We start from the raw sequence: 72,089 nt of genomic DNA on the forward strand, positions 1-72,089 counted from the left end.
GGAAGGAGGATTAGCAATCCCCATCATACTCTTCATAGTATTATATTTCATTTACATGTCAAAGAGTTACATCAATACCACTGAAATTACCTATACGATAAGTCATATCATACATTAAAGGAACATATGGTAATACCCGTGGCATGAGACTAGTAACCTAATTTTAGAACTCTAAGTATTAGTACCTTGTCCAATTGCTTTCAAGTGACAGTTGAAATAAGAGGGAGCAATTGAACTCCCTGTGCGGAAGTGGACAGGTACCTGGTCCATGGTTCCCATAATGTAAGAACGTGGGGAAGTCTATGAGATCTCAGAGCATACATGCGTTCCATGGTATAGGAAACATTAACCTGATTGATCAATTCCGAAATGGAGTACTGGTTGGGTAATTTCCAGTATTTAGCTAAAAGTAAACGTGTCGCTATAATAATATGGCTGGACACCACTTGAAAGGAGCTCGGGATATTGTGCATATTGAGAAAACATAAAGCCTGGGCCGGATCAGGTTTAACCATACAGGACGAAATTTGGGAAATGATATCGAATACCTGTCTCCAGAACGCATAGACTTCCGGATCTTTGCCACATGTGAAAGTACGACCCTTTGCAACCACATCCCTTCAACACACTTCCGGGTAAGAGTTGTCAGATTTCGCAAAATTTAAAGGTGTTAAGTACCAGCGTAGCAACAGTTTTTGGGAAGCTTCCCAATGCTTAAATTTTTTTGGGCCATGCGAAGGCTTTCTGCCATTTTATCAGAGAAAAGGAAGACTTAAAATCTTCCTCCCATTTAGCGCAATAAGAAGGTATGTTGGGAAGGAGATGTTCGCACAGATTTCCATAAAATTTCGAGATACCCTGTTTCCTACTTTCAGGATCAAAATATTGCTGGCGGGCCATGGAGGGGAATACTGAAGCGCTGACGTCTAAAGACGTGAATAAGTGTCTTATACATAAATATTTGTAGAAGTCTCTATTGGGGATACCATAAACCTTCACTAATTCTGTAAAGGCTAGTAATGTGCGGCCATTAAATAGCAAGTGAATATGGGAGATCCCTGAATTTATCCAGTTATCCAACGATATCTCAGGTAAAGAGGTAAGTAAATATCGTAAGGGCAAATTTTTAAGTGAAGTGAGGGCCAAGGAGGAAAGCCGGATGGCGTAATTTTTCCATGCTTTCAGAGAGGCCGAGACAGTGGGGGACACGCAGTTATAGGTATTTGGAGAGGAATGTGAACCAACCCCTAACAGTGAAATAAGCGGTCGACCTACCATTGCCTGTTCAATATGTATGCACCTCTTTGAGGGGAGGCGTGCACACCAAGACTTCAGTTGGTCTAATGAAACTGCCCAATAGTACTTTTGGACATCTGGCATTCCCATACCACCCTGTCTCCAGTGTCTAAATAATGTATGCATCCTCACTCTAGGCTTTTTGTGCGCCCATATAAAGTTATTGAGTATTCTTTGGAGACTCCTCAAAAAGGAACTAGGAAGAGGGATTATCAGTGCACGTAATGTGTATAAAATAATCGGCAAAACCATCATTTTAATGATTGCTATTTTCCCCGCCCAAGATGTACAAACTCCGCTATAGGTAGATAGCAGTTGGGGAATACTGGTTAAGAGAGGAGCAAAATTATGTTTGAAGAGGAGATTCGTTGAGTTAGTGAGTTGTATACCCAGATACGAAATTTTTGATGAGTTCCATTGGAAAGGGAAGGAGTTACGGATTCTATTCCCTACTTGCCCTGAGAGTCCCACATCTAACAAATGCGATTTACCAGCATTGATTTTGTAGTAAGCCACTTTCCCAAATGAGTCTAAGGTGTGTTGCACTGCCGGTAGGGACATTAAAGGATTAGAGAGTGTGAGGATGACATCATCGGCATATAACCCTATCTTGTGTTGAAGGGTGCCAATCGTTATACCTGTGATGGATGGGTTCTGCCTAATAGACATAGCTAGAGGCTCCATAACCATTGCAAAGATCAGGGGTGACAAGGCTGATGCTGCTGCAGAATCAAATGTAGCCTCTGGTGCCGATGTGTCCTCGCTCGTCCGACACGATGCAGGACCTGGGGCAGGAAGTGAGTGACGTCACAGCGTGATCTCTCGAGAACACGCTGTGTGTCTGTGCACGGACAGAAGCTGGGTGGTAACGAGGAGAAGTGGATGATGCTGATTCGTCAGCATCATACACTTCTATTCACAACGCCCAGCTAGTAAAAAACGGCCAGATGTACACACACACAATACACGCCCACTTGGACATAACTTTAAACACGCCCAGTTGTACTTTAGAAAGCCTCATTTGCATAAATATAAAAATGGTCATAACTTGGCCAAAAATGCTCGTTTTTGAAAAAAAAACAAAACGTTACTCTTATCTACATTGCAGCGCCGATCTGCTGCAATAGGAGATAGGGGTCGCAAAATCTGGTGACAGAGCCTCTTTAACTCATTCATAGCCCAGTATGTATACACCGACCTGGTGGAATTTATTCCAGGACCCCAGACATCTGATCATACCAGACATAGCTAGGACTATTTGCTGCAACAGGGATGGGGGACGGACAGAAAGAGTCTCTTTCTTAGGCTGGATTCACACGAGCACATTACGTCCGTAATGGACGGAACGTATTTCGGCCGCAAGTCCCGGACCGAACACACTGCAGGGAGCCGGGGTCCTAGCATCATAGTTATGTACGACGCTAGGAGTCCCTGCCTCGCTGCGAGACAACTGTCCCGTACTGAAAACATGATTACAGTCTCTCTCGTGGGAAAACCCCTTTAAAGAGGTTGTCCAGGACTATTAAAACATGGCTGCTTTCTTCCAGAAGAAGCATCACACTTGTTCACAGGTTGTGTGTGGTACTGCAGCGCAGTCCTAATTCCTCCCCAGTTCTAGAAGGCATGGGGTGGTTTACCTACATCAGAACCTATGAATTCTGCATTGCTCCAGAGGGTGCTCGAGAATAATGTAATATCTGTAAGACAAACTCAGTTGAAAATGGACATTGCAACATGGAAACAATCCTAAACATTATAGTAAATCCACCAAGTAATGGCTGTAAAAAACTAAATGAAGGGTTCTTGCATGGCCAAGTCGAAGCTCAGCTCTAACCTTGAAAAAGATGCAGTGGGGAGGATATGAAACGGGCTGTGCATCCACGAATGTGTGTCAGAAATGACATCCCCATAGGGGACAATTAAGGTATTAAGTCAAGGGTGTCCTTTTTAAAGAATTAAGCTGCATCTGTTTTTTTTTGTTTAATAAATTTACTGCAGTAAGCTTGTTAATGTATCTTGTCACCTTTCTCTTTACATAAGGCTGTGCGTATGCTTACATTATGAATGATGGGCAACGTTCAATGTATAAATAGCATTCAGAAAGCTCCTCAGCTCCCCCTAGTGATGGCTGCAGTCAGCCAGAATTTTATAATTTAACCTAATTTAGTTGTTTTTTTATATCAGTTTTATTAAAAACGTTTATATTTATTTGTGTGTTACTTTTTTCTATTTTTACACTTTTTCTTCCCTATGGTGGCTGCCATTTTTTTTTCCATTTCTGTATGTGTCGATTAACGACACATACAGACATGGAATACAGCAGCTCCAGTCCCATAGGGACTGCGAAGTAAGTGTGTGTGTGTGTGTGTGTGTGTGTGTGTGTGTGTGTGTGTGTGTGTGTGTGTGTGTGTACGGCGCATGCGCCGCTCCCACACAGTCCAATTTGAAATGCGCGCCGTCCGGCGCCATTTTCCTGTGGACCGGAAGTCGCGGCCGGACAGTAAGACTACTTCCGGACTTGTGCACATGGAGCAGCAGCAGCAGACGGAGCGGACCGGAGGGAGCGGCGGCGACTGGAGCAGGTAAGTGATTTCTATGTATGTTCATGTTTCAGTGTGTGTGTTTACTAGTGTATGTAAACCTTCTACACTGTGTGGTAGCTCAAAAAATGGCGACACACAGTGTAGGAGGTTAGACCGTTCAAACCCCTGGTTTCTCCCGGCACTAGCCAGGATAAAGGAGGGGGGGATTCTGAGAGCTCACTAGAGCGAGGGATTTTTCCCCAATTTTGCAGCATAAAGCAATGTGGTTGCTTTACCACATGCAATGCTGCAATTTTGGGAATTGCTCCATCTAGTGACCAGTGCTGGGAAATATTATAAATTGAATCCAATTTATAATATTTCCTGACTTGTGAAAAATATAAAAAAAATTAGAACAATGTTTAATCACCTACACACTAATTGTTTAACTTAAAAAAAAAAATACATGTTTTGCTGGCAACACATTCCCTTTAAGGACCGGGACGTTTTTCATGTTTTCGTTTTCATTTATCACTCCCCGCGTTCCAAGAGCCATAACTTAATTTTTCCATCAATAGAGTAGTGTGAGGGTTTATTGTTTGCATGAGGAATTGTGGTTTCTAATGGCACCATATCGTGTACTGGAAAACTGAAAATTTGCAGGCTGAAATTGGAAGAAACTGAGATTCTTACATTGTTTTTTGGTTTTCGTTGTAAGCATGCAGTAAAAAAAAAGACAACTTAACTTTATTCTGCAGCTCAATACAATTACGGTGATACCAAATTTATGTAGATTTTATTTAAAAATAAATTGTTTTGTTTTACCACATTCTGAGAGCCATAACGTTATTTTTCCATGTATTGAGTGCGGTCACAGCTTTTTGCAGGACGAGCTGTAATTTTTATTGGTACATAGAACGGTTTGATCACTTTAAACATTTTTTGCGAACGAAGGGGACCAAAAAAATAGTGATTTTGGCGGTTTAAATTTTTAGTTTTTTACTGCATTCACCATGCGAGTTAAAAAAAATGGTATATTGTAATAGTTTACTTTTACAGATGCAGCGATGCCAATTTTGTTTATTTTTTACATTACTTTAGCAGAAAAATGGGAAAAGTGGTGTTTTTAAATTGTAATATTTTAATTTTTTTGTCACTACTATTACATTTTGTTTATTTTACACCATTTATTAGTTCCCCTACGGGACTTAAACAGCTATACAATGTACTGCAACACAAATGTATTGCAGTATATGGTCATTTTCACAGGCTTCTGTCAAGCTGTGCCAGAGACACGGCTTAACAGGGGCAGACAAAAGGCAGCCCTGGGGGCCTTCATTAGGCCCCTGGGCTGCCATGACAACCACTGGTACCCCCGATCTTGGTGTGGAGGTGACAATGAGCTGTCGGAGGGGGACCACCCCCCTCTTTTCAACACTTCAGATGTTGCGGTCGCGATTGACTGACCAGGCACAGCGAGATCGCTGTTCCCGGCCGTTTGTCTGGGCTGTCAACTGTAAAACACAGGTGACAGCCGCAGGAAATGGAGGGCGCTCAGCCCGTGAGCGCCCTCCATACTTCCCTATGACACTTTATCACGTACATGTTAATGCGTCAAGGGGTTAAAACTATCGTGGAAAAAAAAAATATGGTATAAAGATACATCATGATATCAGGAAAACTTTTTGGAACCAAAAACTAATCACTTTAAAAAAAACACTCATAAAAACACAAGAAGCTAAACGAATAAAAAAAATAAAAATAAAGCCAAGAAGACCACACCGTTTTACCAATCCTTTATTGAAGGTAACAAGTTGGTTATGTTCACTGTATTGTATGAAACATCACAATATGGTACTGGGAAGTTATAGGTTTGGACCAGAGTGGACACGGTGACCAAGCCATTCTGCATTCTTTTCCCCCCAAACAAAACAGGTAAGGAAGGGAAAGAGGAAAAACCAAAAAATAAACAAATAGCCCAGCCAATGGACAAGTAGAACTCTGCATTATCATGGAGAACACTTAAGTTACAGACCTAAAATCTAGTGAATAAATAAAATATGGTAGCAGTAATCCTAAGACAATAAAACACACAGGAATAAAGACAGGAAATTAAAGTAGTAATTGGCATAGCTGATCTATGTGTACCAGTATGTAAATATATTTTCAAATTTCAGCAAGATAACAGTTACAAGAAAATACCAGGAATTTAATTTCACATAAAAAGAAATAAAAATAATAAAACCGCTCAAACACCACAAAAACGTAACATTTTTGCTAGAAAAAAAAAATGTCACAAGGCATCCACAGCATGTACATCAATTTATACATTCCTTGTTTTTCTCCAATAGCTTTTTATTTCATTTTTATTTTTTAGATAAATACTTTCTTACTCCACTTTCAGCATTAAACAGTATTTGACATGCACAACTTAAATGAATAAAAAAAATAATAATTAGATATAAATCAAAGTTATTGCAAAAATAGGATTAGACAATCTTCAAGTACCTCACAACAGCCACTCTTGTACCATGCCCATTGCTTAGAAAAAAAACAAAAAAAAAAATCATCACGGAATCCATGAAAATATCTCTATTATTTGCCAAGATTTAAAATAGATTATTTCGTAGTATATTTATTTATAAGTTGAGCTCTGAAAATGATGGAAAAAAACCAAAACAATTAAAAAGTTATACCCACATTACAGAATGCTACCATTTTATACTGAAAATAAGAAAAAAAACAAACAAAAAAAAAAAAACACCTTGAAATCCACTTTACACAAAAATCACCATTTACATTATATAAAAGGAGTCTAGGGTTTTTAGCTTAAACAAATAGAAATGCCTGCACCAGTAATTGAGGGGGAAAAAGAATACCCTGGAAATGTGGAGGGGCTATCCTCGCTTTGAGTGATATATTGGAGAACAGAAGCAGCCGGCTTGTGGCTTTCCATTTGCTGTGAATGTACCAAAAGGAAGGACTCCCACAGCATTTAAGAAAGCCTGTTTTTTGGGAATCGGTGGTGGTATTCTTACATCCCCTTCAAATAACAAAACTCAAAATTAAAAAAAATACAAGTAATGTCTCATACAATTAAGTGTTTTACATGCGTGTGAAGTTTAGTTTGGAAGTGCTGCACCTTTTAGAGTACAATGGCATGCATCTCAATACATCTAAACTGCATGAGGATGCTTTCGCTTGTGCCAAATGGCACACTTTAATTCCACGCAGCTAATAACCATCGGGTCAAAACCGTGGATGTTTTACCAAGAATTGACACAGTTGTTGGCCGTGCGGAAAGAAGACTGCCATTCCGTACGTGTAAAAGCACCCAGGCATTGTATTTCTTTCTATGACGTTTACCACCAAAAAAAGGTGCCCAGCAAGACCCTCCAGTTTTAAGTGTTAAGGAGTAATGTTGCTGAAAAGTGACCAGAAATCCTGAGGCTGGCAAAAGAATACTGCTAAAGTGTGACAATGTTATAAAACAAACCAATAAATGGCGCAAAATACTAATCATTTCTCATTTTGCCCATTTGTATTTTTCATTATTATTATTATTACATAGCCGACGCTCCACCAGAATCTCTTCGTTGGTTTGAAGAGAACCATGATTTTAAGTTTTTCCCCCTTTATTCCAGACCAAAAACATTGTTGTGAAAGGCTACCATGGGTCTTCTAGATCGCCAGCAGCCTAAGGAAAAGAAAGACACAAAACAAAAGCGTGACTCATTTTGCTTGTGTTTCGCACTGGACCTAGAAGTTCTCTTCTTGTCGAAAAGCATTTTTTCTATACAGTAACATTATATCCTACCTGGCTGATGGGATTTAAGGGGTTTTTCCTCACAATATTGCTAGGAGATGCCATCACTCCCTGGATCTGTGGGTATCAGACTGCCAGGACCCCCATTGATTCTAAGGAGCCTCAATGTGAAAAAGCTTTGCGGCTCCTTTAGTGTTTCCTAGCCCAGCGATGGTCCCACCCAACCAACGTGCAGGTAACTGCAGCACAGTCCCATTAGCTTGAATCGAGCGGTGTTGCAGTTTCCTGACTGACCGGTAGCTGGGACACACAAAGCAGAAGAAATGCCCTTGGTCCCTTTATTCTCTAAATCAGTGGGGGTCCCAGAAGTGATATGGTTAACATTAGAAGATAGGAATACCCCTTTAATGTCTGGCTGTCTTATGATCTGACTAGGAGGATATGAATATGTATGCAGGGATGGGCTGTTCGAGATTACAATTTGAAGTATGGTTAAAAATAAAAGAAACCGTGTCCGACTTTGAACCACTGGAGCATTTATTTTATTGAATGCAGTTGGTATAACAGAGTGCCATCTACAAGCAAAGAGATAAAGTACATTCATACCAACAGTCAAGATTAAATCTGAATACAATTCCAATACATAAACGGATTAACATGATAATGGCGTATATCTCCACCTACCCAGTGAGTCAGAGCAGGATGGACGCCATTACTGACAGTAACAAATCATCACATCACCCCAAACTACCTAAACTTACATAAGACACTAAGGAACATAACAGTAGATAAAAAGCTTGCAGTTTTCCATTACTTCCTCCTCCCCACTTAACGGCAGAGTAGCAGCGCCTAAAGAAACGGCAAACTTAAAGGGAAGGTGCCATGATTTTTATTTTATTTTTTTATTCTATTGCTTTTAATAAAATAAACAACATTTTAATTTATTAGTGTTGTGACAACTTTTTACTGTGTTCTTACTTTTATTTTTCTATGGGGGCTGCCATTTCTTTGTTCATCTCTGTATGTGTCGATTAACGACATACAGAGATGGAATACGTCACATACAACCTCAGAGAATGCGAACGGGAGCCGTTCCATTCTCAGAAGCGTACACCGTCTGTGTGGGAACGGCACATGTGCCGCTCCCACACAGACCAAAACGAAGCTCGTTCGTAGAGTGAAATCCGGCGCCATTTTCATGTGGACTGGAAGCCGCTGCCGGACAGTAAGATGACGACTTGCGGCCGCGGCTTCCGGCCATATGTTCAACGAAGCGAAGGTGCAAGGAGCGTAGACCAGCGGAGGCGGCAGGTAATTTATGTTCGTGTATGTGAGGTGTGTATTATATTCGTGTATGTGATGTGTATATTATGTTCGTGTGATACTGTCTGCTGAGCCCTGTATCTAATCCTCCTACACTGTGCAGTCGCTCAGAAAATGGCAGCACACAGTGTAGGAGGTTTGAAGACCTTCAAACCCCTCCTTCTCCTGGCACTAGCCAGAATAAGGGAGGGGGGATTCTGTGAGGACACTAGAGGAGAGTGTGTCCACCCCAAATTTGCAGCATAAATCAATGAGGTTGCTTTACCACATTGACCATGCTGCAATTTTGGGAACTGCTCCCTCTAGCGACCAGCACATGGAAATGTTAGAAATTAGAACCTAATTTATAATCTTTCCTGACTTGTGAAAAAAATTAAAAAAAAATTAAAACAATGTGTAATCACTCAAATACTAATTGTTTAACTGGTAAAAAAAATAAAATAAAAAAAATAATAATTCTAGCGACACATTCCCTTTAAAAAACAGTGGTGTCAAATACTAAACAAGCAGCTAAGATAACTTTCATTCACGTCTGTATCAGATCAGCTAAATGAGAAACATGGGAAGGTCTTTAGCAGAGGTGGTGTATGGGTATAGGAGATAGGTGGGTGGGTAACTTTCATTTAACACACACCAGACTACACGTCAGTAATGCCACTAATGGCCAATGAACGCAGCAATATAAAGCTTTTTAAAACTGCTGTAAGCCAGGGATTGGATGCGGCCTGTGGGGAGGGAGGGTCATTAAAATCCCCCATTGTGTTAACATAACCTCACATACAGATTTACTATGTGAGAAGGGGAAAGAATCATGCAATGCACAAGTTATTCCACTTCAGTGTGGGTTCCAGTTACTGCGTCGCTGGCCGCACTGTCGGGAGCAGGAGGTTCTGTAGATCCAGCAGATGACTCTTCACCCTGCATATTATCTAGCCTGTAACTACACAGCATTTCCTCCAGGAGTTGACGGTAATTTCCCCTATGATTAATTCTTAGCTCCCTGAGAGCTTCCACAAACTTCCCATGCGCTGCATTTTCCTCTGTTCCAGTGGGGTCCTTATTTTAGATTCAAGACCCCAGTCAGTACGCAAAACAAAGAAAATAAAAACAAAAAAGTAACTCTACAACATTCCAAATACATACAAGATCTAATCATGGATTATTATTCCATCAACGCTCTTAAATATTCACATCTAAGCAACCATTGCTCTATTTGATAGGTTACGAACTACGATCAGGCACCTTCATAAAACATACCTTGGGTAAGAATCGACTAAACATGGGGCGAGAGGAATAGCAACCTTTAAGGGAAACCATTCACAATTATATAAGGGAACTGCAAATACAGCAATTCTCCAATAGATAAATGTGAGGCTAACATTATATGGCTGTCTTTATTCCGTATGGACATCATATGCCATGGTAAATGTATATACAGCATATAGCAAATTAGAGGATCTGCAGGATGCCCCCTTAAATGGTCATTAACTTTCAACTCTGCATAAAATCAATAGTACAAGCAAATATGAGAAACTTTGTAAGATCTTATTCTCCACTCATCAGGCTCCTTTCCTCCCCTGCCCCTCCCTCCTAACTATTCAATGACTGCCAAATCCATCTTCTCAAGGAGAGATGGACCATCAGCCCACTGAAGGATAGAGAATTATATATATATATATATATTTTAGAGATAGTAGAGCATGATTCTCCTCTATGTGTACAATGTATAGAAGACATGATAGCTGTTAAGCTCTACCCACTAGCGCAGAATTTAATGGCCAGAAATCGTGTTATATGTGTATACATGAGCAATGAAAACGTATTCTGAAAAGTGATGTGAAAAATTAGGTATGCTAGGATATACCACCAATGTCTGATCAGCAGGGGTCAGACAGCCGTGACCACCACATATTGTTAGATGGAAGTGGCTTCCTTTCGCAATGTGGTCTACTGATAAAAAGGCCCATTATAATCAATGGCAACCATATGGGGAAAAAAGCGAGTGGAGACAAAGCAAATGAAGGGGTCCTGCTCTTTACCAGCCTCACTGCCACTTAGTTCTAGCGATCAGTGGGGGTCAGACCACTCTCTCCAACCCCCCAAACGGAAAATGCCTAGTGATATGCCACCAATGTGTATGCTGGTCAACTCATTTTAATGAGGTGCAATTGCATCTGTACGTTTAGGCCCTGTTCACATGGAGTATTTTGCAGGCAGGAAAAAAAAAAGCCTCAAAATTCCTTCAGGAATTTAGCGCAAGATTTTTACCTGCCTGAACTTTCTTGCCACGGTGTTTGCAGTGCTTTTTGGCCGCGGCCATTGAGCGCTGCAGGGGAAAAAAACAAAAACTGCCTCCCATTGATTTCAACGGAAGGTCAGGGACTGAAACGCAGGAAGAAAGAGCATGTCGCTTTTTTTTTCCCACGAGCGGCTAAAACCGCGAGTGGGAAAAAACACCTCCGCCACTCTAAGAAATCAATGGGTGTCAGTTATGGGTATTTTTTTGGGTGCCGAATCGGAGGCGGTTTCCGCGTCAAAAAAAAAAACGAGTGTCAACAGGGCCTTAGACTTATTTTTACTCATGGTTTAGCTGCTGGTAATTTATAATCATTCTATTCTTGCTGTAATGTAAATCTCAATAGGCACTTTGCATTTTTAAAACTTACCCCATCGTTCTCTCTATGTGGATTCAACCTATTATAAACATCTTCAATAACACTGTGTCTAAAAAGAAAAAGAAAAAAAAAGGCATGTGACAGACAAAAAGGTAGTGTGTGCAAAAAACAACAAAGAAATCATGGGTCAAATCTCCAACCATCCTATGTTATAGAGGATCTGTCAGATTTTTATGCTGCCCAGACATGCTGATTTCAGCAGTCTGTCACTTAGTCGGCAGCTTCAGCAGACCTACAATATATATTTGGAGCGCTGGTCATTATATGATTGATATGCACGATCCCGCCGCTGCAGATTGACACTTCTCCCTATACACAGTAATGCCAAATTCACACGTCGCGGATCTTGTTGCGGATATGACGCAGACGTAACCCTTTGCATTGCAAATCGTAAAATCTGTGACAAATCCACAACATGTCAACTCTGCCTAATAGCATTGTCAATTACGCCATTGTTTCTGCAAAAAAAATAAAAACAAACTTTACGGAACAGAAAGAAACTGAAGCATTACCATCAAAATCAATGGTAATGCAAACGGAAACTATGGTTTCCGTTCCCGAATCCTCCGAAAGGTCGAACAGAAGCCCAACGCTGATGTGAATAGGCCCCATGTCTGATCCTTTTTTAAAAATCAGTCCTCAGGGGTGAATGGACTTTCCTTAACCTGTGCTCAACTAAAACTCAGATCAGGACAACCCTTGCCCATACAAGTCCCAGTGGAGATCCGCTATTAAGTAGCAGCTCCCGCTCTGGCATACTCACGCCATCCATGTATTACACGGACAACCACATTCATAAGAATGGCAGCCATGTAATACTACATTACTACGTTTACCCTGCAGCATAAATGCTCAGTCAAAAGCAACTTCCTTGGCAAAATCAGTACCTTTCATAGTGTTAAAAAAAAAAAAAAAAAAAAAAGGATGGCTGATGAGAAAGCTACTTTCATCTGAACAAAAGCTGCCCTTCCTTTGACTAAGGCCCACTCACCTAGCTCCCAGCACGTGAACCTCAAGTATGGGAAAAGGATCATGCTCTCAGGCTACAGAATAAACTAAACATTATGAACAGAAGTGATGTGTCTGCAACAAATACATTAAAGAAAAAAAAAACAAAAAACAAGCAGATGGTAGACATAGTAAACACTATACCATCACTAGCATAGGAAGTAGTACAGCTAACCAGCACAAGACATTATATACACTCACTTTCCAGCTAAACCACCTCCAGGTGGTAATTGTGGGATGTTTTCTGCTGATAAAATGCGCATTACATGAGCCAGATCTGGCATTCCCTCCTCCCCAGCAGTTGTCATGATTTCTAGAAGAAACATGTTAATTTTAGCTAACACGGGGTGAACAAACAGTTGATGATATTCCAAAGAAGTATACAGATTGTGAAGTGCAATGAGATGTATCGTTGTACCAACATCATGGCCAAAGACTCAACACCACCATCCATCTTGCTGTTCAGGCAGTATATGAGGAGTTAAAGTGTAACTAAACTTTTGACATGTCATAGTGACCCGTCAGAAGATTTGATCGGTGGGGGTCTGAGCACTGAGACCCCCACCAAATCGATAAAACTAAGCGGCAGAAGCGCTTAGGCGAGTGCTGTGCCGCTCACTATCGGATCGGATTTTCTTGGTGTACAGGCTCAATAGAAAGTCTATGAGATTGTACACCGCTTGATTGGCTTTCCAAGAAAAGCCAATCAGAAGCCAAGCAGCACAGCGCTCACCCGATCGCTTCTGCCGCTTAGTTTTAGCAATCGGTGGGGGTCTCAGTGCTCAGACCCCTACCGATCAAATCTTCTGGCATGCCACGGACATATCAAAAGTTTTTTTTAAAAGTTTAGTTACCCTTTAAAGAGGCTCGGTCACCAGATTATCAAATCCCTATCTCCTATTGCATGTGATCGGCGCTGCAATGTAGATAACAGTAACTGTTTTTTGTTTTTTAAAAACGATCATTTTTGGCCAAGTCATGAGCAATTTAATATTTATGCAAATGAGCCTTTCTAATGGACAACTGGGCGTGTTTACCTCTTTCACTGCACAATCACACTGTGCTGTGGATCATGCTGGGCTGGAACAATGAAGTGTATGACGCTGATTGGTCAATGATTGGTCAGCCTCATACACTCCTCTGTACAACACCCAGTTGGTAAAAAGTAAAAACACACCCAGTTGTCCATTGAGTAACTCATTAGCATAATTCTAAACTAGCTCATGACTTGCTCAAAAATGATAGTTTTTCAAAATAAAAGCCACTGCTGTTATCTACATTACAGCGCCAATCAGATTATGTAGGAGACAGGGCACTTATAATCTGGTGACAGAGCCTCTTTAAGGACATCCCCTATCCATACGCCCTATTAGGCCATTTGGACATCAGAGCTAAAGGGGGGCCCTAAGCAACGGAAATATTAGCCAGCGCAAAGAGCCAATGCAAACGGCTCCAGATCTGGAGGACTCCGCACAATAATGTATCACTTGGTTGCCCACTCGTACCCACGTGCGGACACCCACAGCATTGATAACGGGGGGTGGGTGCTACGACTCAGCTCAGTAATTGGACAACCTCTTTAAATAAAGGAGAAACAAAGATTGAAAATTGGTATACTTTGAGGCACAGGGTTGGGGCCCAATTAAAAACAGGACTAGGTGGAACATTTAAGGCCTCATGCACACGACTCATGTACGTGGAGTCTATATGTGCGCCGTTGTATAGAGCCTCAATATGGACCCATGTTGGAGGTATTCTCTCCTAGTAGCAATGCTTCTAGGGATTCAAACTTTTGCAATTTGGTATCTAATGGAAAATGCCACAATTTTTTCCCATCAGATTCTGTATAAATCTAAAAGTATACCTTCAATTCTCGATTCTAAATATTTATCCAGCTCAGCATCTTTCTTGATGGCTTCTTCAGAAACTTTCGGGCCGTTTTGAAAACAAACAAGTACAATGCTCATGTTATCACGACTTCCCTGTGTGGAAGACGAGAAGATACATTTTAGTAAAGGAAGAAATTGGTCATTGACCCTCATCCCCACACGCATTACAACATATGGGCAGCATAATAAGAACGTTTCCATATTAATGAGGTTTTCCCCTAATAACATTCATCACCTAACTAAAAGATCGGTGTTAAGTTTTGATCGCTGATTGCCCCTCCAATCACTAGTACGGGGGACCAGAATCATCCACGTTGCGCCTCACTAGGGCATCTATGGTTCGGTGATGTTGTAAGGGGTGGTTGTTGAGTGCACGCGCTACAGCTCCTTACCAATGTATTGGAGATACAAAAATAGCGGAGAGCTCCTGTGGATAGGCAAATGTGATTTATGGGAAATCCACGTTAATACCCCATTCTAGTGACGTCAATGGAGAAAACAAAACCCTGATAAAGATGCCACCAGACTGACCAATAAGGTGCGCTGCTGTTTTTTGTTGCAGTCACAGGGATTAAAATGGTCAGGTTCTTCTTAAACTTTATTTTGTATGGTCCTGTTCATACTTTGCAGTGCACGCTTGGCGAATATGCTGGGAAACGCTCCCGACGTATAAGCTGTAGGTGTCCATAGAGTTCTATGGATGTGAAGTCTGCCAAAAGTGTCCTATTCAATATGCTTTTCAATTCAAAGAGCTCCTGCCAGAAAATGTATACCACGCAGTTTTCTTTAAATCAGTCAATGGTGGACATATACAATAGTTTGGCATACAGTTACATACATTGGGGCAATGCAGTGAGAATGTGGCTTTAGTCAGTGCTGCTGAGACTTTGAAGTCTGTTGCTAAAGGACACCTGAGAATTTTAAAAGTCTGAGAGAACTGTTGGCAATACCAGAAATGATATGACTATAAGGTTACTGAGCTAGAGAACACAATAATATAAGTCACCGTATCTAGAACAATTTTAAATAGAATGTAAATATACATTACAAAATAGAATTTAAAAAAAAAGTGTCTCCCCCTCCAATAACAGGTACGGCCGGTGTCCCCAACCTTAAAATAAGCTTTGCATTACTTACCTTGCAGCACTGATCTGCACTCAATATTAGGAAGTTTGGTTCAGGAGAACAGCCAACCAGGGGCCACGCACTCACACCCAACTCTCTCCTCTGGAAAACGTAGTTTTGTGGACAGATCTTTTGCCGACACATTGCGCTGCCGACTTGGATTTTACTACAGCCTCTGCCTTTATGGGAGTAGAGGGCACGGCAAACTACCAAATTACTGGAAATTCGATTGCGAGAACGTCCCTACTACCTGTTCCTCCTCACTGCACCCCCCCCCTAGTGAGGAGATTCAATGAAGCGGTGTTCGAGTATACGCCCGCTGCTCCATTCATCGCCTAGGATAATGACGAAGCGAGCGCTGTTTCCGTCAATCCCATAAACTGAATCAATCGTGAATCAGAGTGGGAAGGCTTGACTGCCGCTCGACATGTGAGGAGGAAGAGGGGGGTTCAGGACCCTTGTTCCCATGATTGGTGGGGTTCCAAGCGACCAGGCAATTGTCACATGTCCTGTAGATAGGCGATTTTTGATTTTGGTACAGCCCTTTTAAAGTAGTAAACACTTAAAATAAACCCAGCAAATGGTTGACCAGCTCAATGATGACAAACAGGTCATAAAAATGATGCAGAACAGAGTAAGCTTTACCATTTTCACAAATCATGCACTCAAGAATGTTAAACGGGTGTTCCCACAGATCTGGAGTACATAATGTCTGCATTAATCACATTCCTAATACTCTCATTAGCTTTTGACTTGCTCCCGTTTCCTGCAGCCTCGTCTCCCTTTGCAATATGAAAGCACATTGGTTGCTGCACAGTATTGGTCCACACAGAATTTTTAGCAGGCCGAAAATTCTGCCTCAAAATTCCGTCTGGAATTTTGATCTGCCAGCAGTTGTCCGTGTTTTTGCGGCGTTTCGTCCGTGGCCAAAAACGCCACAGGTAGAAACTCTTTACCTCCTATTGAGGTCAGAGACGTAAACGCCCAAAGATCAGGCATGTCGCTTCGTCCCACGTGCCAGTTTTATCAATGGGAGGCGTTTTCGGACGTTTTTTTACGCGGTTTCACGTCAAAAACCTCTGTGTGAACAAGGCCTAAACTGGAGCGCCCCCTCACAGCTAAAAGTCATTCTGTGAAGACTACACAGCCGGACTGCTCAACAGCAACCAACTAACTTTTAGGCAGAGTTCCAATTGGCGATTCTTTGAAAATCCGATAACAGGCATTGTACTGTCATTGTTGCAGATTTTCAAAGCGGAATCAACACCGAAAACCTGTGACGTGTGAACTCCGCTCAAATACTAATTAACGTTTTATTTTTACAGCTATTTATGAAGTCATTATTAAAGTGAACCTACACATTAATATGACAAGCGGTTAAGAGGTTGTAGATTTTAAAAGCGAAGCCCCACTTTGTTCCAGTGGAAGGCTTTATTCCAAAAAGTGAAACTACAGATCAATGAATTGGAGCGGACCTTTTATATGTATTGTATGTGGTAAGTAAAAGGTTTCTTCCCAAGAATAACTGCTGTATCTGGTCTTAGTAGCTACGAACCAAACGGCACAATATTTTTTTATTTTTTTTTGGGGCCATCTGGCTTAAAGAGGCTCTGTCACCAGATTTTGCAACCCCTATCTCTTATTGCAGCAGATAGGCGCTGCAATGTAGATAAGAGTAACGTGTTTTTTTTATTTTTTTAAAAACGAGCATTTTTGGCCAAGTTATGACCATTTTTATATTTATGCAAATGAGGCTTTCTAAAGTACAACTGGGCGTGTTTAAAGAGGCTCTGTCACCAGATTTTGCAAACCTTATCTGCTATTGCAGCAGATCGGCGCTGCAATGTAGATTACAGTAATGTTTTTATTTTAAAAAAACGAGCATTTTTGGCCAAGTTATGACCATTTTTGTAGTTATGCAAATGAGGCTTGCAAAAGTCCAAGTGGGTGTGTATTATGTGCGTACATCGGGGCGTTTTTAATACTTTTACTAGCTGGGCGTTGTGTATAGAAGTATCATCCACTTCTCTTCAGAACGCCCAGCTTCTGGCAGTGCAGACACAGCCGTGTTCTCGAGAGATCACGCTGTGACGTCACTTCCCCAGGTCCTGCATCGTGTCAGACGAGCGAGGACACATCGGCACCAGAGGCTACAGTTGATTCTGCAGCAGCATCGGCGTTTGCAGGTAAGTCAATGTAGCTACTTACCTGCAAACGCTGATGCTGCTGCAGAATCAACTGTAGCCTCTGGTGCCGACACGATGCAGGACCTGTGAGTGACGTCACAGATCTGCACTGCCAGAAGCTGGGCGTTCTGAAGAGAAGTGGATGATACTTCTCGTCAGAACGCCCAGCTAGTAAAAGTAGTAAACACGCCCCGATGTACGCACACAATACACGCCCAGTTGTACTTTTACTTTTCAACACGCCCAGTTGTACTTTTGCAAGCCTCATTTGCATAAATACAAAAATGGCCATTACTTGGCCAAAAATGCTCGTTTTTTAAAAATAAAAACGGTACTGTAATCTACATTGCAGCGCCTATCTGCTGCAATAGCAGATAGGGGTTGCAAAATCTGGTGACAGAGCCTCTTTAAAGTATAAGTCCAACTGGGCGTGTATTATGTGCGTACATCGGGGCGTTTTTACTTCTTTTACTAGCTGGGCGTTGTGAATAGAAGTGTATGATGCTGACGAATCGGCATCATCCACTTCTCTTCGTTAACACCCAGCTTCTGGCAGTGCAGACACAGAGTGTTCTCGAGAGATCACACTGTGACGTCACTCACTTCCTGCCCCAGGTCGTGCATCGTGTCGGACAAGCGAGAACACATCGGCACCAGAGGCTACTTTTGATTCTGCAGCAGCATCGGCGTTTGCAGGTAAGTAGCTACATCGACTTACCTGCAAACGCTGATGCTGCTGCAGAATCAACTGTAGCCTCTGGTGCCGATGTGTCCTCACTCGTCTGACACGATGCAGGACCTGAGTGACGTCACAGCGTGATCTCTCGAGAACACGCCGTGTGTCTGCACTGCCAGAAGCTGGGTGGTAACGAAGAGAAGTGGATGATGCTGATTCGTCAGCATCATACGCTCCCATTCACAACGCCCAGCTAGTAAAAGAAGTAAAAACGCCCCGATGTACACACAATACACGCCCAGTTGTACTTTTACTTTAAACACGCCCAGTTGTACTTTTACTTTAAACACGCCCAGTTGTACTTTTGCAAGCCTCATTTACATAAATACAAAAATGGTCATAACTTGGCCAAAAATGCTCGTTTTTAAAAAAATAAAAATGTTACTGTAATCTACATTGCAGCGCCTATCTGCTGCAATAGGAGATAGGGGTTGCAAAATCTGGTGACAGAGCCTCTAACTTTTTTAGGTTTCTGTCGATGTAGCCATATGTGGGCTTGTTTTTTGCGTGACAAAGTGTAGTTTTCATTGGCAGTATTTTAGGGTACATATGACTTCTTGATTAACTTCATATTTTTTTTTTTTTTATGGAGGGATTGGGAGAAAAAAAAAAATTTGGCCTTCGTTTTTTGCGGTTTTTTTTTGGACTCCGTTCACCCGGGGGTTTAAATAATGGTTTAACTTTATTGTTTGAGTCGTTACGATCGCAGCGATACCATATATGTGTATGTTATTTTATTACACTCACTAAATAAAACCACTTAGGGGGAAAAAGTTATTTTATTTTTACTGTAATTTTTTTTATTTTTTTTCCAGAAACTTTATTCAACTGTTCAGCTTTTTTTTTTGTCCCACTGGGGGAATTCACCATGCTACCTGCTGATCGCTTATATAATGCTTTGGTATACTTCGTATACCAAAGCATTTTTGCCTGTCAGTGTAAAACTGAGGCAATTAAACATGCCTCTGACATGTCCTAATAGGCAGTTGAAAGCAGACCTGGGGGCCTTTGTTAGGCCCCTGGGCCTTCTGTCAAACACATTAGATGCCGCTATTGACAGCGGTATCTAATAGGTTAAACTTCTGGAATTGGAGCGTGCTTCGATTTTGGCAGTTGGGGCAGGAGCCAGGCTGTGTGTAACAGCCATACTCCTGCCGCTGATCGCGTGGGTACACTGGCCTTACCCACCCGATCAGAGCGACAGATATATCTGTCGCTATGTGGGAACAACTGCGACGGATATATACGTTGATTGTCGTTAAGGGGTTAATAGGTTTGCAAATTTGGGCCAGTTCATTGCCAGTGCCCTTCCCACCCCCTTGATGCAAACAGGTGCTGGTGAGCACGTGCATGGCCAGGTCAATACGATTAGTAGAGTATTCCATGCAGTAGTCATTTGACCTTGTCATGCCACGTCACTGAAATGCCTAATAGACCTGGTGCCGTATGCGTATGGCGCTAGTTCTAAAAACATTAACACCACATTTCTGTTAACCCCAGACAATCCCTTTAATCATTGTACAACAAAATGTTAGGGAATGTTCTGAAATGCTGTATTTCAATTCTTGCAACATTTTTAAGATAAGAAAATACCGGGTAAAATTGACATGGAAAGGGACTTAGGGATATTAGTTGACAGTAAACTCAACTGTAGCAACCAGTGTCAGGCAGCTGCTGCCAAGGGAAATAAGATCATGGGTTGCATCAAAAGGGGCATAGAGGTGCATAACAAGCTTAGGCTATGTTCACACGGAGTATTTTGGGGGAGGAATATCTGCCTCAAAATTCAGTTTGGAACTTTGAGGCAGATATTCCTCTCCCTGCACGCCGATTTTCGCGGCAATTATCGCGCCGTTTTTCGCCCGCGGACATTGAGCGCCGCGGGCATAAAACAGCGAGAAATACGCTTTCTCCTGCCTCCCATTGAAGTCAATGGGAGGTCAGAGGCGGAAGCGCCCGAAGATAGGGCATGTCGCTTCTTTTTCCCGCGAGGCAGTTTTACTGCTCGCGGGAAAAAGACGCCGACGCCTCCCATTGAAATCAATGGGAGGCGTTCTCGGGCCGTTTCTGCCGAGTTTTGCGACGCGGTTTCCGCGTCAAAAAACTCGGCAAAATACCCCGTGTGAACATAGCCTTATAGTTCTGCTACTTTATAAATAACCAGTCAATCCACACATGGAATACTGTGCACTGTTTTAGGCACCAGCTCTCAAAAAAAAAAAAATAAATACAAAAAAAATAGAGCGGGTTCAAAGGCAGGCAACTAAAGTAAATAAATAGAAGTGGGCTTCAGTAACCATAAATATCAACAGGTTATTTCGTTAAGAAAAAATAAATAAATAAGCAGCAGAGCGGTGGCCCAAAAAACTCTGCCAGATTCACTGAAAGTGTTCAAAAGGGGACTGAATGCCTTTGAGTGTAATAATATTACAAGTTAGGTTTACTAGATTACATGAGAAAGGGCGTGGATTCAGGGATTTATTCTAGTTGCCATATTGGAGTCAGGAAAGAATTTTTCCCTAAAAAGGTGAGGAAATTTTGCTTTTGCCTTCCTTCGGATCAACGTGAGCAGCGCTTGGCTTAGCCTTTTAAAAAGAACCATAAAACAGAATGGAGAGTGGCGCGCATGTGCAGCCCTCTCTCCAGTAGACCACGTCTGGAATCCGAAGCCACCGAGACGTGCGTTGGGTAACCGCTGTTCTCGATATATAGGCGCGGGTCACAGAGGTCCTCTGGATGTGCCATAAAAGGACTAAATTGGGAATACCCCTTTGAAGTCCGCACTAGGGATGTCACGATACCAGAATTTGGACTTCGATACCGATACTTCGTTTAGTATTGCGATTTCAATACCAATTTCGATACTTTGCCAACAGTAATAAAAAAAAAAAGTTCTTCCGTTTTCTGATGTGAGGCGCGAGGTGTGATGAATTTTGAATGCGCCTCACATTAATAGTAATTAATCCCATCATGTTTCTCAGTCATAATGGGTTAATGTGTGAGGTCCATGATGGGGTTAATTACTATTAATGTGAGGAACATGGAGGGTAAATTCAGCACACCTCGCGCCTCACATTAATAAGTGAAAGAAAGCCGTGTTTATTTTATTTTTTTACAGCGTACACATCATAAATGATGCAAAAAAATTGTTGTGCAGGTTATTACGGCCGCGCCAATACCCAATATGTGTGGATGTTTTATGTATTGAGACTTATTTTAATGTTTATTGTAAAAAAGTTGTGTATTTTTTTTTATTTATTTAACATTACTTTAGCCTGTGGACGGATAGCACACAGGCAGTTGTTAGGACATACCCAAGTATGCCCTAACAACAAGAAATATGTTAAGACAGCCCTGGGGTCCGTCAATGGACCCTGGGCTGTCTGCCCATATATGGTATGGCCCTTGATCGCGTCACAGAAATGAACTGTGACACGATCCATGGGCATCCCCCTTCTCATTTTCACCTGAACGCTGCAGTCCACTGTGATCGCAGCATTCAGGGGAATAGCGCCGGAGATGAGAGGTTTCTCTGATCTCCGCCAGCGGGGCTGCGGTTATGTAATACAGCCATTGCCCCGCTCCTGACAGGAAGTGCGCGCGCGATCAGCATGAGGTGATGCGGCTGGCGCTGTACTAATGAGCGGCGGTTCAGGCACTGAGGACAGAACATGGGGGTGTTTTGTAGAGCGCCCGCCATGTTCTGTCTTCCATGCCGCCGCTCATTAGTGCAGCGCTGGCCGCATCACATCATCCTGACCCCGCGCACTTGTTATCAGGACTCAGGAGCGGGGCAATGGCTGAATTACACTGCCACAGCCCCGCTCTCATACATTCATGTGTTACTATACTTAGCTGTGCGGCTGCCCTGACCCAATTAACCTAAAATGGCCATTTAATATATCAAAATTGACAGTAGACATTGAATATCACAAAAAAGGGTATTTTAGGGTGCTCACGAAAAAAAAAGCAAAAGTCGCTAGCCCAACAAATAAAAAAAAGTTACAGCCATTTAACTATTACGTGCTAAAAATAGCTAAACCTTCTGGTCCTGAAGACTCAAAATAACCTGGTCTTGAACTGGTTAAACGGTCAGTACTGCTGTGCCTCTTTAGCTACATTTGGCTGATCCTCAGAGAGAAGATGTTAGTGGTATATGGGCCATAAACTTTCTACGAGTCGTACAAAAATCGGCACAGCCCTTGCAAACACACACAACTTGTGAAATATATAAACAAACTACACTGCATTTATGAAAGCTGTTGAAGTGGATAGAGAATGAAATATATATATATATACACACACACACACACACACACACACACACACACACACACACACACACACACACACCTCAACACCTTTCATAAATGCAGTGTAGTTTATTCATACATCTCCCAAGTCATATCAGATATTTTGCAAATAGTATTATTGCTAAAAATTGTATGATTGTGTGTACAGGTTCTAACTTAGAGGTGATTGATAACAGTTGAATCCTGATGTCAAACACACAAAATCCATCTCCGAACCAGTCAGTCCCCCTGACCTATTGGATTCTGGTCTTAGCGCAAGGAACAGTTACTATGTTTCCAGGATACTTAGAAGCTGTATCCGAAAAAGTAAAATTACAAGTAAAAACCAAATTACAAATTGCACTAAATAATACTTTTTTTTTTTAATTAAAAAAGTTTACACAGCCTTTAAAAAGAGAACTTTTCACCATGTGTGGCTTGTAATGGGCAGGGCTGCACAAACCCTGGGGCACTTTACTTTTTATTTCTACCCTCCTCCATTATTTAGGTATTGGTGCCATTCTATTTGGCACCCGATATCTGAACGGTCAAGGGGGCATGTAACGGCAAGGGGGCATGTAATGGCAAGGGGGCATATAACATGGCTGTGACACTGTCCGTTGCTGATTAGACAGTGTCACAGCAAGAGCTGGAGAGGGGAGATGATTTAAGCATGGACGCTCTTAGGCTATGTTCACACTGAGTATTTTGACGAGATATTTGACGCGGAAACCGCGCCAAAAAAAGGCCCGAAAATGCCTCCCGTCGATTTCAATGGGAGGTGGGGGCGGTTTTCTCCCCCGAGCAGTAAAACCGGCTCGCGGGAGAAAGAAGCGACATGCCCTATCTTCGGGCGTTTCCGCCTCTGACCTCCCATTGACTTCAATGGGAGGCAGAGAAAGCGTATTTCGCTGCGTTTTATGCCCGCAGCGCCCAACGGCCGCGGGCGAAAAACGCAGCGAAAATCGGCGTGCAGGGAGAGGAAAATCTGCCTCAAACTTCCAAACGGAATTTTGAGGCAGAAATTCTGCCTGCAAAACACTCCGTGTGAACATAGCCTTACTCTTCAGCTCCCGGCAGATAAGCAAAAGACTGCCGATCCGATCTGGCAAGGGGGTGTGTCACTGCTACGGACAGTGCAAGAGCTGGAGAGAGGAGAGAACGCATGCGTGCGACTTCTACCTGTTTAGGACTGATTTATCTTGTTCTAGACACATCATTCGAGCTATACAAATCTTTCCTAGAACTGCACTCTATTCACTTACCTTATGTAAACAGGTGTCCACTACAGAATTGCACACTTTCTCGAGGTCATCTGTTAGCTGAAGCCTATACTTGACAAAGTCACAAAGCTCTTCATTGCTCATGACATCCCAAATGCCATCGCAAGCTAGTATTATAAATTCATCTTCTTCTGCTCGTACGATCTCATACACCTCAGGCTCAGGCGAGACAAGCTGCTCAGTAGGGCCTTTGCCATCAACACACTTGTAGTCATAGTCACCGAGAGCACGAGAAACCGCTAACGATCCATTGACGCGCTGTATCATGACGCTGCCTCCAGCATTTTGAATCCTTTCTTTCTCCCTTGGATTGCAAGGTTTGTGATCCTGTGTGGAAAAGCAAACTTGTCCGCTCCTAAACAATACAGACCTAGAATCCCCACAGTTGATGAAATACACGTGGCCTGGTGAAATAAGGACTGCCACAGCAGTAGAGCCACTTCTGTCCATGCCATTCCTTAAATCAGCAAAGTTGCGCATATACTCATCAATTTTTAAAAATCCAGTTCGAATGCCACTTTTAACATTTTCTACAGAAGGTTCCAAATTGGATCCTGACATTTCAGCTGCCCTGAAGTCTTCATTATCTGTTATATGCTCTAACAAGTGCGACGAGCAGTAATTGGCAACACGGGATCCGGCATGGCCATCATAAACAGCAAAAAAGGACCAGTCTTCCAGGCCATGAGGGATACCCACTACGGCTGTGTGGGCATCTTCCATCTCAACACGCCAGCCCTGCATGCTGCTGAGTCCATATTGCAAACCATTTCCGGCTCCGTGAGCATTGTGTTTCTCAGTTTTAGGTTTGTCCAAAAACGCACCCATGATCAGTAATTAACCTACGGAGAGAAAGAGATGGGGAAAAAAGATCAAACATAATACAAGGGGTTACATTTTAGAAAATGTCAGTCTTTGGTGGCCGGATCCAAAATCCTGCTGAAAACCTCCCCTGACATGAGTAAACTGAGGCATTAATGGCCTTTGTGAAACTAATCTTTAACTATTGAGGCTTCTTACAAATATTCAACTAGAGAACAAACTAAGTCATTCAAGTAAAAGTGTTAAATGGTAATATTTCCACAATGAAATGTGATTATTCTATACGTAAAACGTGTTGCTATATAACTAGCAGCATGAAGAGGACTGGGCTGTTTGTAGTATACACTGCATTCCTTACCATAAGAAGCCGCACTGTCACCACATGATATTAACGAGTGAATTTCTGTTTGTACAATACTCTGGTCCTCAAATAAGATATGTACACTTTTCAGATGAAGCATTACTAGACCAGAACCTGTGATACAACTGAGCGTTTAAAAGGTGTTTTCCCCCTCAGAATAGGCCATCAATATGTGAAGCAGCCCCACGACCAGTTTCTTTTTAAAGAAGCCGCTGATACTGTCATTTCCACTGCTGGTACTGTGAATTGTCGACACCCTTGTACCGGCCGGTCACAGTATTACACTATTCACTTAAAGAGGCTCTGTCACCAGATTTTGCAACCCCTATCTGCTATTGCAGCAGATCGGCGCTGCAATGTAGATTACAGTAACGTTTTTATTTTTAAAAAACGAGCATTTTTGGCCAAGTTATGACCATTTTTGTAGTTATGCAAATGAGGCTTGCAAAAGTCCAAGTGGGTGTGTTTAAAAGTAAAAGTACAAGTGGGCGTGTATTATGTGCGTACAGCGGGGCATTTTTACTTCAATAGCAGATAGGGGTTGCAAAATCTGGTGACAGAGCCTCTTTAAATGAGAGAAGGCTGTAATACTGTGACCCACCGCTACAAGTGTCAGCAAATCAGTGTGAGCAGTAGAAACAAAAAAGGGAAGCAGCGCTCGTGAGAGCGCTCCTAACTGTGGGGGTAATAGGAGTCAGACCCTGACCGATATATTGATGGCCTAACCGGAGGATAGACCATCAATATTATGGGACTGGGAAAACCCTTTAAGCTTAGTCAATGTAAATCCCACTGAAGATTACTGGGTTTAAGACTTCGGCTAAGACGCAATATTGTTGCCGGTAATTTGCGTTTCAAACTGCGGCATTAACGCAACTCGGGGACAAATGTTTTTCTATGGAAAAGAAAGTTGCAAGTAACCTTGTAAGGCAACAAAGCAACAGTGTCATCATGGAGCCCAAGCATTAGGAAACTAGGTAATACATGAGCAACCAAAACGCTACTAAAGAACTACGCTTTTTCCGGAGCTCAAGAGTTCCAGAAATGACATAGCTCACTGCGCTACACGGTTTGCGTAACTCATTCACGTCCATGGAAGTTACAGAAAGAGAGGTGATCGGCTGTTTCCTTAACTCCTGACCTCCAAATCAGGAAGTGGCCGGGAGTCAGCGGGTGCTGAGCAAGGTAGAACAAGGTTTAGGGGACCCCGTTCTAGAGATAGGTGCAGGACCCAGAGGTCGGACACGCATCTATCGGACATTTATGCCATAAATGGCCAAGATGATAAAACCCCTTTAAAAGGGGTTCTCTCGAGCACATCACCAATGGAGGATAAAACGCCACAATTTAATATTAAGTGAGAAAACGTTTAAAAAGGACCATACAGCCATTCTGACATGGATTTTAAAAGTAAGTCAGTCAACTGGGGTGAGCACTGTACTGCTTCGTTTCTGATCAGATTTCTCCCTATGTGTACGGACCCATAGACTTACTGAGCTCGTACACCGCTCTGAGGAAAGCCAATCAGAAACGAAGCGTCACAGCGTTCAACCAAGCGCTTCCGATGCTTTGTTTTGGATCGTTGGGAGTCTCAGTGCTCGGACTCCCACCAATCAAAACTTCTGACTTGTCACGGACATGTAAAAAGTTTAATTAAGAGTTTAGTAACACTTAAATAATGTATCTAGTTTATATTGTGAAGTCTGGTGACAGATCCTCTAATCTTTTAAAGTAACAGAGCTGACCATGAGCTACTAATAAAATAATCCTCCATTTACACAATATGGAAAAAACATGACACCTTAGCATTTAATTTTCCACTGAAAGTGGGTGAAATGAAAGAGGCACAAGAAGGTAGTAGACTTTTTATGATGTGGATTTCACCCTATGCATTGCAGAGGGTAAAATCTGCTGTGAAAATCCCTGACATAATGGACATGCGCAGGTTTAGAAAATCCACAGCAGGCCCTGAATTCCGTCTGCATTTTTTCCACTATATGTAGACGGGGTTTTTTTAAACCCGTCCACATTTATCGTACTGTAAATTGCTGCAGGTTTCGACTGCGGAATTTGCAATGAAAACATGACGTCACTCTCTGCACTGGCTCTGCCGCTTTGTTGAGCCTGAATTATTTGCCGGGTATACGACCGGTCACTTGTCAAGTGGTGTATATCGGCTTGTTCTGCTTCACAGCCCGTAACGCGAATGCGCTGTCACTGCTGTTCTCGCGTTCCCTGCTCTTCTCGAGATAACAGCAGGGGCCGCGCATGCGCGTTACAACAGAACAAGCCGATATACACCACGTGACAAGTCACGTGTCGTATACACGGCAAAGAATTCAACATTAACAAAGCGACAGAGCCAGATCAGACAGTGACGTCACCCGTCATGTTCCCCACGGCAGGATCTGGAAACGGGACCACTTTGGAAAATGTAAGTATATTACAAATGTATTTACATTTATAAATTACATGCATTAAAGGGGTTTTTGAAAATATGATGGTATCTCGGACAACCCCTTTAATCCAAATGTAACAAATGTAATTGAATTGCGTAAAAAGAGAAAATTACATTTGGAAACAAAAAAACAAAACATTGTATTGTGGTTTTTTTTGCCAGTTCTTCCTGTAGTTTTGGTGCACCACAACGTCTGAACTCAACGCATGACCCAGCATGAACCAAGTCTTGATAGACAGATATTATTACACATTCTGCCAAGACATTGTGGAATTCCCAAGACTTCAGCATCTGTTCCGCACTGTAATACACCAGTCTTCGGAACAGAACGCTGTGAAGTGTCACCATAGCAAATGGAAAGGGGGAAAAAAAAAAAAACACCCCAAGAACGAGTTTCCTAAAGGTATGGTTTTAAAGTAAGGCCTCATGCACACGGCCGTGGCCGTAATCAAGGCCCGCACTTTCGGGACGTTCTCCCATACAAAAGTATGGGCGAACGGCCCGTAAAAAGTAGGACATGCTCCATAATTTAGAGCACGGACACCCTTCCGTAGCGATACAGAAAGGTGTCCGCAGTCAATAGAACTGAACGGGTCCGTAATTGCGGACCGTATTGCTGAGATTTTTTACGGTTGTAGGCCCCCTAAGCAGTCCATGCCCCATCCACAATCTGACCTGATCACAGATACCGTATCTTCACGCTACGTCCTCAACTTGCTACCCTCTTCATATAACTGCACTTTATACCCTTTACAAATCACAAGGGGCAAGTCCCCTGGAACTAAATTAGCACCATACTTTTATTCTGTCACTTGTGACATTGCATTTGAATTGTAAGCTCTTATGGACTATCCTTTTTTGTTTAACCCCTTCGCACTCCACGACGTACTATTCCGTCATGGTAACCACATCCTTTGTGCTCCTTGACTGAATAGTATGTCACGGGAGGAACGGCCATGTCATCCCATCCTCCCGACAAATAAAGGGGCTGTGACAACTGCTGTCTCGTATAGCAGCTGCCGCAGCTCCTACAGAGGGGACCGATCGCAGTGTCACCGCTGATTAACCCCTTAGAAGCAGTGTTCAATAGCTATCACGGCTTCTTAGGGGTTAAACCAACATCGACGGCCCGCTACATGATAGTGGCCTGCGATGGTTGCTATGGCAACCAGAGGCCTAATAATGGCGTCTGGCTATGCCATCTACAGAAGCCTAGTGACTTCTGAGAAAGTCAGTGCAATGTATTAGAATAGCGATCAGGGCCTCCTGCCCTCAAGTCCCCTAGTGGGACAAAGTAAAAAAGTGTAAAAAAGTAAAAAAAAAAAAAGTAGTTAAGAGTAATAACAGACAAAAATCCCCTTTTTCCCTTTTCAGTCCTTTATTATTAATACAAATAAACTATACATAATTGGTATCGCCGCGTCCGTAACGGCCTGAACTATAAAAGTATTTCATTATCTATCCCGCGTCGTGAACGCCATAAAAAAAATTAAAAATAAACCATAGCAAAAAATAAATAAATTTAAAAAAAAAAAAAAAAAAAAAAAAAAAAAATGGAATAAAAAGAGATCAAAGAGTCGCATGTACCTAAAAATGGTGCTGCTCGAAACTACAGTTCGTTACGCAAAAAACAAGCAGTCACAGCTTTCTTGAAGGAAAAATAAGTCATGGCTCTTAGAATAAGGCAACACAAAAAGTAAATTTTTTATAAAAAAGGATTCTTTCGTGCTAACGCCATAAGACATAAAAAAAGCTAGAAACATATGGTATGACCGTAATCGTATCGACCCGCAAAATAAAGTGAATATGTCATTTATAGCGCACGATGAATGCTGTAAAAAAAATAGAATAAAGACTGATCAAAAAGTCGCATGCACCCCATGAAAACTACAATGAATTCCTCAACGTATCTAGATGGGGTCCCCTGTACTGATACCTCAGAAGTTCTGCAAATGAGATATGGCGCTCAGAAACCAATCCAGTAAAATCTACATGCCAAACAGCGCTCCTGCTTTTCTGAGACCTGCCGTTTATCCAACCAGCAGTTTATGACCACGTGGGGTATTGCCATAATCGGGAGAAATTGCTTTACAAATGTTGGGGAGCTTTTTCTCCTTTATTCCTTGTCAAAATTAAAAATTCGGACCTTTTATCGGAAAAATTTGATTTTCAATTGCACAGCCACAAAATGCAGCAAATAATCAGTGGGATCTACACCGCGTTCCAAATTATTATGCAAATGTTATTTTTAGCCGATTTTCCTAAATAGTCGATGCAAATGACAATCCGTATAATCTTCAAGCCATCAACCGTTGGAGTATAATGCAAAAGTAAAAAACTCAAAATGCACTGTTTCAAATTATTATGCACAACAGAGATCAAAACATTTTAAAGGTTGTAAAGAGAACTAAAATGGTAATTTGTTGAATTTGCAGCATCAGGAGGTCATATTTACAGAAATCAAAAGCTCTTTCAATAAAAAAAAACTTAACAGGCCAAGTTACATGTTAACATAGGACCCCTTCTTTGATATCACCTTCACAATTCTTGCATCCATTGAATTTGTGAGTATTGACCGTTTCTGCATGAATATCTTTGCAGGATGTCAGAATAACCTCACAGAGCTTCTGTTTTGATGTGAACTGCCTCCCACCCACATAGATATTTTGCTTGAGGATGCTCCAAAAGGTTCTCAATAGGGTTGAGGTCAGGGGAACATGGGTGCCACACCATGAGTTTCTCTCCTTTTATACCCATAGTAGCTAATGACACAGAGGTATTCTTTGCAGCATGAGATGGTGCATTGTCATGCATGAAGATAATTTTGCTACGGAAGGCACGGTTCTTTTTGTACCACGGAAGAAAGTGGTCAGTCAAACTCTACGTACTTTGCAGAGGTCATTCTCACACCGTCAGGGACCCTAAAGGGGCCTCCCAGCTCTCTCCCCATGATTCCAGCCTGAAACATGATTGCGCCACCTCCTTGTTGATGTCGCAGCCTTGTTGGGACATAGTGGCCATTCACCAACCATCCACTACTCCATCCGTCTGGACCATCCAGGGTTGCACGGCACTCATCAGTAAACAACACAGTTTGAAAATTAGTCTTCATGTATTTCTGAGTCCACTGCAACGGTTTCTGCTTGTGAGCATTGTTTAGGGGTGGCCGAATAATAGCTTTATGCACATTTGCAAACCTCTGGAGGATCCTACACCTTGAGGTTCGCGGGACTCCAGAGGTACCAGCGGCTTCAAATACCTGTTTGTTGCTTTGCAATGGCATTTTAGCAGCTGCTCTCCTAATCCTATTAATTTGTCTGGCAGAAACCTTCCTCATTATGCCTTTATCTGAACGAACCCGTCTGTGCTCTGAATCAGCCACAAATCTTTTCACAGTACGATGATCAAAAGTTTTCTTGAAATATCCAATGTTTTCATACCTTGTCAAAGGTATTGTACTATTTCACGCTTTTCGGCAGCAGAGAGATGCTTTTTCTTTCCCATATTGCTTGAAACCTGTGGCCTGCTTAATAATGTGGAACGTCCTTCTTAAGTAGTTTTCCTTTGATTGGGCACACCTGGCAAACTAATTAATACAGGTGTCTGAGATTGATTACAATGATCCAAAGAGCCCTAAGACACAATACCATCCATGAGATTCATTGAAAAACTAATAATTAAATGTTTATGACACTTAAATCCAATGTGCATAATAATTTGGAACACTGTGTAAATGCACACTATACCCCTCAATAAGTTCCTTGAGGGGTGAAGTTTGCCAAATAAGGTCACTTTTGGGGGGTTTCCACTGTTTTGGCACTACAAGACCTCTTCAAACCGGACATGGTGCCTAATAAAAAGGATGAAAATCAAAATACACTACGTGCTCCTTTGCTTCGGAGGCCGGCGCTTCAGTCGATTATCACACTAGGGCCATATGTGGGATATTTCTCAAAACTGAAGAAACTGGGCAATAAGTATTGAGTTGCGTTTCTCTGGTAAAACCTGTTTTACAGAAGAAAAAAAAAAAATGTAATAAAAAGGATTTTCTGACAAAAAAAAATGAAATTTGTAGATTTCACCCCAACTTTGCTTTAAAGAGGCTCTGTCACCACATTATAAGTGTCCTATCTCCTACATAAGGAGATCGGCACTATAATGCAGGTAACAGCAGTGCTTTTTATTTAGAAAAATCATCTATTTTAACCAAGTTATGAGCGATTTTAGCTTCAGGCTAATTACTTTCTTAATGCCCAACTGGGCGTGTTTTTACTTTTGACCATATGGGCGTTGTAAAGAGAGGTGTATGACGCTGACCAATCAGCATCATACACTTCTCTCCATTCATGTAATCAGCGCATAGTGATCTTGTTAGATCAGTATGTGCTGTCACTTACACATTAACGTTACTGAAGGGTCTCGTAAATTACATATTCTAAAAGCTGGACATGGGCGGAGCCACTAATGAAACTTTATGAAATTCAGGATAGCAAGGTAAATGAAGAAAACACTCACCAAGGGCAAAATCTTATATTCTCAAATGATTCGTACAAACAAAAAGGTAAAGATGCATTTTGATTGAAGCTCTGTAAAGGGCTTGCCTTAAGTAAGGAATATGGAAATCCTAGATAGGATGGAGCCTCCTGCTCAGAACCCCCTCTACTAGCCAGTGCAAAGAGTCAATGGAAAATGTAAAGCTCAAGACCTGGAGCACTCAGCATAGCCACGTCTAATATAGTTGCCCATTTATTGATATGTGGCCGCCCATAGCCAGGGTTTCAGATGAGGTGATCAGTGGTTTTAGATAGAACAGCTAAGTATAGCATTGTGACCAGGGAATTCTATAAATATCAATTCATTTAGTAGTAATCGATTGTATTCTTTAGAAGTGTATATAAAGAAAGTGACTTATTTTGTACTGATCCCTAGTCCGTCCATATTATAGTCCAGAGCTGCACTCATCTGCATGGCAGCCTTTTGGAAACAATTGAACATTTGTAAAAATAGTGTTCAAAGTTGGACATGCACTGGTTGGATTCACACGGTACAGAAATGCTGCAAATAATCTGCAGCGTATCGGGAGCGTTGCACGTTTTTGTTGGCGTATTTTGCGCTGTCCACATCTGCGTTTTATCAGTTTCTCTTCCTACATAAAATCATAACGAAAACGACGGAAGTGCCGGATCTGTCACATGACACACTAACCGTGCCCGAAGGAACCATTCATTTAAATGGGTTCCGTCATTTTACTGCACAACCACAGTGTTACCAAAAAACGAACTGCATGCTGCGCTATTTATCGCAGGTTTTGCCAAAAATCCCTGTCTAAAGTCTTCAATTGCGAACACAGCCTAAGGCTATTAAAATTTTCAACTCTAACCAAATGTGCTATTTAAAGAGGAAGTGAAGATTAATTTTGTTTTTTAACCTCAGAAGGATCCAAAACGTATACTGAGAAAACACATCCCCATACGTTTGGATCCATGTGCCGTGAACTTCCATTTTATAAAAAATAAATAAAAGTGTACAGTATATATTGGAATACTTTTTTGTTCTAAACTTATACAGCCAACTGTACAACCAAACAGCGTTAAATCGAGCCTTAATTAGGAAAAAAAAAAAAAAAGCGCTTATTTTTCCATGCACATTAACAAAGCATCTTTCTCTATTAAAAAAAATATGAAGGCAGGTCTGATCATGACGCACTGAACAGTAGACATTTTTAGAAAGGCACAAATAACTAAAATTAGTTTAAGGCCCATCAATCATCTTTAATGACATCTATGCTGAATGAACTTCTAGAATGCAGAAGCTAAAATATATACTCCTACCGTGCACGGTATGTGCCTTAGGCCTAATGCACGCGACCGTGGTTTTTTTGTTCGTGTGCCAGCTGCAATTTTGCAAATAGCACATTGACCCATTCACTTACATGGCCCCATGACTGTAATGTTCACGGATCTGTGTGGGAGCAGTGAGTCCGGGCAGCAAAAACTCAAGACAAGTCTGGAAGTCTTCTGGGACGGCGGCGGCATACGGGTTGCCATCCGTGTTAAGTCCGCAATAGCGGATATGTTGCCAAGCGAATCATGTGATTCAGCGATCAGGTGACCTACGATTCACACTTTCCCTGAATTTTATATATTCCCTACATGGCTCTCTAATGTGAGCTGACAAATGCCAAAAGGGCTGACGGGGCAAAGTGCTCAGCAGAGCAATCAAACTCTTGTTGTAGTAAACTGGGGAGTACTTAACATCTGCAACTCAAAACTCCTTAACCCCTTAAGGACGCAGCCTAGTTTTGGCCTTAAGGCTCAGAGCCCATTTTTCAAATCTGACATATTTCACTTTATGTGGTAATAACGTCAGAATGCTTAAACCTACCCAAGCGATTCGGAGATTGTTTTCTCGTGACACATTGGGCTTCATGTTCGTGGTAAAATTTGGTCGATATATTCAGTGTTTATTGGTGAAAAATTGCAAAATGTAGAGAAAATTTTGAAAAAATAGCATTTTTCTGAATTGAAATGCATCTGCTTGTAAAACAGACGGTTATACCACCCAAAATAGTTACTAGTTCACATTTCCCATATGTCTACTTTAGATTGGCATCGTTTTTTGAACATTATTTTATTTTTCTTGGACATTACAAGGCTTAGAACATAAACAGCAATTTCTCATATTTTTAAGAAAATTTCAAAAGCCTTTTTTTTTAAGGTACCTCTTCAGTTCTGAAGTGGCTTTGAGGGGCCTATGTATTAGAAACCCTGATAAAACACCCCATTTTAAAAACTAGACCCCTCAAAGTATTCAAAACAGCATTTAGAAAGTTTTTTAACCCTTCAGGCATTTCACAGGAATTAAAGCAAAGTGGAGGTGAAATTTGCAAATTTCATTTTTCTTGCTGAATTTCAATTTTATTCATTTTTTTTCTGTAACACAGAAGGTTTTACCAGAGAAACACTACTAAATATGTATTGTCCAGATTCTGCAGTTTTTAGAAATGTCCCACATGTGGCTCTACTGCGCTCGTGGAATAAAACAAGCCCTAGAAGCAAAGAAGCACCTAGTGCATTTTGAGTCCTCTTTTTTATTAGAATATATTTTAGGCAGCATGCCAGGTTTGAAGAGGTGTTGAGGTGCCAAAACAGTAGGAACCCCCAATAGTGACCCCATTTTGCAAACTACACCCCTCAAGGAATTCATTTATGGTTGTTGTTACCATTTTGACCGCACAGTTTTTTCACAGCACCTATTTGAATTGGGCTGTGAAATTAAAAAAATGTCATTTTTTCCAATAAGATGTCATTTGTGATCAAAATGTATTATTTTCACAGGGAACAAAATACCCCATTTTGTTGCCCAATTTGTCCTTAGTGTGGCAATACCCCATTTGTGGTGATAAACTGCCGTTTGGGCTCATGGGAGGGCTCAGAAGGAAAGGAGCGCTGTGTGTTCTTTGGAGTGCAGATTTTGCTGGTTTGGTTTTCGGGTGCCATGTCGCATTTGCAGAGCCTCAGAGGTATCAAAGCAATGGAAAGCCACCAGAAATGACCCCATTTTGGAAACTACACCCCTCAAGGAATTCATTTATGGGTGTTGTGACCATTTTGACCCCATAGTTTTTTCACAGAACTTATTTGAATTGGGCTGGGAATGAAAACAAAATTATTTTTGCAAATATGTCGTTTTGGCTGAAAATTTCTTATTTTCACAAAAAACAAAATACCCCATTCTGTTGCGCAATTTGTTCTGAGTGCAGCAATACCCCATTTGTGGTGATAAACTGCCGTTTGGGCCCATGGGAGGGCTCAGAATGAAAGGACCACCATTTGGCCTACTTGGGATTTTCTAGTGCGAATCTTGTATGCAGAAGCCCCTGAGGTACCAGTACAGTTGAAACCCGCAAGAAGTGACCCCGTTTTAAAAACGACACCCTTAAGGTATTCATCTAGAGGTGAGCATTTTGACCGGAGACCTACACCCCATAAACTGTAATGTGGGTTCTCCCGGGTATGGCAATACCCTAGATGTGACTGTTATCAGCTGCCTGGGCACACAGCAGGGCTCAGAGGGGAAAGACGAGGGGGGATAAGCTGTACGGGGGGCGTCAGGGTAAATAAAATTGGGGTAAATTATAAACCAAGGGATGTATGATAAATTTTAAAACACTCTTTCATACAGAGCTCTGGTTATTCGGGACACGTGTCACATTGATATATTGTGTCCTTCCTTATCCTCCTCTTATAGCAGACTTTGCACCTCTTTTGACTTTTTCCCTTCTTGCCAGTTTGGGGAACTTCTCCTGGAAAGTGTTGCCGCCCTGGTACGATGCGTGTGGCCTCGCTTCCAGAAGTACTGGGTGCCCCCCCTTCTTGGTCCCTAAAGATTAGGTTCTTGATAATCACCTCTTGAAATTCCAGGAAAGTTCCCGTCTGGCCTGCAAAACGAAGTAGCACGTACGCATTGTACAAAGCCATCTGTATGATGTGCCCGGCCAGCTTCTTATACCCCACCGCATGGCGCTGTAGGGCTTCAGGATTTGATCTTACAAGTCCATCCCTCCCATGTACCTATTGTAGTCCAGGAAGCAGTCTGGTTTGGGGGTGGCCTTTCCTTCATATATCCTAAATTTGTAGGTATACCCTGATGCACTCTCACAGCTTATACATCTTCACGCCATACCTTGCCCTCTTACCCGGCAGGTACTCGCGGAATTTAACCCTCGCTTTAAAATGTACCAAGGACTCATCAATAGAAATACACGTCTCGGGGGTGAATGCTTGGGAAAACCGGGCACTGAAACGGTCTAATAGGGGTCTACGTTTATACAAACTGTCAAAACTGGGGTCACCTCGGGGTGGGCACGGCTCATTATCAGTATAATGTAAGAAGCTAAGTATTGCCTCATTTATTTATTTTTTTAGGTTCCAGTTCAGTTCTGAAGTTGCTTTGAGGGGCCCATATATTAGAAACCCCTATCAAACACCCCATTTTAGAAACTAGACCCCTCAAAGTATTCACAACAGCATTTAGAAAGTTTACGGACCCTTTAGGTGTTTCACAGGAATTTAGAGAAAAGTAGGTGTGAATTATTTTTTTTGTCAGAAAATCCTCTTTATACCATTTTTTTTACAACACAAAAGGATTTATCAGAGAAACGCAACTTAATACGTATTGCCCAGATTCTGCAGTTTTGAGAAATATCCCACATGTGGCCCTAGTGCGGTAATGGACTGAAGCGCCGGCCTCCGAAGCAAAGGAGCACCCAGTGGATTATGAGACCTCTTTTTTATTAGGCACCATGTCCGGTTTGAAGAGGTCTTGTGGTGCCAAAACATTGGAAACCCCCCAAAAGTTACCCCATTTTGGACGCTAAACCCCTTGAGGAATCCATTGTAGTTTTCTTGGGGTGCATGCAGCTTTTTGATCAGTTTTTATTCTATTTTTAGGTGGCGTGGTGACTAAAAAACAGCAATCCTACTATTGTTTTTTTATTCAATTTTTTTTACAGCGTTCACCGTGCGCTATAAATGACATTCACTTTATTCTGCGGGGCGATACGATTACGGCGATACCAGAGGTTTATAGTTTTTTTTTATGTCTTATGGCGTTTGCACGATAAAATACGTTTTGTAAACAATCATTCACTTTTTGTGTTACTTTATTCTAAGAGCCAGAACGTTTTTATTTTTCAATCAATAAAGCCGTGCGAGGACTTATTTTTTGCGTAACGAACTGTTGTTTCGATCAGGACCATTTTTAGGTACATGCGACTTTTTGATCTCTTTTTATTCCATTTTTTGCGAGGTGAAGTGACCTAACAATTGTGATTCTGGGACGGTTTATTATTATTTTCTTTTACGGCGTTCACCGCGCGGGATAAATAACGAAATAATTTTGTAGTTCAGGCCGCTACGGACGCGGCGATACCAATTATGTATAGTTTATTTGTTTATAGATTTTTATTAATAATAAAGAACTGATAAGGGAAAAGGTGGGATTTTTACTTTTAATACTTTAAAATCTTTTATTTTCTTATTTTGACACATCTTTTTTTTTTTACTTTGTCCCACTAGGGGACTTGAGGACAGGAGGCCCTGATCGCTATTCTAATACACTGCACTACATGCGTAGTGCAGTGTATTAGAACTGTCAGCTACTCACTGACAGCAAGCATAGTGGGTCCTGACTTTGTCAGGACCCACTAGGCTTCCGTCTATGGCATAGCCTGACGCCATTGTTTGGTGTCCGGTTGCCATAGTCACCATCGCCGGCCGCTATCGTGTAGCAGGCCGGCGATGGCAGCTTAACCCCTAAAAAACCGCGATCTCTATAGAACGCGGCTTTTAAGGGGTTAATCAGCGGGGACACAACGATCGGTCTCCGCTGTAGGAGCTGTGACAGCTGCTGTACGAGACAGCAGCGTCACAGCTCCTGTATGTGTCGGGAGGACGGCCGAAACGGCCGTTACTCCCGAGACTTACTATTCCGTCATGGAGCGCGAACAGGGTGCTTTCCATGACGTAATAGTACGTCACTGAGCGTTAAGGGGTTAAAGTCTCTTTGAAATGTCACAAGTTTTATGAAATGACTGACATTTAAGTACCTCTCTCAGCGCTGCCTCCAGATTTATGTGGGCTCCTGGGAAATAGACACAGCAGGCTCCTTTATACGTCAGCCTCTCTCTATATGGACCTGTTCAAATCAGCGTTGCTTTTCCGTTCATGGGTTCCGTTGCAGCTTTCCATCGGAGGAACCCATGAACGAAAAGGAAAAAAACGGAAAACATAGCTTCTGTTTGCATTACCATTGATTTCAATGGTAATGCTTTTGTTGCAAACGGTTACCATTTGTTCCGTTCCTTTAGCGGACACAATAGCTTAGTTGACTGCTATTGTTGTAGTCTAAACCATTTGCAACGGAAGCATTATTATAGAAATCAATTGTAATACAAACGGAAGCTCTGATTCCCGTTCATGGGTACCTCCCCGAGGGAAAGCTGCAACGGAACCCATGAACAGAAATGAAACGCTGACGTGAACACAACCTAAGGCCTCATGCACACGACCGTGATTTTCGGGTCGGCCGGCAGCGGACTGTCAGCCGCGAGCCGCCCGCAAATCGCAGCTCATGCACATGGCCGCTGCCATTATTTTCAATGAGTCCGGACCGCAGAATACGGCCGTAATAAGACATGTCCGTTCTTTCTGCGTTGCGGGCTCCCGGGCCATGCACGGACCGTAAAAACTACGGTCGTGTGAATTGCCCCATAGAAATGACTGGGGCCGCAGTTCTCTTGTGGATTTTCGGAGGAATTGCGGCCGCAAAAGCACGTTCGTGTGCATGAGGCCTAACAGTTTAATGTTCACATGTGGCTTTTTTCCCCCTTTTTTTTTAATGAATATATTTATGTCTTTTTACCAAAGAAAAATTGAGCGAAAATGAGACATTTTTTAAAATTTGCATGGTAAGTGGGTCCAAAACATAGCAGAGGTACAAATCTTTCCATTATACTTAATTTTTATCTTTTACTCCTAGTTTTGGCTAACACATACTAAAAAAACGAACCAAAACACACCAGGGTAAGGGTATGTGCACACACACTAATTACGTCCGTAATTGACGGACGTATTTCGGCCGCAAGTACCGGACCGAACACAGTGCAGGGAGCCGGGCTCCTAGCATCATACTTATGTACGATGCTAGGAGTCCCTGCCTCGCTGCAGGACAACTGTCCCGTACTGTAATCATGTTTTCAGTACGGGACAGTAGTTCCACGGGGAGGAAGGGACTCCTAGAGTCGTACATAAGTATGATGCTAGGAGCCCGGCTCCCTGCACTGTGTTCGGTCCGGGACTTGCGGCCGAAATACGTCCGTCAAATACGGACGTAATTAGTGTGTGTGCACATACCCTAAAAGTGACCTGTATTCTGAAATTGCGGTTCAGGTGCGTTCAAAGTTGCGCGGAAAAAAAAAAGGGAAAAAAGAAATAATGGTTTTCCATGCAATTGTAATTGTTAGACTGGAGTCACACGAGCATGTTCGGTCCGTAAAGGACGGAACGTATTTGGGCCGCAAGTCCCGGACCGAACACAGTGCAGGGAGCCGGGCTCCAAGCATTATAGTTATGTACGACGCTAGTAGTCCCTGCCTCGCTGCGGGACAACTGTCCCGTACTGTAACCATGTTTTCAGTGACTGCATGCCATTGAGCGCCGAGGGCAAAAAACGCAGCAAAATACGCTTTCTCTGCTTCACATTGATGTCAATGGGAGGTCAGAGGCGTAAATGCCCGAAGATAGGGCATGTCCCTTCTTTTTCCCCCGAACCGGTTTTTCCACTCACAGGAAAAAACGCCTCCCATTGAAATAGATGGGAAGCATTTTGGGACGTTTTCCAACACTGTTTCCGCGTAAAAAAAACTCTGTGTGAACTGGCCCTTAGAAAGAAGAAGGCAGCTACATGCTGCCAAGCTTGTAAAAAAAAAAAGCAATCCCACCATTTGTTTTTACGCAAGTTACAGTATTCACCATAACGAATATGATGTATTTTACACTAAATAGGTCTATGCTATTTACGGTGTTGTGATGTGTATTTAACACCTTCCCGACCGCCCACTGTCTTTTGACGTCGCTGCAAATCCGGCTGATGAGCGCTCGTGTGAGCACTCATCCTCTAAGCAGGAGCTGTTACTAACAGCTCCTGATCTTAGAGCAGCCTCCTGAACACAGCTGGGGTCGGCAAACATTCGGACCCCAGCTGTGCAACCCTTTGATTACCGCGGTCCGTGACCGCGGCATGATCAAAGGGAATTTCCCTCTTTGATCGCATCACCGGGATTCCAGTGATGCGATCAAACACCGGGGAATCCCTCTGCAGTCAGTCCTGGGGACCTACAAAGGACCCCAGGGCTGTCTGTTCCGTGTGCCTGCTGTTCGGGCACACTATGTGCTGCCCGATCAGCAGCCTGCGTCATAGTGACAGTGTAATGTATTAGCGTACAGAAGTATGCTAATACATTACAAGTAAAAAATAAAGTTACAAATAAAGTTATCCCTTGATGGGATTAAAAAAAAAAAAAAAAAAAGTAACAAAACAAATAAATAAAAAAAGTGCCAAAAAGAGTCTTTATTTTGCATTAAATACATTTTATTGCCCCTACACTAAATAAAAACAAAAAACCTACGCATATTAGGTATCTACACGACCGTAATAACCTGAATAATTAATCTAACGGGTTACTTAGCGTGAAACGTGAACGGGATAAAAACCCCAAAAAACTATTCCGAGAATCGCTTTTTCCTATATTCACGCCGTAAAAAAAAAATTTACACCCCCAAACTGTGGGAAAAATAAAATAGTATTTCTCTCGCATAAAACAAGGCTTCATACAGCCACGTCAAAGAAAAAATAAAAAAAAAAAGTTATGGCTGCTGAAACGTAGAGGCAAAAACAGAAAAATTTAGCTGGTCATTAAGGTCTTTTCAGGCCCGGTCATTAAGGGGTTAATGAAATGTATGAAAAAAAAATGTGTTTATTGTTATCTTTTGGCACAGTATTTTTTTTAGAAACATGAACTTTAACTGAACATAATGAAAGAGGTATTGTCATCTTATAAAGAGATGGCATATCCCTAGGATATGCCATAACTTAATGGCCAGTGGCAGTCTCACCTCTGGGACCCTCACCGATCAGAATGAAGGGGCCACAGTGCTGATTTAGGGCAGTGTCCCAGTCACTGTTTTTCCCTGCATAGCGGTGTCCCGGCACTATAGCCCCTTCATTCTGATGACCGGTGAGGGTCCCAGAGGTGAGACTGGCCATTAAGCACTATAGCCCCTTCATTCTCTGGATGGGTGGGGGTCCCAGAGGTCGGAAGCCAACCAGTCAGAGTAATGGTATATCCTAACAATATGTCATGACTTTATAAGATGGGAATAACCCTTTTACATCCCTTTTTTGTACCAGCCTTCACACACAATTCTTAGGAAAAACATAGTATTTTTGTTCATAGATAGGCAGTTTGAAAAATACTCCTTTGTGGGGCGCTCTCGTGCAAGATTCTTAAATGATCCACCATAAGTAATGGAAAAAATTATTATTTATTCGTATACATACATAAAAATACTGGTGCTACGCGTTTCAACCTAGAACGGAGGTCTTCGTCAGGCCTCTATTTTTTCAAATACTTATGGTGGATTATTTAAGAATCTTGCATGAGAACGCCCCACAAAAGGAGTATTTTTCAAACTACCTATATACGAAGTATCGGACCAAGAGGGAAATCTCCATCCACGGAGCCATACACCCAGAATACGCTCCGGAGGCCTGGTTGGAGTGCCGAAAATAAGGGTACAGCATCCCAATCTGCTCTAAAGTCTAGTTGTGCCGACGATCACACACACCTCGATAAGGTGAGTCAAACCAGATTCACTTATCTTTTCCACATATTATCCCCGATGGTATTAACTTAGAGGAGTGTCGTTCTCTCGCTTTGTTTTTCTATAAAGCATAGTATTTTTGTTGTGCTTGGCTGTTTTTTTTTCTTAAAGCACAGCAAGGGACTGGTTTTGACAACTCATGTAAAAAACGTGACTAAAAAAAACACCCAAAAAACCAAAAAGTGTGGTGTATGTGGTTGGTTTGAGTTTCCTTGTGTAAAGTTTGTTTTTCGTGCAAACAATAGTGCATTGTTCCCGCGATAAAAACAGAAACTTAGGCATTACCATTTAATTAAATCAATGATAATGCAAATTGAAGCTATGGTCTCCGTTTGGCTTTCCGTTTATGGTTTCCTCCGACAGAAAGAGATTGAACGGAAGTCCGACGCTAATGTGAACAGGTCCTTAGGGGGACTTTATCTCCCTCCCTGTAAAGTACATTCTGTCTACGAAGAATCATACTGGGAAGTTTAGCGATTTGTCCATCCCGGTAAGTGTTTTAGTTAAAGAGGATTATAAGTGCCCTGTCTCCTACATAATCTGATCGGCGCTGTAATGTAGATAACAGCAGTGGTTTTTATTTTGAAAAACTATCATTTTTGAGCAAGTTATGAGCTAGTTTAGTGTTTCTCAATGGACAACTGGGCGTGTTTTTACTTTTTACCAACTGGGTGTTGTACAGAGGAGTGTATGACGCTGACCAATCAGTGACCAATCAGCGTCCTGCACTTCTCATTGTTCCAGCCCAGCTTCTGTCACTGCACAATCACACTGTAACAATGGGCTGGAACAATGAAAAGTGAGTGACACGGATTGGTCACCGTCATACACTCCTCTGTACAACGCACAGTTGGTAAAAAGTAAAAATACGCCCAGTTGTCTATTAAGAAACTAATTAGCATAAATCTAAAATTGCTCATAACTTACTCAAAAATGATTGTTTTTCAAAATAAAAACCACTGCTGTTATCTACATTCCAGCGCTGATCAGATTATGTAGGAGATAGGGCACTTATAATCTTGTGACAGAGTCTCTAAGGCCTCATTCACACGGCAGGGTTTCCCGGCCGGCACCCGGCTGCATTAGGAATAATAGACCCCTAATGCGGATATTCACACGACCTATTTTTTGACGGCCGGGGAATTCGGCCGTCAAAAAATAGGACATGCTCTATCTTCGCCCGGGTACCCGGCCCCCATAGAAGTCTATGGGGCCGGGTATTACACGGCCATCACCGGAATGTGTTCCGAGTGATGGCCGGGTTTCCCGGCGCTTGCGCTCTATCTCCTCCTCCTCACAGCGCAGAGTGCATGTGAGGAGGAGGAGTTGATGCCATTCTGACGAATGGCATCGCTGCACACTGTGTGGCAGGGCCGGGGTGTACAGCAGGTGGAGGGAGCGCTGCGCTGGCTCCCTTCCCCTGCTTGTTAAAATCACCCTGGCCCGGCGACACCTCCGATGGCGCCGCTAGCAGCTGCTGCGGCTGCTACTACTGTAGCGACGCCACTATAGCAGAGCGGGGAGGTATCTCCCCGCTCTGCTATGTGCTAGCCGCACTTTAGCTCCTTGAAGGAGCGGAATCCCCGTGTTTTCGGGGATTCCGCTCCTGGACAGAGCGCTTGATGTCTCTGTCCATATCTGGGCAGTGACATCAGGGGAAACTCCTGAAGCGGAATCCCCGAACACATGGGGATTCCCCTTCAGGAGTTGCCACTGATGTCACTGTCCGGATCTGCCCGGCCCGGCACGGATGCAAAACTTTATGCAAACCGGCCGGGCAGAATGGCCGATTTTACCGGCCGGCACTGGGGCTCGGGAACGACCCGTTCGTGTGAATCCCGCCTAAGGATTGTTCTGACCTTAAAGAGGCTCTGTCACCAGATTTTGCAACCCCTATCTGCTATTGCAGCAGATAGGCGCTGCAATGTAGATTACAGTAACGTTTTTATTTTTAAAAAACGAGCATGTTTGGCCAAGTTATGACCATTTTCGTATTTATGCAAATGAGGCTTGCAAAAGTACAACTGGGCGTGTATTATGTGTGTACATCGGGGCGTGTTTACTACTTTTACTAGCTGGGCTTTCTGACGAGAAGTATCATCCACTTCTCTTCAGAACGCCCAGCTTCTGGCAGTGCAGATCTGTGACGTCACTCACAGGTCCTGCATCGTGTCGGCACCAGAGGCTACAGTTGATTCTGCAGCAGCATCAGCGTTTGCAGGTAAGTAGCTACATCGACTTACCTGCAAACGCCGATGCTGCTGCAGAATCATCTGTAGCCTCTGGTGCCGACACGATGCAGGACCTGTGAGTGACGTCACAGATCTGCACTGCCAGAAGCTGGGCGTTGTGAAGAGAAGTGGATGACACTTCTATACACAACGCCCAGCTAGTAAAAGTAGTAAACACGCCCCGATGTACGCACATAATACACGCCCACTTGTACTTTTACTTTTCAACACGCCCAGTTGTACTTTTGCAAGCCTCATTTGCATAAATACGAAAATGGTCATAACTTGGCCAAAAATGCTCGTTTTTTAAAAATAAAAACGTTACTGTAATCTACATTGCAGCGCCTATCTGCTGCAATAGCAGATAGGGGTTGCAAAATCTGGTGACAGAGCCTCTTTAAAGAAAAAAGGTTCAACTGTACAGCAAAACAATACAATTTTTAACCTTTAGCTACAATAAAGCATTTTACACAAATTAGTGTTTAGAAATGTCAATCGTGGCTCACTTTAAAATAACACAAAGGAAACAAAAAAAAACATGGACAAATTTTTAAAGCTATCCAAAACATAAACCTGTCAAATGTCTACCGAGACGACACTTCTGGAATACACTGGCTTGATAAAAACCTATGTGAATGTTAAAGTATACATTTCTACCTTTCTCTCTCATATACAGACATCATACACATGATCAAAAGTGGTGTGAACAGTGTACAAGTGAAAGTGTTTTAAGGCCGGGTTCCTACAATGCGGAAAAAAACCGCAGCGTAAACTTTAATAAATTGTCCTGCAGTGAGGAATTTAATTCCACAGCATGTCAATTTATGCTGCGTTTTGTTGATTTTCTGTTATGGGGTTTTCCCCATTGAATTCAATGGAGATGCAAAACCCAGAACAGAAAGCCAAGTGTTTGCGACTTTTGGCTGCAGCGTCATCATAGGAGGCCGGACTATGCGCAGAGTAGACCTAAGGGGTAAGTATGAGCTCTTTTTTCCACAGCAGAAATTCCGCTCGAAAAACCACACCACAATGCGGTGCGATTCTTCGGACTAAATGCACTGCGGGGGTTCCAGGTCAGATTAGCTGCGTGATTTTTACGCAGCATATCCGACCTGTGGGAACCCCTCGTAAAGCCCCATTCACTTGAATGGAGTTGAGCAGCAAAACGACAACCCAAGGACAGCTGTGGTGCTTTTTTGGGAAGAAAGCAGCCATGTTTTTATAATTCTGGACAACCCCTTTAACAAGCAGTTCATATATCTTAACCAGGCATGCCCTGGAGATGAAGTACAGCAGAATCAAATCTAGGACCGTGTACACTTAGAATTAGGGATGTCACAATACCAGAATTTGGACTTCGATACCGATACTTCGTTTAGTATTGCGATTTCGATACCAATTCGATACTTTGCAAACAATAAAAAAAACAACAAACTCATTCCGTTTTCTGATGTGAGGCGCGAGGTGTGATGAATTTTGAATGTGCCTCACATTAATAGTAACTAACCCCATCATGTTTCTCATAACGGGTTAATGTGTAAGGAACATGATGGGGTTAATTACTATTAATGTGAGGCACATGGTGGTTAAATTTATTGCACCTCGTGCCCCACAATAAGTGATAGAAAGCAGTGTTTATTTCATTTTTTTACAACGTACACATCATAAATGATGCAAAAAAATTGTTGTGAAGGTTATTACGGCCACGCCAATACCCAATATGTGTGGATGTTTTATGTATTGAGGCTTATTTTAATGTTTATTGTAAAAAAGGTGTGTATTTATTTTATTTATTATTTTATATGTTTTCACTTTATTTTTAAACTTTAATTTACTGGCATAGATCTATATGCCAGTACATTAGCCTTCGTACGGAGAGTACACAGGCAGTTGTTAGGACATACCTAAGTATGCCCTAACAGGAAATATGGTAAGACAGCCCTGGGGTCCTTCAATGGACCCTGGGCTGTCTGCCCATATATGGTATGTCCCTCAATCGCGTCACAGGAATTCCCTGTAACGCAATCCAAGGGGCATCCCCCCCTTCTCATTTTCTCCTGAATGCTGCAGTCCGCTGTGATCGCAGCATTCAGAATAGCGGCGGCGATGAGAGGTTTCTCTGATCTCCGCCAGCGGGGCTGCGGCTGTGTAATACAGCCATTGCCGCGCTCCTGACAGGAAGTGCGCGCGCGGTCAGCATAAGGAGATGCGGCCGGCGCTGCACTAATGAGCGGCGGTTCAGGCACTGAGGACAGAACATGGGGGTGTTTTGTAGTGTGCCCGCCATGTTCTGTCTTCCATGCCGCCGCTCATTAGTGCAGCGCTGGCCGCATCGCATCATCCTGACCCCGCGCACTTGTTTTCAGGACTCCGGAGCGGGGAAATGGCTGTATTACACAGCCGCAGCCCCGCTCTCATACATTCATGTGTTACTATACTTAGCTGTGCGGCTGCGCAGCCAAGTATCGAAACACATGAAATAACGGTATCGAACCGTTTGGGGGTGCAGCGTATCGAAACAGTATCGAAGTTTCGTTGCATCGTGCATCCCTACTTAGAATATGTTCAGGCTGAAAAAATATGTGGATTATTTCAAGAGAAAACAGCCTCTAAAAGCCAAGAGCAGATTTTCAAAGTTTTGTTTTTTTGAAGTGCATTTTGAGACGTATTATGGAATCGTTTTTTTAAAGCGTCAATGGGAAATCGAAAATATCAGTTTGTAAAATGCTTAAATAAGCAATTTTTTTTTAGGAGGTTCTTTTCTTTTTTAATTCAGCATTGTAAAAATACGCCTCATATTTCCCATTGTAAACATTTGTAAGCTGTTTGCAGGTATATTTCAAGCGTATTTTGGTTCGTAATGTGCTTTAGGCTGGGTTCACACGACCATGTTACGTCCGTAATGTACGGAACGTATTTCGGCCGGAAGACCCGGATCGAACACAGTGCAGGGAGCCGGGCTCCTAGCATCATAGTGATGTACGACGCTATGAGTCCCAGCCTCTGCGTGGAACTACTGTCCCGTACTGTAATCATGATTACAGTACGGGACAGTTGTCCTGCAGCGAGGCAGGGACTCCTAGCGTCGTACATCACTATGATGCTAGGAGCCCGGCTCCCTGCACAGTGTTCGGTCCGGGTCTTCCGACCGAAATACGTTCCGTACATTACGGACGTAACATGGTCGTGTGAACCCAGCCTTACAACGCGAAATACAGCTGAAAATATGCTGCGTGAACACGGCCTACAAGTTTTAGCAAAAAAAGGTTGTTGGACAACGGCCAAAAAAAAATTACCCTAACAAACTACCTTGGCTGTTAAACTTCCAGTCCTAGTACATAAAATTGAACGTATATTGTCATGTGACCACACAGCTGATTTTATCCGCTGCAAAGTGGCCTGAAATCTACATATATCGAGGTTTGGCTGGTGATTTCGATGCAAATTGCCACAGAAACGCAAAAGCGATCCCTTATAGAGCAGGCTACAGATTTTAAAATTGACAAGGATTTTTTCCGCTGCAAGTGCATTTAAAAACCTCTTTCACGTGTATAGAACTGCACTTTAATAGCAGATTTAAAAAAAATCTTCAACTATTCAACTGCCCAGGCACAGGTCTACAGGTTTCAGGGATAACTTCTATTGTTCGTTCATGTGACATAACCAGTCCCTTCTATAAATTAAAAAGTTAATTATATGCCTGATGCAAAGTGAAGTATGTGCGTCTCCAAGTAATGCATCGTTTCCTAGCAGGGAATCCATGCAGCTGTTAAACAGTATATTAACTAGTGCAAACATGTCCACGTAGCAATCACAAATGCCAGTCAACAGTTTGCACATGGGAACCGATATTCTGTAGGCAAATGTAAGCTATAGAACGCACCTAACCTGCACTGGGCACCCACCTCCGCCAAAGATCCTTGGCATCATAGACATTTATAATGCCAGGAGTCTGTGCCTTCCCGCGGAACTCCTGTTCAGTACTGTATCATTTTGTTCAGTATAAAACAGCAGTTCCGTGAGGAAGCACAGACTCCTAGCATCATAAACGTCTATGATGCCACAAGTCCTGTTCACCACTACACGCGGACCGTTTTTCAGGCGTCGAGAAATCGGTGGGATCTTTTCTATCTCTAGAGATAATGCTAACCCTGGGTCCTGGAGAATAGGAGTCCCCATAACCTCTGAGAGTAATTGAAAAATGCTGGTCCAGAAGGTCACCAGGCGGGGACATCCCCAAAATATATGATATAACGAGCCCTCTTGGCCGCAGTTACGCCAACATAGGTTAGAAGTTTGAGGATATATCATCGCCAATTTGGTCGGAGTATAGTACCATCGTAACAGAACCTTGAGGAAAACTTCCAAGAGGTTCATACAAACTGAGGATTTCAAAGTCACAAAATGTTAACTTTTGATCGGGTCATCATGATCGCAGCGATACCATGTATGTTTTCTCTTTTAGATTTTAGAAAATAAAACCACTTTATGGAAGAGATGTTTTGTTGTTTATTTTTACTGTGCAATATTTTTCTAGATTAATTTAACTTTTTTTTAACTGTATTTAATTATTTTTTTCGTCTCCCTATGGTACTTCACAATGCGGCCTTCTGAATGCGGACATAATGCTTTGGTATACTCAGTATACTAAAGCATTTTTGCCTGTCCGTTTTTTAGGAGGTGCCCCTGGCACGGCTTTTTACGCATACAGTCATGTTAGGCCCATGGCTGCCATGGAAACCCATTGAGCCCTATCTTCCGCAGCCCCATAAAAATGAATGGAGTAGTGGCAGAGAATGCGCAGTACCGCCACATTCATACGATGCTCCTACGAACGGCAAGGTAAGCCCGCTCGTGATCAGTTGGAGTCCCAGTGGTCGGACCTCCACCGATTAGATATTTATCGCCTATCCTGCAGATGGGTGATAAATACAGATTTTTGGGAAAACACCTTTAACCCCTTCCCCCTGCATGCATTCTGGGCCATAATGACCAAGCATTTTTGGTTTTAGTTTTTCCCATCGTAACATTCGAAGAGCTATAACTTTTTTATTTTCTTGTTGACATGGCTGTATGAGGACTTTTTTTGCAGGATGAGTTCTATTTTTCAATGGCACCGTTCTGGGCTATGTAGAATTATTTTATAAACTTTTTTTTTGGGGGGGGGGGGGGCGGGGATATAAAAAAAAAAAACAGCAATTTAGCCATTGTTCTATGCGTTTTACATTTACGCCGATTACTGCACGGCGTAAATAACATGCTACCTTTATTCTATGGGTCGGTACGATTACGGCGATACCAAATATGTATATTTTTTTAATGTTTTACTACTTTTGCAGAATAAAAACACTTTTGAACTAAAATAAATTTTATTTTGCATCACCGCTTTCCAAGAGCCACAACTTCTTTATTTTTCCGTCAATGTCGCCATATGAGGGCTTGTTTTTTTGCAGGACTTCATTGCTACCATTTTGGGGTACATGGGTCTTCTTGATTAAACCTTTTATTATTAATTTTGGGGGAAATGGGGAAAAAAAAATAGCAATTTTGGAGTTTTTTTACGGGGTTCACCTTGCGGTTTAAATAATATGCTAACTTAATTTTTTGGGTCATTACGATTGCGCGGATACCATATACGTGTCGTTTTTATTTTATTTTTACACTTTTACAAAAACAACCTTTTTTATGGCAAAAAAAAAATTGTTTTATTTTTTTAATGTATACCTTATTAATTTTTATTTCACATCAATTCTTTTTTCAGTCTCACTAGGAGACTTCACTATGCGATCTTTAGATTGCAGATATAATGCTTTGGTATACTTTGTATACTAGAGCAATATTGCCTGTCAGTAAAGAACGGACAGGCATCTATTAGGACGTGCCTCTGGCACGTCCTAATAGGTATATAGCCAGGGCAGACCTGGGAGCCTTTGTTAGGCCCCCGGCTGCCATGGCACCCCATTGGATGCCCGCAATTGCATTTGTGGGCCACCGATGGCTGACAGAGGGAGCTCACTCCCTCTGTAAACTACAAATGCAGCGGTCACTAATGACTGCGGCATTTGAAGGGTTAAATGGCTGCGATCTAAGTAAACTGATCGTTACCGTTTGAGCAGTAGCCCGGCTGTCATCATACAGCCGAGCCCCAGCCTGCACGGGAGACCCGTGTAGGAAGTTGATTAGTCCGCCTTGAAAAGGTGGTTGCCTAGAATAAAGCCCATTAATGACCGCTGTGACAAGGCATATCAGCAGTCATTAAGGAGTTAAAGGCTGTGGTCGTTATTTAAGGTGTTAAACTGCCAAGATAGGAGGTTACCGATCCTGGGCCATCGCAGTGTGAGCCCATCTGTCAGTCACAGCCGGGCCCCCCACACAATCCGTGTCACGTACGGAATACAGGAAGATGTACATGAAAATGCATTAAGGGGTTAACATGGAAACCAATGGGCTACGTATGCCAGTGGCATACATCAGAGCCTTGGGTTAGATGTTTACGTTGGGCAATACTCCTGATGTATACATCTGATGGAAGGCTTTAATGCAATGTGAACAGAGGCTTATTGATATATTGTATGTACGACAGTCTCATACAAACTGCACGCCCCATAGAATACACCTGTCAAGCTACAAAAAGTTTTCCGTTTTTGTTGAAATCTTATTATACTTGTTCTCCGGTTTTGGCTTACAAATACTGATACAGACCAAAACACACAAGTGTAAAGCAAAGGGTTGTCTGGTTTAATAAAAAAAAACTAAACTTTGAATTCTGCTTTTAATAGAGCAGATCCCCCATTCAGGAGTCACATCTATAAGTCAAAAGCAAAGAGTGGCTACAAAGAGTCTCTCGCTCTGGAAGACACTGACAATCTACGGACGTCAAAGGGAACTGTATGCTGCTCCTTTTCCCTTGTGGTGGAGCTGCAGGGGAATTGAGCACTTGCTGCCACGTTCCCCCATAGATCAGATCACAATTGCTGGGGAAATCTCAGCAGTGGGACACACTGATCAGATAAATTGTCAAGGGACACATTTAACAAAAAGGAATTATTGAAAGTAGACAATCCCTTTAAGAATGCCATAAGCAATTACCGCACTACTAGCTGTAGAACTACAACTTCTAGTTTGTCAGGGGGGAGACCAAACCAAATTCTAGTGAAGACGACAGTAAAAGTTGCCAAGCACCACATGGTGACTTCTCCCGATATCCATAGGCCTCAGAGATTCATTTCGTCCATACTCAATAGCTGGTTGTAAATTCAGTGAATTACTGAATCGGAAGTTCCCATATTTCTCTTTACCAGAGAGTTCACCTATATTATGCATACTCCACAATCTAAAGATTTTCTCATGGAACATTGGAAAGAACATGGGGACAACTGTTTTCTGGTGAATGTATGCATCTCATTTCAGGACACATTGTTACACATGCACACCAATGACCAGTACCAGCTCCCGTTATGGGCCAGTGTACGAGCGCTGCGGCCCTTTTAAAACAGCCGATTCGCGGGGGTGCCGGGAGTCGGACCTGAGGATAGGCCATGAAGTTCTTAAGACTTTAAATGGGTATCCCCAGAATCGACAATTATCACTTATCCACAGGATACCACCGATCGAGAGAACTGGAGTCCCGTACCACCTGTTCTTCCTCACTGCTCCATTCATAGTATATGGGAATGATGGAAACAGCCAAGTATAGTCATTTGTATAGACATTGAATGGAGCTGCAGACGCATGCTCAACTGCCGCTCCATTTAAGCTCATCCTCAGTGCGAGGGGGTGCAGTGAGGATTTGGGGTACAGGATCTCTGGTATCACGATCGGTGGGGGTCCCATCGCTCAGACAATTATCACCTATGTGGTGCATAGGTAATAATTGTTAATATTGGGCCAACCTCTTCACCACTAGGGAAAAGCTGGTCAAACACACGATACAACTTTCAGATGTACACTTGTTCAGTCAACAGCTCTTCCTCCCGACCACCATAAAGATGCACACTCAATGGGGAGAAAGAAAAAAAAAAAGTTGCTGCCGGCTCCCAAAGGGACAAAAAAAAAAAGTGTTGGGACATGTTGAAATCCAACAAGTCTGAACCTGCTCTCCTCCCAGACACAATTTAAAAAAAAAAAAACTATATTAGAAAAATGTTTAGAATGACTAAACATACATTTAAAAAAAAAAAAAAAAAAAGGGGCGTACAGGCGTAAAGTCACAGTTCTCAACTGGAAGAGAACTTTAAAGGGGCTGTCGGATGAAAATAAAAACGGATTACATTTTCTTTTCTGAAATTTAGAAATTTTGTAATATACTTGCTTTTTCCAAACACCCAAGGATCGCTGATTTTCAGTTCCCGTCGCATGGACCCGGAAGTTTGTCTGGCTGTTCCTGTGATGACGAAACAATACAGGCTCCAGGGATTTTTTTTTCCCCAACACATTTGGAATTCACCTAAGGCAGGGTACACACTGCGTTTTTGTTGCATTTTTAGGCTAAATGCACACAATGCGTATTACGTGCGGATTTGCAGCGTAATTTTTCCAGCGGCAAATCCACAGCGTTGTAACAGTACCGGCAAAGTAAATGATTTCAAGAAATCTTATCTACATGTTGCATAATTTTTCCACAGGTAAATTGACCTGTGGTGTGCATTTTAAAATAGTTTTCCATCTCAGAACTGTATCTGAAAAATGCATTGAAAAAAATAAAATAAAAAAAAAAAAAACACGCACCAAGACCCACATCTTAAAATTCGCACCAAAATGTAAAAAACCCACCTCAAAACACATCAAATGAAGTACAGATTTTACTTGCGGAGTTACCCGTGGTTTTGATGCAGATTTCCTTCACTAAATTACACATGTGCATGTAGCCTTTTTCTGTTTTGGTTGATGATGAACAAAAACCCGCATGCTAAGGCCCCATGCACACAAGCATTTATTTCCATCTATATTGACGGATCAGATAATTACAGATGAAATTGCGGACCCATTCATTTCTATAGGCCACAGACACCCTTCTAAATATTTACGGATGTGTGTCTGGGCCGTAGAAACTATCCACAAAATATAGAACATGTCCTATTCTTGTCCGCAACTGCGGCACGGAAACGCCCATAGAAGTTTATGGGCGCTTCCACAATTGCACACGGCTACGGATGTGCATCCATATTTACGGGTCCTTATTCGCGGACAGTAAAAGTCCTTACGGACGTGTGCACGAGGCGTAAAAACGCAAATTGTGACCCCGGTCTAACACCTCCTTCCCATGAAAGTGTCCCCATAGTACACATGTACGCGTCTGACATGGGAAAACAAGGCCGTGTTCACATCCGTTTTCTCCTTCTCATCACGTTTCCACTGCTTTTTGACAGTCAAAAGAAGGGCGTAACAGTAGCGCGCATGCTTTCTATCCAGAGAAAAATAGACAGTCCAGGGGGGAGGGGGAGGGGTAAAAAAAAAACTAATGGGTCTGTCAAAGTGGTCACAGATCATGTAAAAATGGAAGCCACGACAACGATGTAGACGGCGATCACATAGGGGACAGAGACTGATCTCTGTACTGCGCTGCGGTCTACGTGTCGTCATACGTAACAGGAAATAGAGGGGTAATAACAGTTTTACCTACAGACATAAGACACTTGATTGACCCTTTCATCCTGTAGGAACATTGCAATATGTATGATCTTTGGTATACAATACAGAGAATTATAATCTTTAAAAAAAAAAAAAAAGGATAATGTATTTATATTGTTACATAGAGAACACTGATACACTTTACATTAACATGAATCATTAAGGCCATGACCTACTATAGAGGAGTCTATCGGCCATGATAAGGTTTGATAGACCTGGCCTGAAGTGTGTGACCTCTCAGCATGTCAGGGGAGGGGAACTAAGGGCACTTACCTAACAGCACAAGTTAAAGTGGCCTCCTCCCTACACAGCAAGCGCACGTTGTCTGTCTCTTTGCCTGTCACACTAGGGCGCCTTTTGACGCCACACGGAGGGAGGCAACCGCCGCGTACATCTTGGGCCAAACGAAGGTTAAAACGAACGCCTCAGTGAAGAAGAAGCCGGGAAAACTGTCGCGATATTATGTCGTATTCACAGTCTCATCGTGACTGACAAGCATACACAAGGCCTCACAACTGACATGACGTTTTACCGGCCATTCAACGAGCACGACTCCTTTCCTCCAACGACCGAGCGCAGCGGCGTGGGGGATGGGGCGAGATAACGCCGTCCTATCATTGATTGGAGGAAAACTGAAATAAACCCACATCTGATTGGTCAAACACCATGTCCGTCAAAAACGACGTTACCGATTGCGGCGCTCGTGATTGGCTGTCGCTTTTAGAAGTTTGTACAGCTACTACCGTACTGCTATTTTTTTACTGTATTTGCTTGGACTATGCGTAGCGTAGAATTACACGATACTTTACGTACAAATAACGATCGTAGCTTGGGTTTTGAAGCCAAAAATGCGAATAAGCGCTGAATCAAGTTATTGCCGTTAAAGACGTAACCAACCTTGTTTGTCGCCGAGTAGGGCGGTCTTCTGAGTTTGAATTTAGATTGGTTAAGGTAGTCTGATTGACAGGCAAATAGACCAATAGTCTTTAGAGGTAGGCGCAAGCTAGAGTGAGAATCAAGAAACGCAGAGTGAATGTTGTTTTCCTCAATGCGAAGCTTTGGAGTGGAGGGGGGGGGGAGGCGAGAAGCCCGGATGTAACATGAGATCATCACTGGCCAATGAACAGCTGGGGTGACGTCATCGTCTTCGCCAAAACATCTAGCTTGGCCTGTGTCAGGCAGAACATGGGCGTGGAAAAGACGGAAAGTGAAGTTTGTTACCAAAGCTTGATGACGTAATGTGTTGTGGAATCATTGTTATTGTGGGAGACGTCAATGGTTTATTCATTAGGTAGAGGTGCAACAATCATTGTAAAATAATAAACATTTATAGGTTTTATGTGGGTCAACATCAAAAACATAATTAAAAAAAAAATACATATCCTAAGATTATAGGTCACAAAGTGAAATCCCATACACAGAATCAGGCCGGTCGTTGATGACTGTAAGGGTATGTTCACACGGCAGCCTCTGTTACGGCTGAAATTACGGAGCTGTTTTTGTCAGGTCCGTAAATCAGGGAAGCTCCTTTCTCCCTGTTCATTTTCAGGAGAAAACAGCTCCGGAATTTCAGACGTAAAGGCATGTGCAGGCGTTTTTCGCTGCGTCCATTACGGACGTAATTGGAGCTGTTTTTCCATGGAGTCAATGGAAAACAGCTCCAATTACGTCTCAAGAAGTGACATGCACTTCTTTGACGCGGGCGTCTTTTTTTACGTGCCGTCTTTTTTTTATTTTTTAAACATTCTTTATTTTCGGGTATTTTTCAACATAAAGAAATCATAACAAGCCAGAAATAAACAGCAATACAGGAAATATACGCATCCATCTTACATTGCAGGCCAGAAAAAACACAACGAGAGAAAAAAAAAACAGGTCAAAAGAAAATAAACAGACCATATTATGCATATGACACATCCAGACGATGCAACACAGTCCTCTGTACCAGCAGACGTTGGAGTAATATGATGAACAGGAAACATGGGCATCGAGGAAACATAGTAATACATTACAAACGATACTGAAACTGCATCCAGGGCAGTGGGCACCACGGCAGGCGGCATCAGTATCATGACACGTGATAAGGCATCAATTTCATACTCCACATCGGATAGAGGTGAAAGAAAGCAGACAGAACCAGAGGACCCGGACTCCCACTTTCAACGTCAAGGCGGATCAAGCCCACACCCTCCCCTGCTATGTCCTATGAGGCCTACGCATAAAGTAAATATTCGTCCGACTCACAGAACTCTTGCCACACCTGCCAGACCAATCTCCCCGCTCTCGGATTTACTTGCTGGGCCTGTGTTGCCTCCTCCATTCTCTGCAGATGTAAAATCTCCAGTGATGGTTGGCACGCTACTGGTCTTCCACAACCATGGAATAATTGTGCGGGCTGTATAAGGTCCACCACCGACACCCAGAATGAGTGGAGTAACGGGCACTCCCACCAAATGTGCAGCATCGTACCACCAGTTCTGCCATACCGCCAACATGTATCTGGTACCTCCGGGTAGAAGGAATGTAGCAATGCAGGGATCCTATACCAGCGCGACAAGATCTTATAGTTGGTCTCCAGGGCCTTGCAGGAGATGGAAAAGCTATGACACAGGGTAAAAGCTTTAGACCAGTCCACCGACGATGGAGGCGACGTAAGCTCTCTCTCCCACCCTTTCACATAGGACGGTGGAACCTCGTTATGTAACTCCTGCAAACACTTATAGAGAAGGGAAATAGTCCTCTCCGGAGGGGAAGCAGTAACACATAGCTGTTCTATCGGTGTTAGATCTCTGTTCAAAGACAGCCTCACCCTACTAGCAGTATAGAAATGTTGTAACCGTAAAAATCCCAGCGCCCAACCGATGATCTCTCTGGTTCCGGGACAAGTGCCTCAAAGGACTTCAAACCCTGACCCGTCAGAACATGACGAAACGTCAGTGGCGAAGGTCTGGACTCAAAGGTCAAGAAGGAAGGCTGCTTCCCAGGCGGAAAGTCCACATTATGAGAAATCGCCACCATGGGACCATCGGGAGGAATCCCTACAGCCAGAGTTCGATAACGTTTATACGTGAGTACCACCTGTCCCGCAACCAAAGGGAGCAGAGCGTTCTCCCGCCCCTTAAAGTACCTTCCCCGAAACCATGGAAGGACAGTGAGAGGGACCGGCGCCAAAAGATTTTCCAGCCTCACCCACAATTTAGAGTCCGCATGATGGAACCAATCCAAGATCCTAGCACTTACCGCCGCAAAGTAATAGGTCAGACAATCAGGCAATCCTAGCCCCCCTCTCCGCTTACTCTTGAACAAGGTAGTTTTCGCTATTCGCGGCGGTCTGCCCCGCCAAACAAACCTAGCCAAAGCTTTGTTTAGTTGAAGGAAAAACCCCCTGGGCAAGACACACGGGACCGTCTGAAAAATATACATGAGACGCGGCAGGACATTCATCTTTATCACGTTTATCCTACCCAACCACGAAAAGTCCTTGGTATCCCATTTGTCTAGGTCAGCTCTAAGAGTCTGAAGAATGGACAGAAAATTAAGAGAGTAGGAGTCCGCAAGCGTCACAGGTATCTGCACCCCTAAATATTTCAACGAGCCCGTCTGCCACGAAAAAGGATAGTTACTACGCACCTGCTGGGCTTCCTCCCCTGACAAAGATATATTCATAGACTCGCTCTTGGACATAATCATCTTGTAGTTACTATAATAGCTATACGTTCGGATGGCTTTCATCAGAGGCGGCAATGTGAGGTGTGGACTCGTAATATAAAACAATAAATCGTCAGCAAACGCCAACACCTTAAAATGCATTTCCCCAACCTGTACCCCCCGAATGTCAGCATTATTCCGAACTGCTATCAAAAGATGTTCCATCACCACCGCGAACAGCAGGGGAGACAGTGGGCAGCCCTGTCTAGTCCCTTTACCAATCCTAAATGGAGCAGATAGAGATCCATTAACCCTGATACGCGCCTGGGGATGATTGTAAAGGGACATTATACGTGTCAACATTAGACGACCTACTCCCATCTGGCTCAGAGCCACCTCCAGAAACCCCCAATCCACCCGGTCAAAGGCCTTCTCCGCATCCAGCGACAACAGCATACAAGGAACGCTACTCGTCGTCACGTGATGAATCAGAGAAAAGGTCCTCAGCGTGTTATCTCTGGCTTCGCGCCTTGGGACAAACCCCACTTGATCCGGGTGAATCAGGGACCCTAGAAACCCGGCCAGTCTATTCGCTATCAACTTAGCATACATCTTAGCGTCTGTGTTAATGAGAGAGATTGGCCTATAGTTCGCACAATGTTGCGGATCCCTACCCCCCTTCGGGATGACCGTGATATGAGCCTGCAAAAACGAATCAGGGAACTTCACCTGTTCCGAAATGGACTTAAACGACTCTTGCAAAGGTGTCACCAATTCCTCTGCTAGGGATTTCTAGAATCCCGCCGTGTACCCATCGGGCACCGGGCTCTTCCCTGTCGGTAGCGCTTTAATAACCTGCAATAACTCCTCTCTGGTAAATGGTAAATCCAGGCCAACCGCCTCTTCTGGAGACAGCCGAGGTAACGCCGTGTCTCTAATATACTCAGATAAAGAGAGCGGGGAATCGGGAGGAACACTACCCAGAGTGGGAGAGGGGAGGTTATAAAGCGAGGAATAATACTCGCAGAAGGACGATGCTATATCCTCCATTTTAGACGCCAAGTCCCCCGCTACAGTGCGTATCGAGGGTATAAAGGAGGTCGCCACCCGCTCCCGCAGTGCCCTCGCCAATGCCTTCCCCGCCTTATTACCCCACTCATAATAAAAGCGTGAGCACACCTGACGGAGCCTAGCACTATTCTTGTCCAGCAGAAGTTGAATCTCATGGCGAGTCTTAGTTAGTTCCCTAAGGCTGGGTTCACACAACCTATTTTCAGGCGTAAACGAGGCGTATTATGCCTCGTTTTACGCCTGAAAATAGGGCTACAATACGTCGGCAAACATCTGCCCATTCATTTGAATGGGTTTGCCGACGTATTGTGCAGACGACCTGTAATTTACGCGTCGTCGTTTGACAGCTGTCAAACGACGACGCGTAAATTGACTGCCTCGGCAAAGAAGTGCAGGGCACTTCTTTGCCACGTAATTTGAGCCGTTCTTCATTGAACTCAATGAAGAGCAGCTCAAGATATACGAGCGTCACAGACGCCTCGTATATTACGAGGAGGAGCATTTACGGCTGAAACGACGCAGCTGTTTTCTTCTGACAGTAAATGACAGCTAGCGTGTGAACATACCCTAAGAGTGCGTACTTGCAGCGTCTGTTTATGCTGGGCTTCTAGGGACTGTACTCTAACTAAAAGCGCCTGCAGCTTCGCACCCCACTTCACCGCCGGGGCTGTGTCATCTCTAGCATGATCCCCCCTAAAATTCTCTACCGTTTGTTTCAACTCTATCATACACAACGCGTCCTTCAGCAAAGACTCGTTTAGGCGCCAGGTAAATCCACTGCGACGCTCCGTGGAAAAGCGCAGTATACGCGCCGTCTTTTTACAGCGGCGCGCAAAAAAAATTACCATCGGCACAGTACATCGTAAAACCCATTCAAATGAATGGGCAGATGTGTGCCGACGCTTTGGAGCTGAAACGCCCTAAGGCTGGGTTCACACAACCTATTTTCAGGCGTAAACGAGGCCTATTATGCCTCTATTTACGCCTGAAAATACGGCTCCAATACGTCGGCAAACATCTGCCCATTAATTTCAATGGGTTTGCCGATGTACTGTGCCGACAACCTGTCATTTTACGCATCGCTGTCAAAAGACAATGCGTAAAATGACTGCCTCGTCAAAGAAGTGCAGGACACTTCTTTGGACGTAATTTAAGACGTTTTTCATTGAATCCAATCAAGAACAGCTCCAAATTACGGCCGTCAAAGACGCCTCGCAAAATGCGAGTACGAGCAATTACGTCTGAAATGACGGAGCTGTTTTCTCCGTAATGGTCGTTATCGTGTGCACATACCCTAAGGCTGGGTTCACACGACCTATTCTCAGACGTAATGGAGGCGTTTTACGCCTCAAATTACGTCTGAAAAAACGGCTCCAATACGTCGACAAACATCTGCCCATTACTTTCAATGGGCTTTACGATGTACTGTGCCGACGACCTGTCATTTTACACGTCGCTGTCAAAAGATGGCTCGTAAAATTACAGCCTCGTCAAAAGAAGTGCAGGACACTTCTTGGGACGTTTTTGGAGCCGTTTTCTCATAGACTCCAATGAAAACAGCTCCAAAAACGGCCGTAAAAACGCTACAAAAACACCCCGAAAAACGCGAGTTTCTCAAAAAACGTCTGAAAATCAGGGGCTGTTTTCCCTTGAAAACATACCCTTATATCGCCGTACTTTAACATCCGTATTAAAGGGGTTGTCCAGGATTAGAAGCACATGGTTGCTTTCTTCCCAAAACAGTGCCACACCTGTCCACAGTTTGCGTCTGGTATTGCAGCTCAGCTCCATTGAAGTGAATAGGGCTAAGCTGCAATACTGCAAACAACCTGTGGACAGGTGTGGTGATCTTTTTCAAATACACCAGGCATGTTTTTCTGATTGTGTATAACCCTTTAAAGGAACAGTGTCGCCCAAAAAATTTTTATAATATCAGTTTGATGTTAGTGCTTTATTAAAAACGTTTGGATTAATTTGTGTGTTACTTTTTCTTATTTTTACACTTTTTCTTCCCTATGGGAGCTGCCATTTTTTTTTCCATTTCTGTATGTGTCGATTAACGACACATACAGACATGGAATACGGCAGCTCCAGTCCCATAGGGACTGCGAACGGGGCCTGTTCCATCCACTATGGTGTATGCCGCTGTGTGGGAACGGCGCATGCGCCGCTCCCACACAGTTCAATTTGAAATGTGCGCCGTCCTGCGCCATTTTCCTGTGGACCGGAAGTCGCGGCCGGACAGTAAGATTACTACTTCCGGTCGCGGCTTCCGGACTTGTGCACATGGAGCAGCGGCAGCAGACGGAGCGGACGGACCGGAGGGAGCGGCGGCGACTGGAGCAGGTAAGGGATTTCTATGTATGTTCGTGTTTTACTGTGTGTTTACTACTGTATGTTAACCTACTACACTGTGTGTTAGCTCAAAACATGGCGACACACAGTGTAGGAGGTTAGACCGTTCAATCCCCTCGTTTCTCCCGGGACTAGCCAGGATAAAGGAGGGGGGGATTCTCAGAGCTCACTAGAGCGAGGGATTTTTACCCAATTTTGCAGCATAAAGCAATGTGGTTGCTTTACCACATGCAATGCTGCAATTTTGGGAATGGCTCCATCTAGTGACCAGCAATGGGAAATATTATAAATTTGAATCCAATTTATAATATTTCCTGACTCGTGAAAAAAAAAAAAAATAATTAGAACAGTGTTTAATCACCTACACACTAATTGTTTAACTAAAAAAAAAAAAAACATGTTTTGCTGGCAACACATTCCCTTTAAGGCCATAAGACCCGGCAATTTCCGCTATCTCAGGGTCTGCTGAATTGAACTTAGACCACAGATTCATTAGGCTACTGGCTGCCATGGAAACTCATCAGCCCCTCGCGATTGTGTCGCAATGGGCGCTGATGGGATGACAGAGGGACCCCCTCCCTCTGTCTAACCTCTTAAATTCCACTGTCACTATTGCCAAAGTATCTTAGGGGTTAAACAACATCAGATTTATCACGGGCGTTGAAGCAGAATTTCAGCGGTAATATACACTTGACACCTGCTGCGGATGGTGCGGGTCAAGCTCCATACATATTCTGATCCCTGACATTGGGCGTGGAGATACCCAAATGCATGCTGGGTGGAACAGCTGCCAAGGCAACCGAACAATGCCGGGGACTATCGTGCGTAGGTACTATTCACTAGGGGGAGCAGATTTGTTATGAAGCTCAATGGGAGCTGTATACATCCATATGCAGTGATCTCCCCCTAGGGGTGGTTACTGCCAGACAGAATCTTATCATTTAGGGCGGATTTACACGAGCGTGTGCGTTTTTGCGCATGCAAAAAACGCGGCGTTTTGCGTGCGCAAAAGGCACTTAACAGATAAGCTGTGCCGCTGTGTGATTTTCGCGCAGCCGCCATCATTATGACACTCCGTTTGGATGTTTGTAAACAGAAAAGCATGTGGTGCTTTTCTGTTTCCAAACATACTTTTGACTGCTGTTGCGCGAATCACGCGCATCCCATGGAAGTGCTTCCGTGTGGTGCGCGTGATTTTTACGCACCCATTGACTTCAATGGGTGTGTGATGCGCGAACAACGCAGAAATATAGGACATGTCGTGAGTTTTACGCAACGGACTCACGCTGCGCAAAAATCACGGAACGTCTGCACGGCCCCATAGACTAACGTAGGTCCGTACGACACGCGTGAAAATCATGCGCGTTGCAAGGACGTATATCACGTTCATGTAAATCCGCCCTTAGGGTAGGAACACACACAGCATTTTCAGGGTGGATACGCTGCGTCAAGCTTCGCAGCGTATCCACCCTGAACACCACAGGGAATGCCGTCCGAAGAATCGCCCCACAATGTGGTGCGTTTTTCCAGCGGAATTTCCACTGTGTAAAGCAGCGCAGGAAAAAAACCAAAAAACTTTTATACTTCCCCCTCCCTCTTCTCTGCGCGTAGTCGGGCCTCCTGGGATGACGTTGCAGGCTATGTGACCGCTGCAGCCTGTGATTGGCTGCAGCGGTCAAATGGGATGAATCGTCATCCCAGGAGGCCGGACTGGAGAAGAAGCAGGGAACTCTGGGTAAGTATAAAGTTTTTGTTTTTTTATTCTTGCGATTTTTGCAGCGGAATTGCTGTGATTCCCCCGCAAGTGTCGCAACACACACCACTTTGTTGCGGGTTTAAGCACCCCTTTGAATTCAATAGGGAAAACCTGCAACAGAAGAGCTGCGATTCTGCAGCATTAATTGACATGCTGCGGTTGAGGAAACCGCACCGCAGGTTGATTTATGTGTGTTTTTTCAGCGGCTTTTTTCTGCTGTTTCGGGACAAGATTTGTCGAAATCTCAGCCAGACTGCTGCTACTGTAATACTCTGCGGATTTTCTGCAATAAATCTGTTGCGGAAAATCCGCAGTGTTTACACTGTTCCTGCCCTAAAATCGGTTTTGCGATCCCTAAGGCCATGTTCACACTGGATATTTTCAGGTGAATTTCAGAGCTTAAAACTCTTGTATTATGCTCCAAATTACGCTTGAAATACGTCTGCAGACAGCTTCCTATTGATTTAAATGGGAAACATGTTGTGCAGTTGATGCAAGGCATATTTTCACACTGCTTAAGAAAAAAAGACCTCATAAAACGCGTTGTAAAAAAGACGTGACGTGTCACTTGAAGCGTTTTACAAGCTGATATTTACCATTGACACTTCAAACAACACTGAGAATCAACAATGCTGTTATCACTTAAAGAGGTTCTGTCACCAGATTTTGCAACCCCTATCTGCTATTGCAGCAGATAGGCGCTGCAATGTAGATTACAGTAACGTTTTTATTTTTAAAAAACGAGCATTTTTGGCCAAGTTATGACCATTTTCGTATTTATGCAAATGAGGCTTGCAAAAGTACAACTGGGCGTGTTGAAAAATAAAAGTACAACTGGGCGTGTATTATGTGCGTACATCGGGGCGTGTTGACTACTTTTACTAGCTGGGCGTTGTGTATAGAAGTATCATCCACTTCTCTTCAGAACGCCCAGCTTCTGGCAGTGCAGACACAGCCGTGTTCTCCAGAGATCACGCTGTGTCGTCACTCACTTCCTGCCCCAGGTCCTGCATCGTGTCAGACGAGCGAGGACACATCGGCACCAGAGGCTACAGATGATTCTGCAGCAGCATCGGCGTTTGCAGGTAAGTCGATGTAGCTTACCTGCAAATGCTGATGCTGCTGCAGAATCAACTGTAGCCTCTGGTGCCGACACGATGCAGGACCTGTGAGTGACGTCACAGATCTGCACTGCCAGAAGCTGGGCGTTCTGAAGAGAAGTGGATGATACTTCTCATCAGAACGCCCAGCTAGTAAACGTAGTAAACACGCCCCGATGTACACACATAATACACGCCCAGTTGTACTTTTACTTTTCAACACGCCCAGTTGTACTTTTGCAAGCCTCATTTGCATAAATACGAAAATGGTCATAACTTGGCCAAAAATGCTCGTTTTTTAAAAATAAAAACGTTACTGTAATCTACATTGCAGCGCCGATCTGCTGCAATAGCAGATAGGGGTTGCAAAATCTGGTGACAGAGCCTCTTTAAAATCAGCCTGGCATTTTTCAGCCTGTTCCAACAACAACATGGAGTGGCACGGTACCCTTTTACAAGTCGCCTGGTAATTTTGAAGGTAAATCATACCTCCCAACTTTTGAATTCGGAAAAGAGGGAGATTTTTAAGCCACACCCCCTAACCACGCCCAATATCCCGCATAAACACATCAAATGATGAATTTCATTTAAATTTGTTGCCACACACAGCCCTCTGTAGATAATGCCACCCAGCCCCCTGTAGGTAATGCCACCCAGCCCCCTGTAGGTAATGGCACCCAGCCCCCTGTAGGTAATGCCACCCAGCCCCCTGCAGCTAATGCCACCCAGCCCCCTGCAGCTAATGCCACCCAGCCCCCTGCAGCTAATGCCACACAGCCCCCTGTAGGTTGCACCCATCCCCCCCTTCCAGGAGAAGTCACTGACTTCAATGTCCATATATGGACAGTGTAGTCAATGACTTCTCCTGGAGAGGAATCCCCGGCCACAGGGTCGGGGATTCCGCTTCAGAAGTGAGTGACGTCACTGTGTCCATATATGGACAGTGTAGTCACTCACTTCTCCTGTAGCGGAATCCCCGGCCACAGGGTCGGGGATTCCGCTTCAGAAGTGAGTGACGTCACTGTGTCCATATATGGACAGTGTAGTCACTCACTTCTCCTGTAGCGGAATCCCCGGCCACAGGGTCGGGGATTCCGCTTCAGAAGTGAGTGACGTCGCTGTGTCCATATATGGACAGTGTAGTCACTCACTTCTCCTGTAGCGGAATCCCCGATCCCCGGCCGGGGATTTGGGTTTCCGACTCCTATAGGGAGAAAAAAAAGACCCTCCTCCTCCTCCTCACATGCACTCTGCACTGTGAGGAGGAGAAGGAGAGAGAGCGCGAGCGACGGTATACACGGCCATCACTCGGGACACATCCGGTGATTGCCGTGTCTTACCCGGCCCCATAGACTTCTATTGCAGCCGGACGGCCAGGTAAACGGCCGAAAATAGGGCATTTCCCATTTTTTGACGGCCAGGTTTCCTTCAGGACTAAGCCGATTTTTCAAATCTGACATGTGTCACTTTATGTGGTAATAACTTCAGAATCCTTTTACCTATCCAAGTGATTCTGAGATAGTTTTCTCATGACATATTGTACTTTATGTTAGTGAAAAAATTTGGTCGATAAATTCAATATTTATTTGTAAAAAAAACAAGATTTAGAGAAAATTAGCAAAAATGTAAATTTTTCTAATTTTAAATGTATGTACTTGTAAAACAGATAGTAATACCACACAAAATAGTTACTAGTTCACATTTCCCATATGTCTACTTTAGGTTTGCATCGTTTTTTGAACATCCTTTTATGTTCTAGGACGTTACAAGGCTTAGAACTTTAGCAGCAATTTCTCATATTTTCAAGAAAATTTCAAAAGCCTATTTTTTCAAGGACCAGTTCAGTTCTGAAGTGGCTTTGATGGCCCTATATATTAGAAAGTCCCCATAAATCACCCCATTTTGAAAACTGCACACCTCAAAGTATTTAAAACAGCATTCAGATAGTGTTTTAATCCTTTAGGCGTTTCACAGGAATTAAAGCAAAGTAGAGGTGAAATGTACAAATTACAATTTTTTTTTTGCCAAAATTCAGTTGTAATAAAAAAAATTCTGTACCACAGAAGGTTTTACCTGAGAAATGCAACTCAATATTTATCGCTCAGATTCTGCAGTTTTTAGAAATATCCCACATGTGGCCCATTTTAGAATATATTTTAGGCACCATGTTAGGTTTGAATAGGTCTTGTGGTGCCAAAACAGTAAAGACCCCCCAAAAGTGACCCCATTTTGGAAACTACACCCCTCAAGGAATTTATCTTTCGGTATAGTTAGCATTTTGAACCCACAGTTTTTTTGCTAAATTTATTTGAATTAGTATGTGAAGATGAAAGTCTACTTGTTTTCTGAAAAAACTTAGAAATGTTAAATTTTTACAAGGAATAAAGTAGAAAAAAGACCCCAACATATTTAAAGCAAATTCTTCCGATTATAGCAATACGCCATATGTGGTAATAAACTACTGTTTGGACCCACAGCAGGACTCAGAAGAGAAGGAGCACCATTTGGACTTTGGATTTCTGATTTTGCTGGAATAGTTTTCAGTGCCGTGTCGCGTTTGTAATGCACTGGAGGGATGAAAACAGTGGAAACCGCCCAATAGTGAACCCATTTTGGAAACTACACCCCTCAAGGAATTTTTCTAGGGGTAAAGTTAGCATTTTGACCCAACAGTTGTTTTGCTGAATTCATTGTAATTAGTCTATAAAGTTAAAAATCTACTTTTTTTCTGAAAAAACGTAGACATTTTTAGAAGGAATAAAGGAGAAAAGGCACCCCAACATTTGTAAAACAATTTCTCCTGATTACGTAAATACACCATATGTGGTAATAAAATACTGTTTGGACCCACAGCGGGGCTTAGAAGGGAAGAAGCGCTATTTGGCTTTTGGAGCTCAAATTTAGCTGAAATGGTTTTCGGGTGTCATGTCGAACTTGCAAAGCCCCCGAGGGACCAAAACAGTGGAAGCCCCCCAAAAGTAACCCCATTTGGGAAACTACACCACTTAAGGAATCTATCTAGGGGTATAGTGAGCATTTAGACCCCACAGGTCTTTTGCAGGATTTATTAGAATTAGGCCGTGAAAATTAATATCAACATTATTTCCATTAAAATGTTGAATTTTTTCAATTTCCCAAAGGATAAAGGAGGAAAAAGTACCCCAACATTTGTAAAGCAATTTCCCCCGACACTGCAATACTAATGCATTGCAGTATATTGTGATTTTTACAGGCTCCTGTAAGGCCGGATTCACACGCGCGTGTGCGTTTTGCGCCCGCAAAAAACGCTGCGTTTTGCGTGAGCAAAAGGCACTTAACAGCTCCGTGTGTCAGCCCTATATGATGCGCGGCTGCGTGCTTTTTGCGCAGCCGCCATCATTATGACACTCCGTTTGGATGTTTGTAAACAGAAAAGCACGTGGTGCTTTTCTGTTTTCATTCATCCTTTTCACAGCTGTTGCGCGAATCACGTGCGTCCCACGGAAGTGCTTCCGTGTGGTGCGCGTGATTTTCACGCACCCACTGACTTCAATGGGTGCGCGATGCGCGAAATACGCACTAAGAACGGACATGTCGTAACTTTTACGCAGTGGACTCACGCTCCGCGTAAAAATCATGCAACTGTCTGCACGGCCCCATAGACTAATATAGGTCCGTGCGACGCGTGTGAAAATCACGCGCGTTGCACGGACGTATATCACGTTCGTCTGAATAAGCCCTAACAGCGTGATCGCTGTTCCTGTCCGTTAGTCCCGGGTGTCAGCTCTAATGTACAGCTGACACCCGCAGCATATGGCGCAGGCTGAGCGTGTGAGCCCGCTCCATACATCCCCCCCCACACACACCACGACATGCTATTAAGTCGTGGTGCGTGAACGGTTTAATGCGCAGCGGATGGTGCAGAGTGAAAATTAAAATTTTCCACTGATGTGCCATTTTAGTGCACTATATGTTGTGCCCAGTTTGTGCCACAAATACCTCATAAAATATTAACCGGGTTCTCCCGGGCATGGCGATGCCATATAGGTGGACGTAAACAGAAGGGAGGGGACGGCATTTGGCTTTAGGGAGCGCAGATTTTGCTTGGTAGTAGCTCTGGCGTTTTGCTGGTATTTCAGTTTATAATGTGGGGGGGGGGGGGTACATGTAGGCTGGGCAGAGTACATCAGGGGCATAAGAGGGTATAATAATGGGGTAAATAAATAATAATACGCAGATATGTGGCAAGTGTCGCAATGATAAATGGCGCCCGATCTTATCCGCTTTTGGAACACTGCACATTTTGCATCGCTATATTCTGGGAGCCAGAACTTTTTTATTTTTCTCACCACCGTAGCTGTGTAAGGGCTTATTCTTTGCGGGACAATCTGTAGTTTTCATTCATACCATTTTGGGGTACATGCAATTTTTTTGATCACTTTTTATTCCATTTTTCCATGTTTTTTTGGTTTTTTTTACGGCGTTCACCCTGGGCTATAAATAAACATTTTACTTTATTCTGTGGGTCGGTACGATTACGGTGATACCATATGTATATCGTTTTTTTTTACATTTTGAAGCGTTTGCGCAATAAAATAACTCATTTATAAAATAAATTATTTTTTGTGTCACATAACTTTTTTATTTTTCCGTAAAAAAAGCTGTGTAAGGGCTTGTTTTTTGTGGGACGGGATTTAGTTTGTATTGGTACTATTTTGGCGTACATGCGACTTTTTGATCACTTTTCATTGTATATTTTGGGAGGGGTGGTGACCTAAAAATTTTGATTCTGGCATAGTTTTTCGTTTATTTTATTTGCGGTGTTCACCGTGTGGGAAAAATAATATTATAGTTTTATAGTTGGGGTCGTTACGAATGCGGTGATACCAAATATGTGTACTTTTTTTTTACGTGTTCATTTTTAACTTTTAGGCCGGATTCACACGAGCGTGTGCGTTTTGCGCCCACAAAAAACGTGTTGTTTTGCGCGCGCAAAAGGTCCATAACAGCGCCGTGTGTCAGCAGCATATGATGCGCAGCTGCGTGATTTTCGCGCAGCCGCCATCATTATGACACTCTGTTTTTATGTTTGTAAACAGAAAAGCACGTGGTGCTTTTCTATTTTCATTCATAGTTTTTACTGCTGTTCCGCGAATCATGCGCCTCCCACGGAAGTGCTTCCATGTGCTGCGCGTGATTTTCATGCACCCATTGACTTCAATGGGTGCGTGATGTGAGAAAAATGCACAAATATAGGACATGTCGTGAGTTTTACGCAGCGGATACACGCTGCGTGAAAATCACGGACAGTCTGAACGGCCCCATAGACTAACATAGGTCCGTGCGAGGCGCGTGAAAATCACGCACGTTGCACGGACGTACTATACGTTCGTCTGAATAAGCCCTTATTTTTATACTTTTTTTAAAAACGTTTTTATTCTTTTTTTTAACTTTTTTTACTTGACCCACTTGGGACACTTAGACTTGCAGCTCTGATCGCTGCTAGAACGCATTACACTACCTACGTAGTGTAATGTATTCTAAGAGTATGTGCACATGACAACGCCAAAAACGTCTGAAATTACTGAGCTGTTTTCAGGTGAAAACAGCTACTGAATTTCAGACTTTTTTACAAGTGCACGCGTTTTTCGCGGCGTATTTTACGGACGTAATTGGAGTTGGTTTTCATTGGAGTCAATGAACAACGTCTCCAATTACGTCCCAAGAAGTGTCCTGCACTTCTTTGACGCAGCCGTAATTTTATACGCCGTCTTTTGACAGCGACGCGTAAAATGACAGCTCGTCTGCACAGAACATCGTAAGACCCATTGCAAGCAATGGGCAGATGTTTGCCGACGTATTGGAGCCGTCTTTTCAGGCGTAATTCGAGGCGTCAAACGCCTCCATTACGCCTGAAAATTGGTCGTGTGCACATACCCTAAGGCCTTATTCACACAAACGTGTTTAACGTCGCACGGATCTATGTTAGTCAATAGGGCAATTCAGACAGTCCGTGATCTTCACGCAGCGTATGTCCGCAGCCACGCACCATTCACTGATGACACAACGGAAATGCAACGCGCGCAAAACAGAGTGTTTTTTGCGTGCACAAAACGCACACATTTGTGTGAATCCGGCCTAACTGTCATTGTGACATGACAGTCACTCTGACAGGAATCCTAGGAGGACCAGCAGAGGCTGGTCCTCCTAGGCTTCTGTACATGACAGCCCGGAAGCCATTGTCTGGCGTCCGGATGCCATGGGTACCATCACCAGCCTCCTTGATTTCACGTGGGGGCGGTCGATCTGTGCTAAACACCTTAAATGCGGCGATCGCAATCGAACGCTGCATTTAAAGAGGCTCTGTCACCAGATTATAAATGCACTATCTCCTACATAATCTGATCGGCGCTGTAATGTAGATAACAGCAGTGGTTTTTATTTTGAAAAACGATCATTTTTGAGCACGTTATGAGTAATTTTAGATTTATGCTAATTAGTTTCTTAATAGACAACTGGGCGTGTTTTTACTTTTTACCAACTGGGCGTTGTACAGAGGAGTGTATGAGGCTGACCAATCAGTGACCAATCAGTGACCAATCAGCGTCATACACTTCTCATTGTTCCATCCCAGCTGCTTTCACTGCACAATCACACTGTGCTGTGGATTATGCGGGGCGGGAACAATGAGAAGTGTAGGACACTGATTGGTCACTGATTGGTCAGCCTCATACACTCCTCTGTACAACACCCAGTTGGTAAAAAGTAAAAACACGCCCAGTTGTCCATTGAGAAACTCATTAGCATAAATCTAAACTAGCTCATAATTGCTCAAAAATGATCGTTTTTCCAAATAAAAACCACTGCTGTTATCTACATTACAGCGCCAAACAGATTATGTAGGAGATAGAGCATTTATAATCTGGTGACAGAACCTCTTTAAGGGGTCAACTGCCGAAATCAGCGGCGATGGGTCGCTGATCGGCAGCAGGGACTGCAGGCCAGACACCCTGCACAGTTAACAGCCACGGTGCAGCTCCGCGCGGCGGTTAACTTTCAAAGCACAGATGTAACTGCACGTCAAGGTGCGCAAAGTTACTGCACACATTGATGTGCATTAACAGCAAGGTGCGGGAAGGGGTTAATGGGTTTAAAATAAGTAACAAAATAAATAAAACAATGTCCCCAAAAAAAAGTCATTATTTTGCAGAAAATATATTTTATTGCCCATACATTAAATAAAAACAAAAAAAACCTACACATATTAGGTATCTACACGTAATAACCTGAAGAATTAATTTAACAGGTTATTTAGCGTAAAACTTGAACGGGATAGAAATAAACAAAAAAAAAAACGATGCAGAAAATAGCTTTTTCCTATATTTACGTCGTCAAAATAAATTATATAACCTACACAGTGGATTTTTTTTAACCCCCAAAACGCACGAAAAATTTTTTTTATTTCTTCCGCATACAATAAGGCCTCATACTGCCACGTCAATGAAAAAATAAAAAAGTTATGGCTGCCTAAAGGCAGAGAGGCAACAACGGAAAAATTTAGCTGGTCATTAAAGGAGTTTTCCAGCCACTAAAAATTGATGGCCTATCCTCAGGATAGGCCATCAATAGCTGATGGGTCTGGGTCCAACTTTCGGGACACCCGCCGATCAGCTATTTTGAAGAGGCCGCAGCGCTGCTTCCCCTTCATTTCTTGCTCACTGTGAGGGTATGTTCACACGGCCTAATTTCTGCCGTTTTTCGGGCCGTAAACGCCCGAAAAACTACTGAAAAATTGGAAGCAGAACGCCTGCAAACATCTGCCCATTGATTTCAATGGGAAAACGGTGTGCTGTTCCGACGGAGCGTTTTTCGCTGCGTTTTTTTAAGCATAAAAAAACGGCCGTGAAAAAGAAGTGCAGGACACTTCTTGGGACGTTTTTGGAGCCGTTTTCCATAGACTCTAGTGAAAAAAGTTCCAAAAACGTCCGTGAAAAACGCAGCGAAAATCGCGAGTGGCACAAAAAACATCTGAAAATCAGGAGCTGTTTTCTCTTGAAAACAGCTCCGTATTTTGAGACATTTTTGACTTTGCGTGTGAACATACCCTAAGTTGTCGACACGCTTTTAGCAGCG

At 43.1% G+C, this 72,089-nt stretch overlaps 1 protein-coding gene across 4 annotated transcripts; it reads right to left on the bottom strand.

Moving 5' to 3' along the window:
- Positions 1–5,599: 5,599 nt before the first annotated feature.
- Positions 5,600–55,095, bottom strand: PPM1B (protein phosphatase, Mg2+/Mn2+ dependent 1B). 4 transcript variants are annotated; one of them, XM_075863227.1, is made up of 6 exons: positions 54,321–54,659; positions 24,084–24,943; positions 14,455–14,572; positions 12,792–12,903; positions 11,574–11,631; positions 5,600–7,515 (listed from the first exon to the last, which is right to left on the bottom strand). In XM_075863227.1, the coding sequence occupies exons 2-6, from the start codon at positions 24,927–24,929 to the stop codon at positions 7,486–7,488; spliced, it is 1,164 nt and encodes a 387-aa protein (XP_075719342.1). In that variant the 5' UTR covers positions 24,930–24,943; positions 54,321–54,659; the 3' UTR covers positions 5,600–7,485. The 4 variants fall into 4 exon arrangements, with proteins under 4 accessions (XP_075719342.1, XP_075719341.1, XP_075719340.1 ...); XM_075863226.1 differs by lacking the exons at positions 5,600–7,515; positions 54,321–54,659 and adding exons at positions 8,104–9,963; positions 54,945–55,095; XM_075863225.1 differs by lacking the exon at positions 5,600–7,515 and adding an exon at positions 8,104–9,963 and having other exon boundaries at positions 54,321–54,660.
- Positions 55,096–72,089: the final 16,994 nt, after the last annotated feature.

This window comes from Rhinoderma darwinii, chromosome 4 (genome assembly GCF_050947455.1).
Source record: "Rhinoderma darwinii isolate aRhiDar2 chromosome 4, aRhiDar2.hap1, whole genome shotgun sequence".
Lineage (NCBI taxonomy): Eukaryota > Metazoa > Chordata > Amphibia > Anura > Rhinodermatidae > Rhinoderma > Rhinoderma darwinii.

Excerpts from the sequence above, each read along its gene's own strand:
- PPM1B (XM_075863226.1), bottom strand. The coding sequence starts at position 24,929 with ATGGGTGCGTTTTTGGACAAACCTAAAACTGAGAAACACAATGCTCAC. Across the intron at positions 11,632-12,791 it reads GGAGGTGGTTTAGCTGGAAA|ACACAGTGTTATTGAAGATG; the intron begins GTGAGTGTATAT and ends TTTTCTTTTTAG. Across the intron at positions 9,964-11,573 it reads CACATAGAGAGAACGATGGG|GACCCCACTGGAACAGAGGA; the intron begins GTAAGTTTTAAA and ends ATCTAAAATAAG.